Raw genomic sequence first — 72089 nt, 5'->3', positions numbered from 1 at the left:
AAGGGCAGAACATATACTTGGAGTAATATGCAATCACAACCACTTCTGCAACAACTAGACTGGTTCTTCACTTCCCCCTCTTGGACAGTTCTCTACCCAAATACAATGGTCACTGCTCTGAGTAAATGCATTTCTGACCATACACCATACCCCTCTGAGACCACAGTTCCAAAGACAGACATTTTCAGATTTGAAAATTTCTGGGTAGAGCTCCCAGGATTCATCGAAGTAGTGAAACTTTTCTGGGATATCCCTGTCAGAGCAGACAGTCAAGGGAAAATCATAAATGGAAAGTTTAAAAATCTCAGAAGAGGACTCAAGATTTGGAGCAAGAGGCTCTCAAATTTGAATACACTGATTGGTAATTCACATGAAGCAATTGACTTTTTAGATAACATTGAGGAGCAGAGACCTCTCTTTATCCATGAATGGAACTTCAGAAACATTGTCAAAAATCACATTTTGAAACTTCTTCATTACAGAAATATTTTCTGGAAGAAAAGGTGCACAATGAGGTGGGTCAAGTTTGGTGATGAAAACACAAAATTCTTCCATGCTTCAGCAACCCAAAGATATAGACAGAACAAAATCTCCCATTTAACTCTAAATGATGGCACCATTATTACTTCACATCAGGAAAAGGCCCATGCCTTTCTAAACTTTTACAAAGGAAGAATGGGAACCTCTGAAGGAATTCAAATGGCGATCAATCTGACTGAGCTGATTACTCCTCTTGCTGGCCTAGAAAACCTATCAAACATGCCATCCAGGCAAGAGCTTGAATCTATTATGAAGGCAATGCCCATTGATAAAGCCCCAGGTCCAGATGGTTTCAATGGTATGTTCATGAAGAAGTGCTGGAATATCATTGCTGAAGATTTTTACAAATTGGCAAGAGAGTTCTTTGGTTTACAGTCCTCGATCCAAAATTTAAACAACTCCTTCATCTGTCTAATCCCAAAGAAATCTTCTCCAGAAACTGCAAATGACTACAGGCCAATCTCTGTTCAAAATATGAGTATCAAATTCTTATCTAAAATCTTGGCAGAAAGACTGCAGGCTGTTATTCTTGATCTTCTTCATGAAAATCAGTATGGCTTCATTAAACAGAGAACAATTCAAGATTGCCTGGCATGGACTTTTGAATTTCTCCACCAGTGTCATCAAAGTAAAAAGCAAATTGTGATTCTCAAGATAGATTTTGAAAAAGCTTTTGACTCAGTGGAGCATTCTTCCATTTTAGCAGTGTTGAAAGCAAAGGGTTTCAATGAAACTTGGCTCAAATGGATATCAGACCTGTTAACAACCTCATCCTCTGCTGTACTTCTCAATGGAATTCCAGGAAAGAATTTCAAGTGCCAAAAGGGTGTAAAACAAGGAGATCCAATTTCACCTCTCCTCTTTGTCTTAACTGCTGATCTTCTGCAATCAATGATAAACAAGGCTCATGATACGGGTATTCTTTCCAAACCTATTCCCCGACCGGACACCAAATTCCCAATTATCCAATATGCAGATGATACCCTGATAATCATGAAGGCTTGTCAAAAAGAAATTTTTAGTCTTAAAGGCATTCTTCAGTCTTTTGCTTCTTCCACAGGCCTAAGAATAAACTTTCATAAGTCTTGTATGATTCCTATCAATGTTCCTGAGGAAAAGACTGAAATCCTTGCTGGGACTGTGGAGATTATGGGTACCCCATACCCACACGGCATGGTTATCCGACTAGTTATAGGGGATAACTTATATATATGTAATATGTAACAGATCATGACTTGGGTATTACGTTTCCTTGTATGTTACGGAACGGCCTAAAGTCCTGGTTTGATAATATTGTAAAGTAGATTTAGGAAACCGATACCGTATTGGTTAAGGTTTCTATCTTGTAATCCTGCCCCCCACCCTATATAAGGTGGGCAGGAGGCCCTCTAGGGGGCATGACACAATATGATCGTCAGATCTATACTATACCCGGCGGATTCAAATCCCCAAACAGGAGTAGGGTATTACCTCTCATTGAGAGGGCCTGAACCTGTCTAAATCCTTGTCTCCACATCCATCCACTTTTAGGTCTCGTGCGCTACCCCCTTTTATTATTGCCGAATTCATGTTTCGACAGGGACCTTTGGATGTAACATTGGATCTTTGCCATTCACCTACCTGGGTCTGCCTGTTGGAACTACAAGGCCCAAAATCATAGACTTTGTCCCTTTAATTGACAGAGTAGAAAGAAGGTTGCCTGCTATTACCATGTTTCTAAACCAAGGTCAAAGACTCACTATGGTAAACTCAGTCTTATCCTCCCTCCCCACCTATTACATGTGTACCCTCAAAATCCCAAAGAAGGTGATAGAGCACATTGATAGAGCAAGAAGACACTGTCTATGGAGAAAATCAAATGAAGTTGATGCTAGGTCTCTTTCTCTAGAAGCATGGGATAAAGTTTGCAAGCCCAAGCACAGGGGTGGCCTTGGGATAATTAATTTGGAATTTCAAAACTGTGCTCTTCTTATGAAACACTTGGATAAATTCTACAACAAAAGGGGACTCCCATGGGTTAGACTGCTATGGAATGCATATTACAAAAACAACCCTCACCCACGACATGCCATGCAAGAAAAAGGATCCTTTTGGTGGAGGGATGTTTTTCGTCTTATTCCAATCTTCAGAGGGCTTAGTGCAATTCAAATTAACACAGGAGATTCAACCCTCGTGTGGAAGGATCCTTGGACAGACATCATACCTCAGTTTGCCTTCCCGACGATTTTCTCTTTTGCTGCCAATGAAGACGTATCCATTCAGAAGTTCATGCAAAATGATCTAGACCAGAATTTCTTCCTTCCTCTCTCTGCTCAAGCTCTACAATAGCTTAGTGAAATCTCAAACCTTCTGAATAATATTCACCTCTCTAATCAAAGTGATAGCTGGACATACATTTGGGGACCATCTTTCAAGCCCAAGAAGGTTTATGATATGTTCTTTGCTCATCTATCACCTTACCCTGCAATCACATCAATATGGAAAAGTAAATGCACGATGAAAGTAAAAGCTTTCCTTTGGCTGCTATTTATGGATAGACTTAACACAAGAGATATGCTTCAAAGAAGACAATTTCACATTCAGAATGGACCATCATGTAGGATGTGCAACTCTGGAGTTCTGGAGGATATGCCTCACCTGTTCTTTTTCTATTCTTTTGTTCAATCTTGCTGGAATTTACTAGGCATCAATTGGGATGAGAACCTAGAGTTCTGTGATATGATTCAATCGGCATATATCAACTTCCATCAACCTGTTTTTTAGAAGTTGTGGGCACTGCTTGCTGGCAGATCTGGACAAAAAGGAATTCTTTAATTTTCAACAACATCCAGCTTTCAATCCACTTGTGGAGGATTGGTTTCAAAGAGGATTTCACTCTTCTTATGCATAGAGTGAAGGAGGAAGACAAACAAAAATACCAATCATGGATAGACTCAATTTTCTAGATCCCTTGTAAAGTTTTTTTTCTTTTTTTCTCTCTTTTGTAAATATCTTTATATATATATATATATATATAATCTATTATCACAGTAGGAGCCTCTCCTACTGTTTCTCGTCAAAAAAAATACCATAAATGTATATAGAAGAGTATTCTAATAAAAGTACAAAACTTACAAAATAGAAGAGAAAAGTTACTGATGCTAATGAGTTGCAGAGGGTTGTGCTGTGGCGTGGTGTGGCGTGGTGTGGACTGATGCTACTGTGCTGCTTCTTGCTTGCTGCACCTTTTTTTCTCCCGATCTGAGATTGGGTTTGCGTCACCCACCGTCTCGTCGACATATGTACGTCTCCGACATCGGCATCGACTCTCTTCAACTTCATCATTCTGCCTCACGCATCTTCGGTTTGATCACCCATTCAAGCGCCCGGCTACAATGACTTCTACCGCCAATCGTCTTCAACTATGCGTCTACACCATCAAGCTTCGGGTTGCCGCTGCGTCGCCCCCTCGGGCCACAGTGCCGCTGCCTGTGGTCCACACCTCCTCAAGTTTTTGCAATGCTGAGAGGCACCCTCCTCAGCATGGCTACATCACCGGTGGACTTCTCGCCACTGCATCGACATGGAGCTACAGCTGTGTTGTCCTCGGACCGTAGCTTTGCTGCTTTCGTCGTCTTTATCGCCGTTTGCACATCGACAACCTCGTCATCCGCACTAGTCATCGTCAGCCACTTGGGTTCTTCTTCATCTACTTCAAGCATTGCCGCTCTAGGCCGGTGCTCCAGCTACCTCTACATGGCTGTTACCGACGACGCCGTCCAGGCCGTTGGTCCCGCTACTGCGCCTTTTTCTTCGTCGAACATGTCTCATTGCCAGCGTCGTCATATCTTCCTCGACTACACTTCGCTCTTCTCCGGCAACTGCGTGCTGCTTCGGCAATTCTCTATCTATGCAATTCTTTCGCCGCGACTGTCTTGGAGGCCTTCTCTACTAGTCTCCTCCGACATTGGCGTATGATTCATGGCGGTCTCCAACCTTGCCCGCACGGTATTGGCAACACCGTTGCGTGCGTTCGTTCCAAGTTGTCCCCGGGTTTGGCAAACCCGACATGACGTCTCATCCTTCACGGTTCGACTACATCGGCTCTTCAACGTTATCTTCCTCAACGACTGTCGCGATTGTGTCACCGTCTTTGTCTCTAGCGCGTCCTCGCACACCTTGGTCCACGACGCCCTCCCATGCGTCCACAACCACTCTACGGCGCCCCATGCTCGCCTTGTGGCCTGGCTACCTCGACATCAGCTTCCCGACTTCGGCTACATCGACCACGGCTACTCTACACACGGCTTCATCAACCACGGCTCCCTCGCACCCTTTGCTTTAGCAACATCGACTACGGCACGAAAGGCTATCATCGTGTTGAGTACTCTTGTTGGTTTTTTCTCTAGTCCAAGTGTCCGCGCTGCTCACGTTTGGACTGCGGGGGATGTTAGAGTATATGGTAGTTAGAGTTTTATTAGGATAGGATTGATTTGTGTGGAGTCTTTCCATATCTGTAATCCTTCCTTATCTACTTCCCATGTACTCCTATATATATCGGTCCTCTGAGACTCAATACAACGTGTCCAATATTCACATTATCTCCTCTCCCTATACTATCCAACATGATCGCTGATCTCTGCCTTCTCCAGTGGTTACTGCCTTACTGGTTGGCGATTCGGAACTCAGCGTCCACGACCACCAGACCACGACTCGATGTCTAGTGTGCTCAGTCGCAGGCTCGGTAGGACGGACACACTGTCGATGACAATCGACGAGGAGATAGAGACAAGATCAGCAGTCGATGATCGCTGTCGAGGCATGGGCGGCCGGGCAGTGGGCGTCGGGGCGACGGCGCCTCGGTGGTTCAGCGCTCCACTCGTTCGCCATTCATGGTCTGCCAATCTCGTGGCCTCGCGGGTGGAGTCAAGGGGTCAGGCCATCAAGCTGTCGGGTGAGGCGATCGTTGTGCAGCGGCGGTGCGGCGTAGGGCTCCTCGATCGGCTCCTCGCGGCGGTGCGCGTAGCGGCATGTTGGCAAGGCGTGGCGCTAGGGCTGACTAGACTGGCTGCGAATGGCGTGATTGCGGGCGGTTGAAGCGAAAAATGAGGAGTTGATCGCGACGTGAGGAGAGGTGCACATGTCCGCGCGACGCTTCGGTTTCCACTTTCCATGCCGCGATCACCATTTGTTTTTTTCTGATATATGGTAGGGTCGGTTGCCATTTTTTCGGTGGTTCAATGACCACGTGGACCACCCTATAAATCCGCCTAATTGACACCCACCGCCGGCACGCTCTGGCTTGCAGCTGGCCTATCGACGACGTCATTATCTGCTGACTGAGGTTAGGATCTTTGCTCGAATACTGGTATTACGAAACTAATATTTAGGGATTGAATTGTATGCATTGAAATAGGCTCAAAGGAGCATATAAAGTGTACAAGCAGACAAAAAAAAAATTAAAATACCCTTGCTAACAATCAGCGTGAGGAAGCTGTTCATGATGAGCTCCTTCCACTAGTACACAAACGATTTTTCCGTGACAAAATGCATTTTTCCATACCGAGGTCCCGCCCGTCTACCCAGGTGTCTACAAAAATCCATATTTTCACGTGCGGGCGGCCTAATCGCACGAGATAATCCATCTTCCCGTGTGTTGACGGTCATTACCATATTCATGTTAGAACAATAATATTCCACTAGTATTAGGTTTGCTAACCTTTTGCATAGAATAACCATAAAGTGGAGGAGAACCGACATCAAATCAGATGATAAATAAATCGGATGGTGTCGAGAATCAGACTTATGCATGAATGGGCCAAGAACTCAGAAATGACATGACGAATTAGGCCAAAATTCACAAGTCTGCGGAGAAGAGCATGAGATGAGGCCACCAGCCGAAATTTGGGCTGGTTGGGCCGGCCCTAGGTTCGGCCAAACCATCCTCAGCGTTGTTTGATCCAGGTCTTTGCCTGGACGGTGTAGATCAGCCCCCAATGACGGTTGGAGGGTATTTCCAACCATTCCAACCATCACAACCATCATTGGGAGGCAATAAAAGGAGCTCTCATCCTCACTTCATTCACACACTTCAAGCAAAACTCTCTCATATTCTCTCAAGTTTAGTTTAGTGTTCTTAAGCTAGTGGAGTATGAATAGAATAGAAATCGGAGTCCGGAAGCATTCAGAAGAGTTCAGGTATAGCTCTAGTAGCTCTTATTTCCTCTTTTGCAAGCTTCGTACTTTATTTAGAATACTCTTCTTTATACATTTCTGTTATTGAAATACTTTCCGAGTATATGAATGCCAACTTTACTTTATGTTCATGTTATACTGATTATACTGCTATCTTATCTGGGAGATGCATAGGTACATATATAATGTTTGCTTATGCAATTACTCTATGTCATGACGATGATATTAGAGTAGTATTTGGTAGTTTAGGTGTGGTGTCTAGATTATGGGATATCATTATTTAAGGTTATATGCTGCGGATGAGAGGTGGGCCGCTGATGGTGTCAGCTCAGTACGTGTATATAGTCCTAAGTTAATTTCCTGGGGAGTGTACTCCTCCGTATTTATCCCCGATTGTATGGTTATGACAGGATGTTGTAAGGAACTCGGCAGTCAGGGGTGACTTCTCGAAGTACCAGGAGGGCATCAGATAGAGGGTATTAGCTAGTTAATCATATAACTAGAATGTATGTATACTATGTATACCAGAAGTATAGCAATAGATTCTCTTTCTTTTTTTCTTTCCACTTAGCTTAGATATTTTAGTATGAGAATGAGTAGCTCCATGCTTGTGTGTCACTCTACCCTTTGATTTATCTTAACCCTGCTTAGACTATGATTATTACAAGTAACATATAAATTGTTAGTACGGTTCTCTCTACTATGATCTTTCCACGGTATTAAATAAATACAATACCCTTGGAATACTCTCGGGTGAAATGCTACAATGGTATATCCGTGCGCTTGCGGATGAACTCTATAACCATAATATACCGGGAGTATTTCTGCGCCATTGTTGGGAATTATATTTCTAGTAATGTCATTAAGAAATACCAACATCGTACGGTCGGGTTGAGTGGACCGCACAGGATAATCGATTATCACGTGCAGTCAAATTATACTGCCCACACGCAAAAAAAAAAAGAAAAACCCAAAAAAATAAAATAAAAAAATCCCAAACCCTAACCCTAACCCTAGAATCGCCCACCGACGTCTCTCGTGGTCGCCATCGTCCTCATCGTCGCGCTGCTGCCGCTCCCAGCCACCACCGCTGCTCCCGAGCCCGCTGCTCCTAACCCCGTCTCCGCCGTGACCGGTTGTCGTTGCCGCTCTCGGGTGCCTTCTCCTCCTCGTCATCGACGCGGCGCGGATCTGGCTGGTCGCCCGCCGCACCGCCTCTCGGTCGCTAGCCGCCGCGCTGCCTACGACAACAGCTGCTGCGCTGCCTCCCGCCCATCGCCTCCTCGGCGGCAGCGGCGGCAAGCCGGGCGCCTCCCGCGCCCCGTGCGCTCGGTGGGGAGGCGAGGAGAGGAAAGGGAGAGAGAGAGGACTGATTGAGGGAGAATAAAATGGAAAAGGAAGAGAAAGGGTGAAAGGTTTGAAGTGAATGAGAGGGAAAAGATGCAGAGGTATTTTCACGTGCGGTCCACTTAAGACACCCGCACGCGAAAATCAATTTTTGCGTGCGGGCCTCTTAAGGGTCCGCATGTGAAAATAGGCTTATTTTTACATGCGGACCGTTTAGGGGCCCGCCTACGAAAGTCGATTTTTGCGTGCGGGTCTCTTAAGGGTCCGCACACGAAAATGGGAGACCGATTTTCACAGACGCACGCGAAAACGGTCTGTCTGGAAAAATAGGAGCTCCTCGACTAGGAAAGTCTTTTGTGTACTAGTGTTCCAATCCCTATGGTTGCGGAGCTGATTTGCAGGTGGACGCTCATGCCGGAGTTGAGGGCTATGATCTTCATCACTTAATCACGTTGCCATGGATGGTGTCATACAACCGGCTCACGCTGAGGTTCTCCTGGAGAGATTTGCTCCAGTCCAACAAAAAGTACCTCGAGATACCGATACCTCACGGTACCAAATCATTTTCGATTGTTGGATCTAACAAAGCTCATCCTGTCCAGCTAGATCTAACGATTGAAAATGTTTTGGTACTGTGAGGTACCAGTACCTCCATGTATTTTTTTTTTTGACCAGAGCAAACCTCTCTCCTAGAACACCACAGCGAGGAAGAGGAAGTGGGGTGGGGCCTCCCAGCGAGAGAGCTATTAAAGGGCGTTCGCGGCATGGGCGATCTATCGTGACTGCTTGTCGTGCCCCTTGTAAATCAATACATGGATTCAACTGTTTGTACCTTAAGGATGATAGAAATGCTCCTCCCATAAAGCTCCGTACCAATGGATATGAACAAATCAACTACCAATGTTCTTTCACCTACTAATTTTGTTTTTCTTCCTTGAGAACGACATGTTCTTTCGTACGTCATTGTTTGTATGCACACACATCGCTTGCTTTCATCTAAGCTTGGTGCTAACGAAAGTTATTTGTAGGTGCACCTTCCAATGGGGATCTCTCAACACACTCCGATAGTAGCAACCACTCGTACAAACAAAGCAACTAAACCACCTGACCCCTGACCAAAAGAGATCGACACCCACAGCGATCGATCGATCGATATTATTACATATCCCTCAACTACTCACTGGCCGTAGCCCTTTGTTGCAGCTCGGTGCATGTGTTTGCACAATGAGCTACCTCCTCTCCTACATCTCCAAGATGCTGTGCATCAAGATTCCGTCGGAGGCGAGGCAAGCCAGCGAGGACGGCGGCAGCGGTGGCCTGACGGAGTGCTCCGTCTGTCTCTCCAGGATCCGTGTCGGCGAGGCGACGAGGCGTCTGCCCTGCCGGCATGCGTTCCACCGGGACTGCGTCGACCGGTGGCTCCTCTCATGCAGGCGGACGTGCCCGCTTTGCCGGGTTTACGTCGTCGTCGACGGTAACAAGCCAGGGGTGGCAGCGAAGCACACCGGCGAGCCGCCGCTCGCTGAAGACATGGTGATCTGGTTCTCTGCCATGCTCGTCCCTGGATTCTGACATGTATATCTCTGATGTCTAAGCGCAATGCTTTTTATTTGTTTGTTTCCTGCCTGGAAACCGGTTTGTTTTTTTTTTCTTATATTATGCAAATTAACATGACGATTTCACGCTTGTAGCGTTTGTATGTACGCTTACGCTCACATCGTCAGCATTTTTTTTCTTTTGCAAGTTTTCTATTGGGCGTTGATTACCTATTCAAGAGAACTGAAAAAAAAATAAGTAGGTATATATAATAAAAACGGTTTCTTTAGATTTCCTTTAACAGTTTTTTTCTTTTAATCTGTCGAATTTTATTTTATACCGTGCGATATACACACAGATGATACTAGTCTGGTTTATCAGTTCAGCATTTCTTTCTGGTTTGCTTGGTTGAACCATCATCACTGTTGAGTTGTCTGTCCATGTGGAGATAAAACAAGGGGAAAGTGAGACAAGGGAAGGAAGCTCGAAGATGCTAGAGAAGGTCGTACAAATCTGAACAGGAGGTGTTTCTTGCCACGTCGTGAGTCCTCACCCAACACGCTGCCATCCACTCACCGTCACTACCAGACTTTAGCAGCTACCTGTAGGCATGAAACCCACAGAGGAAAATAGGTTTTACCGTCAGAAATTTTTAACCTGTGAATGGACTGATATGAATCGCCGACAGAAAAATGACCACAGAGAAATTCCATTTTCCTGTAGGTTTCATATTATAAATCGTTTGATTTTTTTATTATTATAAGACATTTGACTTTTTTTATCAAACTCCTTTAAATTTGATCAAGTTTATAGAAAAATATACTAACATTTTTAATACTAAACAAACATATTATCAAAATATATTCAATACAAAATTTAATGAAACTAATTTGGTAATGTAAATGTTGTTATTTTTTTCTAAAAATTTGATCAAACCTAAAGAACTTTGACTAAGAAATAAGTCCAATAACTAATAATATAAAACAAATAGAGTAGTTGTCAACGTTCTTTGCATCTATATTTGTTCTTTAGTTCAGGTGTTGTTCCCTCTGTTCCCAACCACAACCGCTAGTCTAGTGAGATGTTAGAGCATCTCCAACAGCATCTCTAAATTCGATTCTCCAAATACCCATACAGCTAACTCTCCATCTGATTTGGGTAATCAATCTAGGTGTTGACTCCAACAGGCTCTCTATTTACATCTCCAAAATGACAAAAGGACCCACATGTCAGCCTCTATTGCTTTCTTCTTCCTCTTCTTTCTCTTCCTCTTTCTCTTCTCCCTTCTCATCGACCCATCCCCGTGCGAGGTGGACGGCGACAGCGGCAGCGGATCCCCCCCCCCCCCCCCCCCCGCGCGCGCGGCGGACGGCGGCGGCTCCTCGCGCGCACGAGGTGGACGGCGACGGCGACGGCGGACCCCCCCCCACCCCCCGCGCGCGAGGCGGACGGCAGAGGCGATGGCAGCGGTGGCTCCTCGCGCGCATGAGGTGGACGGTAACGGCGACGGCGGATCCCCCCGCGCATGAGGCGGACGGCGGAGGTGATGGCGGCAGCGGCTCCTCGCGCGCGCGAGGTGGACGGCGACGGTGGCGGCGGATCCCCGCGCGCGCGAGGCGGACGGCGGCGGCAGCTCCTCTCGTGCGTGAGGCGGACGGCGACGGCGGCGGCGGATCCCCGCGCGCGCGAGGCGGACGGCGGAGGCGGCGGCGGCGGCGGCTCCTCTCGTGCGCGAGGCGGACGGCGACGGCGGCGGCGGATCCCCCCGCGCGCGAGGCGGACGGCTGAGGCGGCGGCGGCGGATCCTCACGCGCGTGAGGCGGACGGCGACAGCGGCGGAGGCTTCTCGCGCGCGCGAGGCGGATGGCGATGGCGGCGGCGGATCCCCGCGCGCGCGAGGCGGATGGCGATTCCCATGCGCGAGGCGGACGGCGGAGGCGGTAGCGGCGGAGGAGACGAAGATGGTGGCGTTGAGTGGCGACCTCGGCAGCGTCGACGACGGCGTCGGTAACGGACGACGACGAGGCGTCCTCGGCAGCAGAGGGCAACCGGTGGCGGTTTCGACAGCAGACAACGGGGCGCCGGCAACGGACGACGACGCGGCGGCCTTTGCAGCGAACGGAGGTGGGCCTGATAGGGGACGACAACGGTGGAGGGGGCGGCGCTGGCGGAGAGGTGCCGGCGCGTTGGGCAGTGGAGAAGCGGAGGAGGAATCGCGGCAGAGAGAGAGTGCGGGATGGGATGGGAGGGGGAAAAGGCGTGGGACCCACGTTTGGCTAGGCTATTTTGGCCGGCCAAAGTTGGCCGGCGCGAGTAGTATTTTGGCCAGCCAGCCGGCTGGCCAGGCTGTTGGAGCACGATTTTGATCTAAAATTGCTAAAATTTTGCTTGGAGAGTGAAGTAAGGGGGCTGTTGGAGATGCTCTTATTGTCTTTTCCTTTCCAATTGACTCTCATCAGTTCTATTCTCCCTTTTATTTACTAGATGCCCTTTGATGGGTATAATTCGGTTGTGTGTGTGTCAAGTTTATCTACTTATTCTGTTCTATCTATTTTGAGCAACTTTAGTTTACCTTGTGGAAATTTCTATGCAGTATAAAGAATTAAAGAAAGGACACATAAAATGTGAGCTTGAGAGAGTATGAAGTTACCTCCCAGAAAAATATACAGTGCAAAATTTCCATATGTTAAGTTCGTGGTATAGAAAATATGGAAGCATTCTCACCTCATATAAAGGGCGCCGCATATATGTATTTATATCAGTTGGAAATTGTGAAAGACACCTGGACTTTACATTATATTTGCTAATCGAACTGAACATATCAAATCAATTTGCAAGCATAATATAAATTCTGAAGCCTCGAGTAAAGAACATAAGAGACATTGCTGGGACTTTACCATGTCAGTCAACTTTAGCCTGAGATATGTCCGTCAAACCATACGAAGGCGGTGACCAGATGTGTTGCACATTTAGGAGACTTGACAAAAATGGCTAAAACTCTATGACATTCCAAATGTTCTAAACCCATACTCATGTGAAGCTAGTTCTCAAGATGCGCACTAGCTCCACACTTTCATCTTAAGCAATAATACACAAAGCAAATAAACCTAAGACAAATAAAATTCAGATTACATCAACTTTAAATACACATAGGCCGACAGGCCAAATAATCTGAGATTCGCGGAAGCTTAGCTACCCAGACCACAAGCAAACCGACTAGGGATAAACTCCTAATTGAATCAAGTCCTAGAAGAAACAGTCGAAGCCGGCACCATTCAAATTTATCTAAGCATTTAACCTGCAAAGATGGATATTCCAGTATAACAAGAGTTAGTACATTATTAAAAATAATGTATTGGCAGGCCAATATCAATCCTAACATGCTACATGTAAGGCATATATTCAAAGGAGGGAAATATGTAGTTCAATTTTAGCATAAAGCAAGTTTTGATTCACAATTCTTTTGTAAAAAGTTGATGATTCAATTAACAAAACAAATTTGTAAATTTATCATATATATAACATCATATCATCTTAAGCATACCCTTGTTGCCTTCCTTGGCAACAAGTCATATAATCATCATCACACTCATACAACTCAACACAAATCATCCATTTCAAATTGCGGTTTCATAAACATAATTTAAAACAATGAGTCTATACTCATGTGACCGTGAGCACGACTAATCGATTAGTTTTTGAACTCTGCACAGTTTGTACAGCTTTACCCACATGATGTGAATCACTCTGGTTTGTCCGGTACCTGTCAGTACTACCACACTCTACATATTGAATGTGGTCTAGAGGTTACAACGTAGCCTTTAAATTACCTAATGCCTAGCCTTGCATCATCGATGGCAAGTGTGGCTCCATCCTAGGCATATGACCTAGAATCATTAGGTGGCAGGCCCACGCCTTCAACCAAACTCCGTGGCAACGAACATATCCGTTCCCCCACGAGGCACTATACTGTTGAATTGGATAGACTGAGACGCCCATGCCGTGAGGAAGGACAAATCCGTCCACTCACGTAACACACACGTAGGGAATCATCCTACAATCAAACAGACACACATGAGTAGTTCCTATGAATCATCGCTAAGACTAATTCATTCTATTTCGGCCTTCATATGCAAGACTAGACATTAAATAACTTAATTAGCCAAGGGCATACCATAATTAGCACATGTAGATATACGGTTAACTTTAAGTTGGTGACACAAGTTCAGTCGTTGGGCAAACACTCCCCCCTATCAGTGTGCAACTACCACCATATGCACACCACTTGCCGCCCAAGTCTAAAACCTCATTTTCACACCTTTAGTTCACAAATAAGTAAATATTTCCAAATCTGTCCAGCAGTGAAATTATGCCCAAAATTTCACTTAAAAAGTTTTCATAATGTGATTTGGCATATTCTAAGCATGGCTAAGCATATAGTAGCATATTAAGCATTTATAGTCCCAAATGAGCACAAGTGATGTACTCTAACCATTCCTAAGTATACAAATGGAGAGGTGTACAATAATTCAAAGGAGTTTATGCAACAAGTTATGGATAACTACCATTTCCCAAGTTTTCAAATATTGGTTTAAGAAAATATAAATGCAATTTTGCAAACAACACTTTTCATCTCCCAAAACATGGGTTTCAATGTGATCAAAGAGAAGGGGAGGAAGAACTTGCCTTAATCTTGAGAAACTAGATAGCATTTAATTCACTCCTTCACCGAAAAAAACAATAATCTATACAAATAACACCGTATGCAAATAAATACCGAAATCTGCTAAAAATACAAAATGCTCTAAAATGCGTGAGTTTGCTACCATGAATAGGTGCTGTGTGGATAGGATTTGTGGTGAAAGAATTTCTAGTTTATCTATTCACATTTGTGAGTTATTAATTTTCAAAATGTAATATTAACAATTGGGTAATTAAACTCTATTAGTACTTAGGTGCATCTTAGGTCCATGATTTGTGATGCGTTCAGTTGCTGCAGTGAAGTATAGGTTCTCAGGAGTACAACAAAATTGGTTTCACAATATTTAGGATTAACATGATTTTTCCTTTGAATTTTATAAGTAGGATATCACATTATAGGTTTCGGTAGCTATACTGATTCTTAGACATGTCTGGGTACTGTAAGGGCCATATTTTATTGTATAACAATTAAGCTCATGATTTTTCCAATCTAACAAATCTAGAACCACCTCATTTGGAGTTGGAATAAATTTTATATGATTTTTTAGAAGTTTTTATACTATTCTTTTGCATTAATCCTTTATTCAAATTTTAATGATGTTTTGGTTATGGTTTCATCTAGAGATTAGTCTACAGATCTAAAGTGCATACTTTTGTGAAACTAACTAATTTTAGTTTTGCCCATTTTGAGTTAAAATGAATTACTTATGGATTTTGTAGTTTCTAATTTGCATTATACTAGTTATTTTACTAAATAAACATTTGGTGATGTTTTTATTACAGGATGTTGCAAGTTTTAGTTCATGATAATTAAGAATATGGTTTTGTGAGCACACTGGAACTTTATTCACTCAAAATAAGTTAAGATGAATTTTATATAAATTTTATAAGTTGGAGGTTGCTCTATGTTCATTATTATGTACACAAATTTTTAGGGCTATTTCTTCTATTGTAAGTGCAAGTTTTATGTTTCCATATTAAAAAGAATTATTTTGGGAGTTCACAGAAATTTGATTCATCTCAAATGGAGCTAAAATAGATTTTATATGTATTTTACAAATTTACACTGTTTTCAGTTAAACAGAAAAGTCTTTAAAGTGTTTTCTTTATATTTCCCAGATTTTATGTACATGGGGTCCACAGGTCATAGGCTTGGGGAGGAGAATAGCAGCAGCAGAAGCAGAGCTCACCGGCCGGCGGGCTTGACGGCAATGCCGATGGCGAACGACGACTCTTCGGCTGACATATACAAAAGAGAAAATGTGGAAGACATTCTTGCGAACTCGTCGGTGGTGGTGTCTTGGCCGGAGGTGGCCAGAATCGAAGCCGACGGCAGCGCGAGCAGCAGCGGCTTTGAGGCTGCATGTGGAAGACAAGTCACGGGCTTGGTTCGGTTGATTTGATGCGTGCATGAGCTTTCTTTGGTCACTAGGGAGACTCACCGCAGGATTGTGTTAGGACTCAGTTTCTCAAGAACAATGGAGGATGGATTGATGGAATTAGGGATTCGGAAACACGGAATGTTTAGAGTCTCTCGATCCTACAGGACCGAACCGCCGCCGCCAACGCCGCCGCCGAGTTTTCCGTTCATGCCTCCTCCTCTGTTCTTCTTAGTATTTAACAACACGCAACTCCAGCTGGCACAGCACAGCTTACGCACGCTACTCACGCTTACAAGGCCTCACTTGGCCCACATCGGTCCAGCAATTCTAGTATTGGCCTTCTTGTTGCGCAGCCCACGACCCAGCTTTGGCTTTGTCCTGTCGCCGTCCTGTAGCTCGTCCGGGACGCTTGCTGTTTCATCGTCAGGTTGCTCCTCCTCTGCTTCAGCCCGACTTGCAGACCTGACAATCCCCCACTCTTGGTGGCTGGCTTGCCCCCAAGCCAGCGCGCCAGGAAAGCGAGCACGCAGTTCCTCCATGTCCTCCCAGGTAGCTTCCTCTGCAGGTGAATCTGACCAATGAGTAAGTAACTGAACGACAGTTTTGTTACCTTTTTTAGTGAGACGCTTGTCCAAGAACTGGAGTGGAATTTGTAGTTCCCCTAAAGAGCTTGGTAATTGAGACATAACCGGTTTAGAGAACCCGGCAGCCGCTCGCAATTGTGACACATGGAAGACCGGATGAATAGCACTATAAGAGGGCAACTGCAAACGATAAGCTACAGCCCCCACTCTGTCCAGAACTTGAAATGGGCCGAAATATCGAAATTCTAGCTTATGATTAGCTCTCTTAGTCACAGAAGTTTGAATGTATGGCTGTAACTTGAGATAAACCCAATCTCCCACATTGAATTCCTTGAAACTCCTCTTCTTGTCAGCTTGAGACTTCATTTGCTGCTGAGCTCGGTTAAGGTGTTGCTGCAAGAGTTGCTGCATGAACTGTCGCTCTTGCAACCAAATTTTTAGATCAGCAATTTGACAATCATCAGAGCTAATGCCAAAATGTGCTGGAGTGTAGCCATATAAGACCTCAAAGAGAGTTTTACCCAGAGTTGAGTGATATGAACTATTGTACCAAAATTCAGCAAGATATAACCAGGTGGCCCATTTAGTAGGAGTAGCATGGACAAAGCATCTCAAATAGATCTCCAAACACTGATTGACACGCTCAGTCTGGCCATCAGTTTGGGGATGGTAAGCAGAGCTCATGTGCAATTTCGTACCTGATCTAGAGAATAGTTGATCCCAAAACTGGTTAGTGAATATTTTATCCCGATCAGAGATAATAACCTTGGGTAACCCATGCAGCTTGTAGATGTGTTTCATGAACTCAGTAGCAACTCCATTAGCAGTAAAAGGATGAGTTAAAGGGATGAAGTGACTGTACTTGGAAAACTTATCAACGACCACTAAAATGCAGTTATAGTGCCCAGATCTTGGCAGGCCCTCAATAAAATCCAGGGACAGAGTTTGCCATGCACCTTCAGGAACTGGCAATGGTTGCAAGAGACCGGGATACTTGGATCTATCGGGCTTAGCCTGCAAGCAAATCTGGCAATGTTGTAACTTGTTCTTAATCATCTTTTTCATTCCTGCCCAAGCAAACATAGTTTTGGCTCGTCGGTATGTAACAGGAAATCCAGAGTGACCACCAATGGGAGAAGCATGAAGTTCATTAATTAATTTATCCTGGAGCACTGGATTGTTGCCAACCTAGATTCTTCCCTTGAATTTAAGAATTCCCTTGCATAACTGAAAATCAGGCCTGCTATTAGGATTAACAGCTAATTCAGCAATGACTTGGGTGGAAAAAGCATCCTATTCATATCCTGAGAGAATATCTTGCACCCACAATGGAATACATTCAGATATTGCTGCTAACTCGGCTGAATCAGGTAGTTCCTTGCGAGATAGAGCATCAGCAGCTGCATTTGATAATCCCTTTCGATAACAAATTCTATATTGAAGGCCCAACAGCTTAGTGAAAGCTTTTTGTTGCCAAGGGGTATGCAACCATTGTTCAGACAAATGCATTAGGCTGTGGTGGTTTGTCAGAATAACAAATTCCCCTTGTTGGATGTATGGCCTCCAATTTTCCATAGCTAGCAGAATGGCTAAGTATTCCTTTTCATAAGTGGAGAGTCCCTTGGTTTTTGGACCCAAAGCTTTGCTAAGAAAAGCAATGGGATGCTTGTCTTGAGATAGAACTGCCCCAATTCCCTGATCACTAGCATCTGTCTCAATAGTAAAAGGTTTGGAGAAGTCAGGAAGTGCCAGCACTGGGGCAGCAACCAAAGCATGTTTAAGTTGTTGGAAGGCTGACTTAGTTTCTGCAGTCCACTTGAATGGAACTCCTTTTCTCAAAAGCATAGTGAGGGGTTTGCTGATAACACCAAAATTTTTAACGAACCTCCTGTAATAACCAGCTAAGCCTAGGAATCCCCTCAATTTTTTTAAGGTAGTTGGTTGAGGCCAATTCAGCACATCCTGAATTTTGGAAGGGTCAGTAGAAACTCCCAGTACCCCAATGATATGACCCAAGTAAGATAGTTCTTGTTGTGCAAAAGAGCACTTGCTCAATTTAACTTGCCATTTATTGTCAGCCAACAATTGCAATACAATCTTTAGGTGTTGCAGATGAGATTCTTTATCAGGACTGTAGATCAGAATGTCATCAAAAAAGACCAAAACAAACTTCCTCAACACAGGAGACATGGTATCATTCATTGCCCCCAGAAAAGTTGCAGGAGCTCCGGTGAGACCAAAGGACATCACTTTGAATTCATAGTGGCCAGAGTGTGTCTGAAAAGCTGTTTTGTGTTCATCCCCTTCAGCCATTCTTATCTAGTGATAGCTAGCTCTGAGGTCAAGTTTGGAAAACCATCGGGATCCAGCCAACTCATCTAACAGCTCCTCAATAACTGGAATAGGATATTTACTTTTAACAGTGATAGAATTTAGCTGCCTGTAATCAATGCACAATCGCCATGTTCCATCCTTCTTTTTAACTAGAAGAGTTGGGGAAGAGAAGGAGCTTTGGCTGGGTTGTATGACCCCTGACCTGAGCATTTCAGAAACCTGACGTTCAATTTCATCCTTCAGTGCAGGTTTATACCTATAGGGTCGAAGATTAACAGGTTTTGCACCTTCCACTAATGGTATATGGTGGTCACACATCCTCTTGGGAGGTAATCCAGTGGGTTCTGAGAACACATGAGCAAATTCCTGTAACAAGGGTTGCACCATGTCTGGAACTTCTTTTTAATTATGTAGTTCAACAGCCTGAAGCTGAACCAAGCACATAACAAAACCCTTCTTAGTCATACCCTGCAGCTGTTCCCCAGAAATGGTAGCACACTGAGATGTCTGTGGAGTAATACCTTGCAACTTGACCACTTTACCCAGATGAGAAAACTCCAACCACTTGTGATTCCATTCAATTTGCATGGGGCTGAACTGCTGCAGCCAGTCCATTCCCAATATAGCATCATAGCTGCCCAGGGGAAGTAATCTGAAGTCACTAGAAAAATTATGACCCTGAATCCACCAATCACACTTTGGAATCACCTGAGAACATGATAGCTGCCCTCCATCAGCAATTTGAACCTTCAATGGTTGGGGCAGGTGTTTTAAGCCAATAAAGGTAGAGCCAATTCTTTCATCCACAAAAGAATGAGTGCTGCCTGAGTCTACTAACATGAGCAACTCAGTTCCTTGTACCCATCCCCTTAGTCTAATTGAAGTAGAAGAATCAATCCCATTTAAGGACTGATAAGAAATAGACATTAATGCATCATCTGCAGTTTCTGGTATGTCACCAGAAAACTTTTCTTCTTCAGTATTGAACTGTAATGCATTGAGTAATTCCTCCACCACATGAAGCTGAATAGATGCTGCACATTTGTGATCCTTGCCCCACCTTTCCCCACTCTTAAAACACAGTCCCTTAGACCTTCTATAAGACTTAAGAGCTAATAACTTGTCTTCTCTAGTTCTTACAGATTTAGCTCCCACCTTGTCTTCACTGGTTGTTCTTGTTGGGAGGACTGGAGTAGGGGTGGGTCTGCTTTTCACATATACTCCAGAATCTTGTCTCCTAACTCCAGATTGAACTACCCCTTCTAGAGCCTCTTCCTGCAAAAGAGCTAAAGAACAAGCTGTGTCCAAGTCTTGTGGCCTCAGCATCATAACAGCAAGCCTGATATTGTCCTTCAGACCATCCACAAATTTAGTGACAAAATAAATGGGTTCATTGGCTCCACGATAGGCCAGCAACTGATGCATAATGCTATCAAACCTCTCAACATAATCACTTATTGTGGAGCTCTGAGAAATACGAATCCACTGACGTATGAGTGTCTGTTGCCTATCTCTAGAAAATCTTGCACAGACTCTTTCACACAATTCAAACCAAGTGGCCCCTGCCAACTGAGATCTAACTGATTGTAACCAAAAAGCTGCATTCCCACAGAAATTCAGTGTAGCCACTTTAACCCAATTCCGGGGGTGAATACCATACACATCAAAATAGATTTCACAATTTGCTTTCCACATCTGTGGGTTGTCTCCATTGAACTGTGGAAATGTCATCGGGGGAATACTATACACTAGAGCAGAGGACTGGCCATGGCTACTAGACTGGAACGCAGAATCATCATGCGGGAAAGGAATAGGAGAGATCAGGGTTGAATCGCGCATACCATGGTGGAGAGGGGTTGATTGGAAGTTGCGCGAATCCTGAGGTTCCTCCTTGTGGGCTTCAGGATACACAGCTGTGGTCACCTTCCCCGCGAATTCATCATCCTTGCGTTGCAACGCAATACTGCCCTCCAACTGTTCGACCTTGGCGCTCAGAGTCTTGCACACGGTGTTGAGGGTCTCCACCTTCTTTTCCACCGCTGGTAGGCGCACATCCAGCGACAGCTTGAGCTCGGCGAAGTCCGCACGCGTGCGAGCCTCCGCTTCCTCCCGCTTCTTCTCGTTCTCCGCCATCGTCTTCAGGAGTAAATCCAGTTTCCCATCTTGCGCCATGACTTCCTCCACACCTTGGTACCCCCTTACTTTGCTTCCGAATCCAGTCAACCTGAGGAAGGCAAGTTGCCTTTTCGTGGGATCAGTTCCGAAGAACAGCCCCAATCCTTCCCCTGGATTTTGCGACCGACTCAAGGAAGCAGAGCAAGTTTGGCTCTGATACCAAACTGTTAGGACTCAGTTTCTCAAGAACAATGGAGGAGGATGGATTGATGGAATTAGGGGTTCGGAAACACAGAATGTTTAGAGTCTCTCGATCCTACAGGACCGAACCGCCGCCGCCAACGCTGCCGCCGTGTTTTCCGTTCATGCCTCCTCCTCTGTTCTTCTTAGTATTTAACAACACGCAACTCCAGCTGGCACAGCACAGCTTACGCACGCAACTCACGCTTACAAGGCCTCACTTGGCCCACACCGGTCCAGCAATTCTAGTATTGGCCTTCTTGTTGCGCAGCCCACGACCCAGCTTTGGCTTTGTCCTGTCGCCGTCCTATAGCTCGTCCGGGACGCTTGCTGTTTCATCGTCAGGTTGCTCCTCCTCTGCTTCATCCCGGCTTGCAGACCTGATAGATTGGTTGGAGTTGGCGTCATCCAAACAGCTGCGGCGATGGAGGAGATGGCTTGGCGGCAGAGGAAAAAGCAGGGTGACAGCGGCGGCTCGCTCCAGTCTATCAACTCTGAGATGAAATCATACTTGAGGCTACTGAGGTCCTAGAGATGATTCCTGCACGGGGAATCAGATGGTGGCACTGGAAAAAGAGAAATTTGGCGATGGTGCTTGGTAGCCGGAGTTGAGGAAGAAGACGCCAATCTCCCTTCTCTCTGTGGCATTGGCTGGGGTTCTTGAGGGCTTTCGAAGAGAAGGTCGAGGCGACGCGGATGGCGCGGTGGCTCGGCTTGAGGCGCACCGGATCATCGGGAACGGCGAAGCGACGAGCGGCGGCACTCTGGACACCGAGAGCGGCGATGAGCGCAACACAGTTGTGTTCGACCCATGCAAATTAAGAACCAAGGAAATGAAAGAGTTAGGCATGGCGCGCAGATCACGTTCCCATGAATAGAATGTCCCGAAGCTCTCTGGAGAAGATTTTCCACGTACGGATCAAACACCTTCAGCTGAGAAGGAGTGAGCGTACTTGGCTAGACAGAGAAGTTCTTGGTCTATCTCTTAGTGGAACATGATGAGAGATGAGAGAAGAATAGAGTGGTGGAGTGGCTGCTCACATGGTGAAGAGTGTGCTGGCAGGGGCATGCTAGGTGTCCTTCTATGGCATAGACACGATTTTGGAGAGAGGGCAAGGTTTAGGGAGATGTTTCAGCTTGCACTTTAGCTATTCTAGCATGAGAGACTGCCAAGGGGTCCCATTAGTGATTTCCTAGGAGAATGGAGAGGTATGTTGAGGCTTTTGGTGTGAATTGGATGTTTAATTAATCTCTCTCTCTCTCTCTCTTTCTCTTTTTGTTAATTAGAGGGTAGATCAAATGGATATTTAACCATGTGACTTGCTGGTATATGGATGACAAGTGGGTCCATGTAGATACATTCTAGGTATATGAGAGAGGTAGAGTGGTAGTTTGGGTATGAATTGTATTTTAATACCTCTCTCTCTCACCCTTTTGATAAATAATAGAAAATCAAAGGGGATGGAATAATGGTTGTGTTTAGCTGTGATGAGTGTGACAAGTTGGTCCCACATGTAAGAAATAGATGTAGAAGGAGAGACCTAGAAGCTCTAAATTCTCCAAGTGTTTAAAACTATTCAACATGCGGTTTATTTCCTCCTCTCTTCCATTTATTTAGAATTTTGGAGGAGACAAGTTTGCTTCAAGGTGGACAAGGTTTTGATGGTTCAATTTTCCAAGTTTGAAGTTTTGATCACTTTAAATTTTACGCCCTTCATTTCAAATTGATCTACATATAGTTTTTTTAAGGTTATTCCTAAATGATCTACATATTTGTGTTCATTCATTAAGTCTATTCGTTATTTGTGCATTAGAGTAAATGGACATTGATGCATACATCCATGCACACAAGTATTTATAACCCACATGCAAAATCTTGATTTACTATTAGCTAGGAAATAGTGGGGATGGTGCATGCTTAGAGTTTGTTGCTAGAGTAAATATAGTATGAAAGAGTTATTAGCTTTTCTTGGTCTTGGTGTATCTAAGAAATTGTAGATCAATTTGGAATGGAGGGAGTACTATTGTAATTTAGTAAATTAAGTTTACTAGTTAATTTATTGCTGCAGTCAAGATACTGTTTAAGTAACTTTTGACTCTCATTTCATGTGGTTACATTTCGAATTTTATTAAGAATTGCACCGGTGTTAGAGTACATTATAGTTAACATTCTGACCAAGTGGTTTTGCTAGATGACTTATCGTTAAATTTTGGTGAAGATGCAAAATAGGCTAAGTTATATGTTGTTTTCCAGATTTCTAGCTGAGTTGTAGGAATTATTTGAGGTATCATCTGAAGTGTTAAATTCAAACTAAAATTACTAGCAGCTTAGGGTGTTATTTAGTATTTATGCACATGCAACCATTTTTATTTTGTTACTATTAAGGATTCAATAGTGTAAAACCTGCTTTTACCAATTGTTCATATACCAACTTAAATATTTTGGTTAGGTTAAAGTGTAATGCCGAGAAGATTTAAGATTTAAAATTAAGATCAAAATTGTTTGTTGACTAGAAAATTTGTTAGCACCAGATTTTTATAAGATTTTATTTTGGATTGATGTTGTGCAACAAAACTATGTGTTTTAATTTATTTATAGGATTTAAGTTCTATGATGAGCTAATATGTTATCAAATGCTTTAGTTTTTAATTTTTTTTCATTTTCCTCAAAAATTTTCCTAGGTGAAATTCTCGGTATGTTACTGAAATAGCCTCCAACTTGGCTTACAAAGAGATAGAATACATGCATATATTATCACTAATACACCACATGCATATATTATCACATGCATATGTTATCACATGTGATAATAGCGCCATCGCTGACTTTCTCGTTTAATAATAACTTATCTAAGTTAAGATTGTATACAAAATTCTTAAATGGTTGAACAGCAAGTGACTTAGTAAAACCATCTGCTATCCGATCTCCTGAAGATATAAACTTAATTTCCAATTGCTTCCTAGAAAATCTTTCTCTCACAAAATAATAATCTACTTCTATATGATAAGTTCTAGCATGAAAAAGGGGATCCACTGACAAATATGTAGCTCCCAAATTATCACACACCACAAACTTATAGTTTGAGGCATAGAAATCCCTATCTCTTTAAGAAGAGTCTGTATCCATATTACCTCTGTTGTGGTATTAGCAACTGCTTTATATTCAACTTCTGTACTTGACTTGGAAACAATAGCTTGTTTTCTAGCACTCCATCATATCAGATTTGACCCAAGAAACACAGCAAAACCTCCAACTGATCGCATATCATCTACAGAACTGCCCAATCTGCATCTGAAAAAGCACTAACAAAGTAAAATAAGATTTATCAATTCTCAAAATAGATTAACTGATGACTTAATATATCTCAATATCCTCGACTGCCATCCGGTGTTGTACTGTTGGACTATGTAGAAACTGACAAACCTTATTCACTGCAAAAGAGATATCTGGTCTAGTCAATGTTAAGTACTGTAAAGCTCCAAATATACTCCTATACTGAGTTGCATCATTTACCCCCAAAGTATTACCAGTGTAAGCTGACAACTTCTCCGTAGTAGTACCGTACACTTACTACCAACTCTTTAGTTCCTTTCCAGAATTTAATAGTTTCTAATTTCCTAATTAAGAAATATGGTCCTATTTTATACTTTCAATTTAATATCAGCATGTAGCCATCGATGCAAAGTAACTTTTTACCAAGTATTTACAATTTATAAGATATTATATATATATGGTTAAAATTTAATATTTATGTCACGTCAATCATAGCCCGTGAAATGCACGGGTTGGCGACTAGTTATTGCTAATAAATTTTTGAACATTGGATAAAGAGGGATGACCCAAACAACTATGCCACTGCAAAATACTAGGCTTAACAACTCCGAGAACTTGCTTGGATGAAGGAAGCAATATTTTCGGTAGATGATACAATCCATTGCGGCGTTGCCTCCTAAGAAGAAGACTTTTCATTGCCTGATCCTTAATGGCAAAGAAACGAGAGTATACTTCAATAAAAGCATGATTATCAATGTACATATATGAGATTCCTTTTGGCTTAAGTAACATGTAGAATATTTCAAAGATAAAGATTACGCGTGTGTGTCTGAATTCTATATATGTTTAATCTCCATACTCGCACCACTTGCTGTATATGTTTGATCTTTAGAGTTGTACTTTCCCGAGTTGTTAGCATCTCCAACTCGCCGGTGATGCCGTGGCTCTAGTGTCCACATACCAATTGGGATCAACGTTGTATGAGGCTGCCATTGTTACCTCTAAATCTAGAACAAAAGTATCATCAAATCTATACCAGCAATCGCCAGCCAAATGGCCAGTGTTGCCACACAATTGGCACACCATATGAGGTTTGGAGTTGTAGCGATCGCCTCCGTTGCCGCGGCCATGGCCACGATCTCCACAGCCACCACCGGAGTTGCCATCGCATCCACCGCAGTTGGAGTTGTTGTTGTCGTTGTTGTTGTAGCCACCTCTCCCACCACCACATTTAGTGCTGTTGGCGGAGGAGTAGACCTGGTTTGCTGCCGATTGACGCAATTTTGCCCTGTACTCAAAACATAAAAGTTGAGAGTAAACTACAAAGATGTGAACTGGCTTGGTCTTGCCTACCAGTGATGAAACCACGGGTTCATAGTCGTCGTCGAGGCCGGCGAGGATGTAGGACATGATGTCTTCATCGTCACAGGGTTAGCCGGCAGTGGACATCTTGTTAATGTATTCTGTCATGGTTGTGGAAAGTGCGAGACAGGTGTTGCGAGCTCGCGCACGTGACTGGGAGGAGAGCATCTATGAGATTGATCTCCAAACATGGGCCGCCTTCTCCACGGTAGCGACCTGCATCAGGATTTCCTTGGAGAGGGATGCGAGGATGAAACCGATGACATGTTGGTCTGCAGCCACCCAAGCGTCATACGCCGGATTCAGCGCCTTGACTGTCGTCTTGTTGCCATTTTTCTCTGTGACCTCGATCTTGGCAGCTAGAGCGCGAGTCGTGCCGGTGATGTAACCTTCCATACGCGCGCCACGGAGGTTTGGAAGGATCTGCGCCTTCCATGGAAAGGAAATTGCCCCGGGTCAACTTCTCAGGGGCAGAATGCCTGGACAATGGATTGACGGCGGCGCTGGAGTTACTTACGATGGCTAGATGCGATCTAGTTTTGGTGAGGAGGCTCTGATACCATATATTCTCTGTAGAAAATATGGAAGCGTTCTCACCTCATACAGAGGTCGCATATATGTATTTGTATTGGTTCGAAATAGCCTCCAACATGGCTTACAGAGAGATAGAAGATACATGCATTGTAGTACAAGAAGTTTCTTATCCAAAGTCTCTCTTATCTCTAATACACGACATGCATATATTATCACATGCGATAATAGCGCTATCGCTAACACATGGGTGATTTTTTGGACTTCAATAATAGCTGAAGATGTAAAATATACTTTTTCCTAAAATAGAATGCAAAATTGTATTTTAAAAATTTAAAACATCGACAGTCAACTCCATTACAAATTCTTGGACGTCAGATTATAAGTACATATTATACAACTCTAATGTAACTTCTCACCTTCGTTGTAACACCCCTTTTTCTCTCAGCATTAAAAACTAGTTTGATGAAAATCTATCTGTGCAACTTTCATTTTGTGAGTGCAGAGTTGTAAGTCATGCCAAAATTCTATCAATATGTTTCCTTTTCTTGGTACCAAAAATTGATACCAAAAGAAAATTCCCTCCTATGCTGCTCATATAATTGATCCTTTTCATTTGATCTCTAGAAATCCCCTGGATCCAAATGTTAGATATTTCACTACTAGAAAAAGCATTTTTCCCAACATGGGGGTCTCATTTTCGCAGGCGGACATAACCCTTAGAGCCAAATGACCGCCTATAAAAATATAAATCGAGGTGAAATCTACCGTCTGCCTGCGAAAATCTATTTTCGCAGGTGGACCACTTAAGCGGCGTTAAGTGGTCCGCCTGCGAAAATAGACTCGAATATAAATAGACTTGGATAGGAGTGATTTTTTTCTAAGTCTCAAATCCTCCCCTCACCCACGGCTGGCCTGTCCTCACCTCTCCTCCCCTCCCCTCACCTCTCCAGCACGGCGGCTACGCGCGCGGGGCGGCGCAGCGTCCGGCGGTGGGGCGGCGCGGTGTCCGGCGGCGGTGCGGCGCAGCGTCCGGTGGCGCGGCTCCCCTCCCTCCCTCACCTCCCAGATCTGGCCGGACGAGGGAGGGGGGAGGCCAGCTGGGGTAGCGGCGGCGACTACGGCGCGCGCGGGGCGGCGGCGGTGGCTCCCCTCCCCCCTCCCTCCTTCCCTCCCAGATCTGGCCGGAGGAGGGAGGGGGGAGACCGGCGGCGGCGACTACGGCGGCGACGACGCGGGGCGACGTTGACGACGACGACCGGCGCGGCGACGCCGGAGGAGGGCGGCGGCGGCCGCCCGTGATTTTTTTTTTTTGTTTTTTTGAATGGATTTTCGCAGTCGTTTGGCTACAGGCGGTCCAAACCTCCGCCTGCAAAAATCAATTTTGACCGCTTGGGAAAATGCTTTTTCTAGTAGTGTTTGGTTTCAACCTCAACCAACTTTCAAGTCTGAAGAGATAATCTCTCCACCAATTCCATCCAAACCAAATACAAAATTCATTCCAAAACATATCAGGACATCCACTCAAAGAAGCATTCCTTGAATCCCTCTCATTTATCTTAGGTCAAATATCAAATTTAAATTTAAATTTAAATGCTCATACTCTACTATTCTAACAAGTCATTCTCAGGGAAAATAACAAAGTTTACTATGCTTCATGGGCGCCCATTCTTTTTCCTTCTCACCCAGCTGGCCCATTCTGCCTTCCACTCTCATTCCCCCTGCCACGCAGCACCAACCCATCTTTCCCCATCTCTTAGTTTACTTCCTCTTGTCCCTTGGCTGAACTTGCCCAGCTTATCAGCTCAGCACAGCCTGCCACTCTCTTGTTGTCCTCCTTCCTGCTGCCCAAGGTCTGCCTGTTGTAGCCGCTCTGGCGCGAATGCCCATCACCTTTTCCTCTGTGTCAACCGCCAGGCTCGCATGCCTCAAATCCCGTGGTTGTTCGGTCACGCTCAACCGTCAACCGTTGGCAGAATAGATTTAAGTGCCATAAGAGAGTCACCTCGTATAATGCCGGTCTACAAACATCAACATTGCCACTTACGAGGGTTTCACATTGTACATCACCACATTATGTTGACTCTCCGCCAACCATCAACAGCCAATGTACAAGGGATATTTAAGTAAAACAACATCGATGTTATTCAATTCATCAACATTCATAATTTGAAAAATGGCAAAAGGATTAGAAAACGTAGCTGATGACTCCAAGTTCCTCCTCTCAGTCAACATTTAGCTCTCTTTGGCACTGGGACAACTGCCAATTCTCTCAGGCTCAGACTCGTCCTTGAGGTCACTGTCGGTTTAGCTTTTCTGGGCTTGCTCTTTTTCTTGTGTAACACCTCTTGAAAATTATATTCCTCTTATTTGCCTTCACCCTACCTTAGCCTCTCAATATTATAATATGTGGGAATCTCACACTTCTCTATTCTATCGACCTCATCATATGTCATCTCTATAGGTTCTGGTTATGACCGAAAAGGTTCACTCAAAGGTATTTCTAGCTCTTGGGACTCGTTTTCTAGCGTCAACTCCTTAGCATTCTTACTCTAGTCCACTAATAATGTAGAACTTGATTTTTTCCAAATCACTGTTTGTCACCACCTTAGGCTTTTTAGTTGCATTTTTCTCCTGATATCACCAACATAGTAGATTGTGCTCCAATCCCCTACTACCCTACTGTTGGTGGCTGCTAAATGCCGATTCTATACCGCCAACATCTGCATAAAGTCTAGATAATAAAACATCCAACATAGTGATAGGTGTTAAATCTCACATATTCCACAAGTGTTGGTGTATATTTGTATGCAGGTGATGAACCCGAAGTTGGGAGGAAATCTAGACTAAAGTGAGGAGAAACATGTATTCATACAAGGATGGGTTGTGAACGCCATCAGAATATCAAAGACTCATCCCAAAATTCTGAAAATGGACAGAGGAGAGTCACGAGAGTCCACAGGCCGAAGGCTAGGCCGGGAGGGCCCAGCCCAGGTTCGGCCGAACCCCCTGGTTCGGCCAAAACCCTCTGATCACCGTTGATCCTGGGGTTTGGCGTGGATGCTCTAGATGCTCTCCTGATGACAGTTGTGCGGCAGTTCGGACATTTCCCCTTCTCGCAACCGTCATAACTGCCCTATAAATAGACTTCACTCCCTCACTTCACACACACACATCCAAGCTTGAGCTGAATTATAAGAGGCTCTCTTGTACTATATTGTATACTAGAATAGGAAGAGAGTAGAGTAGAAGACGTCGGAAGAATTCCGGAGTTGTCGGTAATCTTCTCTCATTTCTTTTATTCTGTTTATTACTCTGATTTCAATATAATATTCTTCCTGAGTAATTTAGATTTATCTTGTGAGAATTATCTCTTGGTTAGTTCCTAAATAGCTTACGGGATTATTATTCACTATAATCAACTAAAATATAGTGATTGCTTTGGTGAGTTATAAACATTAAAGTAGATATTAATTGCTTAGACATGGTGTTTAAGTAATTGTTATCCAATAATTGTTGCGTATCCCACAGTATGAGATCACTTAAGTCCTTCCTGTCCGGGTTGCCAGTGCCTGAAGTATTGTGTTAGGATTAAACTTAAGCTTTCCCTAGACACTGTTTCTCACTAGTAAATCCTCTCTATCCTGGCCTATCCTTTATTTGGTGTCCTTGGATGAACCGGAGGAAGATCTGACCACACACGTTCCCTTGGATTCGATACCCTTTGGAATACTTTGTAGGGGAAGTGCTACATCGGTATATCCGTGCGCTTGGAGATTTTATTTGTGACCGTAAGAATTACCAACAGCATTTCTGACGCCGTTGCCGGGGAACGGTTGCTGATCATTTCTGAACCCAGTTCATCCTCGTATCTCTTTTTTACTTTTTATTCTACCTTTACCCCTGCTACCCAGAGAAGTATTCCTGTCAAACTCTTCTCAACTATAGATCAACCTCTCTTCGAGCTGTCTGCTCCTAGGGGTGAATTCTATGAGCCACCTCCTTCATCGGAGCCAATTTATACAACTCGCTATGAAATTCGCCCCGAACTAATTAGCATGGTTAGGGAGAATCCTTTTTCTAGCTTTGATCCAGAAAATCCCTACCATAATCTGCGAGACTTCGAGCAAGTCTGCTCATGCCTTAAGATTCGTGGCATGAGACAAGAAACTGTACGGTGGAAATTGTTTCCGTTCTCTCTTCAAGAGAGAGCGAAGCAATGGTACACCTCTACCGTTGGATGCATAAACGGTATTTAGGAAAAGTTACGAGACAGATTCTGTCTTGCCTTCTTCCTAGTTACTCATATTACTACCCTTCGAGTAGAGATCTTCAGTTTCCAGCAGATCAAAAACGAATCAATTAGTGCAGCCTGGTCCAGATTTTCTAATTTAGTGTAGTCCGGACCAATCTTGTCCTTACCCGAATATGTGCTCTTAAAACATTTCCATACGGGTTTGGATAAGGAATCTGCATTCCATCTAGACATAACCGTCGGAGGATAATTCATGCACGAAACACCGTCAGAAGGAAATGTAATTCTAGATCGCATTCTAGAAAATACTTCATTCATGACGCAATCTGATAAACCCCAACTGGAGGCATCCATGTCCAAGATAGAGGAACCTTCAACAATCGAGTCACAATATGAGCCTTCCACTTCCGCTGACTCGATTGATGAGAAAGTTCTCGAGTAGCCATCCATTGAGAATGAAGAAATTCAAACTCGGATCGTGCCGCAATTTTGTTCAAGGACGGTTTTGACGAAGATTATGGCAACACCCTGAACTATTTCAGTAAAAAGAAACCACTCGTCCCCTTGCCGCCTCCTGATCCTATGGAACTTGGGTTCCTAAGGGAAACTGTTCGGGAGTTAACATCCATAATGAGCGACGAATGGCTAAGGGAGGTAGAGCTTTCATCCGAAGTAATTCGGATAAATACCGCTCCCCGAATCATTCCTTGCCATCCGGAGGGGAACGCCGTTGGTATTCTTTACAGTCCAACTGTCGGGGTTAATCTCATCTCTGAGTCATTTGCATTCGCTTATCTGAGCAATAAGGCAGTAACCCCGACAAACAAATTCTTCAAGCACCCGAACGGAAATATTATTGAAGGATTTGGGATTGTACAAGATATGCTTGTCTGCTTTGAAGATAGGGAGTGTCACATCCTGATTTTCGTTTCAGGATTTATAAATTATTTAATAAATTATTATTAGAATTTATATTAAATGATCATTAATTTACAAGTGAAGTTAAATGTGGGAAATAAAATTTCCTAAATATAAAGCATGGATGGATTTAATTTTTAGTAAATTCTCCATGGTTAATTATACTCTCTGGAATTTTCTCGGATTTTTCGGAGCTCAATTCCTAATTTTAATAATACAAACAACATTTCAGTAATTATCCACATATTAAATTAATCATTAAATGGTTTGATTATAATCTTGTTAAGTACTTTGAGTGTCCAAGTATTTTAATGATTTTTCTTGAAATTATTTGAGTATTGGAAGTATTTTTAACAATTCAAAGATCATTTCAGTGATTAATTTAATTGGAAAAGTAATTAAAATTCCTCTTTTCCTTTTTCGGGCCGCAACAGGAAAAGTCCTCTCTCTTTCTTGGCCCAATCTCCTCTCTGCCTGTAGCCCCTCTCCCTCTCTCTGTCGAAGTCTGCTTTGTGTCCCTCTTTCAATCGGGCCAAGAAGTAGAAGCCCAGCCGGAAGTCTACTTTTCCTTCCTATCGCTGCAGTGGCATCTTCAACCTCCAGCCGGCTGGAGACAGAGCCCGATGCCGCCATTGCCGTCGATTTCCCCTCCAAATCCGGTCTCCTCTCTCGTGTTATTTCAAAATTAGTTGAGGGGAAATATTCCTGTTATCCTCCTTTATCTTTTCCCCCAAGAATCGGACTTTATCCCGAAGAAATCAACGCAGAATCGAGCTCGATTCGTGTTTTTCTCTCCAAACCAAACCCTAGAAAATCCCGGCTCCGATTCTCTCGTTGTTGGATCGATCTCTCTCCCATGGCTATAAATAGAGTCCCCTCCCTCTCCTCTTTCGGCTGGCACCTCTCCCTCTCTCCGCCGTCGCTTGTAGCGCCGTCGCCGCGTTCGTCTTCTCTGTCCACCGCCGGCAGCCGCTCCAGCCGCCCCTAGCAGCCGCCTCGGCCGTCGTCGACCTGCGCTGTCGCCTCTCCCAGCTTCGCAAGGAGGAACTGCACACCGTCGACCCCTGGGTCGAAGCCGAAGCCTGCCGTAGCGCCTCTGACGCCGTCAAGTCGAGCCCGTCGCCGATTCGATCTCGTCACCGGCCGTCTCCCATCGTCGTTCGTCATCGTGCCGCCCCTCAGTGAGTTCCCCGCGTCGTGCTCGTCGCGTTGGTGCCCTCCGTTCTCGCCGTCGTGACCTAGATCGCCGGTGACCGTGATGTCCCGAGCCTCTCGCCGGTGTTGACATCATCGATGATGTCATGAAGCCTTTTTCCCTTCTAAAAATAAATCTTAAAATCAGATTAATCTTAGAAAATTCATAACTAAATCATCGTAACTCGGATTCGAGTGGTTCAAGCTGCTAAATTCACTTAAAATCATGATCTACATGTTTGTTTACTTTATATGTACTGTTTATTTGGTTTTTATTAGTCTTTTTTTCCGTTTTGCGTGTTAGCTTGTCGTTTCCGTCGTTGCGAAGGCTCGTGAGTGTGTCGGAAGAGATTCAGAAGACTAATTGAAGACCGATTATTGCAGGGCAAGTCACACAGATCCCAAACACAATTCCTTTGAGCATGTTGATCCTATATTTAAATTCTCTATTTATTTCAACTGTGCATTTATTTTCGAATGTCACCGGGTGGTGTGAACCTATTCCTTTGTTATGGCCAATTTGCATTGATTACTCTATTCCTTGATACCTTGGGTAACAAATTGATTAGCTTGAACCTTATATATTGGTTTGGTTCAGCTAAAAGCTATATATATATAATTGCTTAGCCATGCTTAGAAACATTAGCTCATTAATGGGATGAATCATACTACATTATTATTTATGATTATATTTAATGGTAGCTCACGATGGTTAATCGTGTTATGATAATTAATTGATAATTAAAACTTGTTAATGGTGGGTTGTGAGCACATGGTTTTGAAGGTCGTGCTCATGACAATTAAGGACCGGTTTGCGAGCTACTGTTGTGAGACATTAACCATGCTAACCACAAGCCAGCGTGGGCAACGGCTTTATCTTCTGTATAGCATGATTCATTGCGGGGTACCATACTGAGAAGCGGCGAGAAGTCCGTGGGGGTCGCTAGGGAGTCCATGTCATATGCTCACCTTGCAATAATCAATCAACCTCAGTTGAAGAAAAGGATCCAAAAGGAGAAGACGTTTGGCTTATACCCAGTTGAGTTGCTAGTGGGAGTGGAGCCGGAGTTTCGCTAGATTTTATTTTTCCGCTGTAGTTTTCTTCGTTGTGAGGACTAAGTGCCTCTTCAGTAAGTATTAATTGCTTTAGTTATTTTGATGGATTTGTATATTAAATTGTCAGTTTATGTACCTCGGCTGATTCCTGGATGACTGTTTTATGCACAAATAAGTTCGGAAATTACTAGTGAATTTCCGGGCGTGACAAGGAGCCAGTCTTGGATGTCCATGCCTTTGAAATCCAAGATTTTGACATTCTAATCGGGCTTCCCATTGAGCAACTCCTCATAAGCACACCCCGGCTAGATAGCCTCAAGATAACTTTGGGAGGGAATGAATTCTCAGTCCCATTCTCACGGGCAAGGTTCGCCTTGATCGATTCTCTCCTAGAGATTGAGTCAGCGGAGAAGGTTACAACAGTTCCTCCTCACGAGTCTCCCGAGGCCCTTTTGGAAGATGAAGTCCCTGACTTCATCAAGGAAGAAGCGGAACCCGAAGAGACTCTCGATCTTCCAATCTTGGAACCGCCACCTCGACCTCCGCTTGAGTTTAAACCTCTACCTCAAGGCCTATGGTATGCCTTCATGCACAATTACAAAGAAGCCCTTGTCATAATCAGTGACAAGCTCTCCAAAGTCGAGACTCAACGTCTTCTGACTGTGTTAGAAAAGCATTGTGCTGTTCTTGTCGCTTTGCATTCATCGTATCCCTATTGACCCCGAGAGTACTCCCTCCAGAGAACCTCAACGATGGCTCAATAATGCGATAAGAGAAGGTGTAAAGAAAGAGGTCCTGAAACTCCTGCATGCCGGGATTATTTATCCCGTACCATACAGTGAGTGGGTTAGCCCGATCCACGTTGTGCCGAAGAAGGGAGGAATGACGGTTTTTGCAAATGCTCAAAATGAACTTATCCCACAACGAACCGTAACCGGATGGAGGATGTGCATAGATTATAGGAAACTTAACAAGGCTACTGTTGGTATTTCTTAACGTCATTACTAAAAACAATGGCGCAGAAACACTCCTGCTATATTATGGTTACAGAATTCATCCGCAAGCGCACGGATATACCATTGTAGCATTTCACCCGAGAGTATTTTAAGTGTATCGTATTTATTTTATCCCATGGAAAGATCATGGTAGAGTGAACTTGACTAATAATTTATATATTACTTGTGATAATCATATCCTAAGTAGGGTTTAAGATAATCTAAGGGTAGAGTGACACACAAGCAGTAAGCTACTCATTCTCATAATAAAATATCTAAGCTAAGTGAAAACAAAAGAGAAAGAGAATCTATTCCTATACTTCTAGTATACATAGTATACATACATTCTAGTCATCTGCTATACTAGCTAATACCTTCTATTTGATGTCCTCCTGGTACTTCGAGAAGCCACCCCTGACTGCCGAGTTCCTTACGACAGCCCGTCATGACCATACAACCGGGGCTAAATACGGAGGGGTACCCTCCCTAGGGAATTAACTTAGGACAATATACACGCGCGGAGGAATACCCGTACTGAGCTATCACCATCAACGGCCCACCTCTCATCCGCAGCATATAACACCAACTAATGATATCCTGTAATCTAGACACCACGTCTAAATTACCAGATACTACTCTAATATCATCGTCATGACATGGAGTAATTGCATATGCAAACATTATACCCGCACCAAAGCATCTCCCAGATAAGCTAGCAGCATATTCAGTATAACATAAACATAACATAAAGTAGACATTTATATACTCGGAAAGTATTTCAAAACCATAAATGTATAAAGAAGAGTATTCTAAATAAAGTACAAAGTTTACAAAAGAGGAAGGAAAGCTACTAGAGCCATACCCGAACTCTTCCGAAGACTTCCGGACTCCTGATTTCTACTCTATTCCTATTCCACTAGCTTAAGAACTTTAAACTAAGGCCCTGTTTGATTCAGCTTAGGATTACGATAATTTTAATTATTAGGAGTAAGCTGAAACAAACAGGTAGATTATTATAGCAGATTATTATAATCCATAAGCCAAATTATCATAATCTAATAAGCTGCTCTAAAAGAGCTTTTTCCAGATTATTGAGTGGCTAAAGATCCACTACCCCTAGATAATTGAAAAAATTACCCACCTATGCCATCAACCGAACAGATTGCCCTCTCCTATCTACACGAGCGCGCGAACTCGGCTCCTCCTCTCCCGGTCGCGCCGCCATCTCCTCTCCCAATCGCGCGCATCCGACCTCCTTCTTTCCCAATCGCGCCGCCTTCTCCACCCCCGGCGCGCGAGCAGCCTTCTCCACCCCCGGCCGCGCCGCCGCGTTCCCAACTCCATGTCCCGTCTTCTTCCCTGAACCGCGCCACCGCCGTCCCTGCCCTCACTCCGTACCCCGCCTTTGTCTCCAGGCTGCGGCGACGCGGCCCCAACTCCTGGATGCAGTACTCTCTCTCTTTCTCTCTCTCAACACTAATTGATTTGTTTGATTTTCACACTCAGAAATTTGTCCCATGCCATGGAACTGAAGAAATTGAATTTCCCTTTATGTTGCTTTTCATCACATGATTTTACATATGTGTGTATCACCTGAGAGCACATTCATTTGTAGGTTGCTATATGTGAAATTTCTTAAACACTGAATGGATGATATTTTCTACTGTACTGAATGAATGAATGGATGAAATTGATCAAACACTGAATTTTCTTAATGTACTGCACGCAGGTGTCTCACAGCTGATGATGTAATCAGGAAAATTACTGAATTTTTTCAATCCACTGGGACCCGACGATTTGTCACACAACGGCAGGTGCGTTTCAACGGGATTGAACGGCGAAGTTACATGCAAATCAGCATTTTATTTGGGCAGACAGGAGCATAGGAAGTGCTAGTTGAGATTAGGTAGATTTATCAGTTAGATTTGCTTTGGATTAGGTGCTTATCTATTGCTAGCTCTTGCTCAAATTACAGAACGACACAATGCTTTTTTTTTCCATGCAGTGAGACAATCAGTGGAGATGGAGCCTGCAAATGCGGAGGACAGTGTCGCCAAAGCCCTACGGTACCGCGATCAATTGGTAAGAAACCGAACCCAGTCCAGAGGAATCCATGGCGTGGTTGAAGAAGATGAAGGAGATGGCCATCATTGCTTGCCCGAACTCCATGGCAGCAATTCGTTCCAAGTGGTGGAGGATGCATCCTCGGCTGCACGTCGTGGGCGCCGCGGCGGGCATGATGGTGGACGTGGGAAGAGACCCACCACACAATCGATTAGCAGTGCACCATCCTCGGCAGCACGTGGTGGTCGACCGAGGAAGGCGCCATACAAGCAGCCACGGCCATCGAGCAGTGGAGCTGCTACCGGGGTAACGGCCAGTGCAGACAATCTCTGCGCAGAAGGATTTGTCGACAGTGAGACATGTAATGGAAGTGGAATGGTATGTCTCTCTTATGGTTGTATTTATTACATATTTGATTTATAATTCTTGTCACAACAGTGAGAAATGTCATGTGGACATATAAGAGTCCAAAAAAATCTTGACTAGTGCATGGGAAGAAGCAAACCTGGTTTATGACTGTTGTTAATAATGCTTGTATTGCTCTGTTCTCAGTGCTAAAGGGTAGGTCGTATTGACAAATAATAAAGATATAATTATTAACTAGTGTTCATATCTAAAAGCTATAATAAAATACTATTCATGTGCTCTGGAGCTCTAAATAGTCATGTTTTTTTATAGTTAGAGCTATAGATGTACGACAACATTGAAAACTGAATCTCAATGTGTTTGTTCTATCAAATAGAAGGAGTTTGACAAAGCAGAATGGTCTACCACAAACACTAGGATATTTTGTGAACTATGCGTAGAACAAATCGAAGCCGGCAATAGGCCTATCGGGATAATGACTACTAGGGGGTACCAGAACATTGCTGTCAAGTACTTGCAGAAAACAGGGCTACGACACAGCAAGATGCAATTGAAGAACCGATGGGATATACTAAAAGCCTTGTATAGCTTTTGGCTTGGCCTCCTCAAAGATACAGGGCTTGGATGGGATAGTACACAAGGAACAGTTTCAGCAAGTGATAAATACTGGAAGCAAGTCACTAAGGTAATAATCCTTTTCATGAAATTGTTTTTAGTGTTTTCAATAATTAGTACTCACGGCCTGTTCCTTTATTTCTAGGGTCATTCTGAATGGAAGAAGCTACAACATGGTCCCCCGGATTGTGAAGATTTATTGAGTCAAATGTTTGCTGAGGTTGCTGTTGATGGTTCTTCTGCTTGTGCACCTGGAGAGGATGTTGGAGGGGCTGGTGTACAAAGCCTTGATGACACACCAGTGGACATCTCATTGCATAGATACACAACGAATAACAAATCAGTGAAACGAGGGTGTATTACCACTGAAAATAGTCCACTGAAGAAGGTTAAGAACCCCATGGTTAAGGTGATGAAGAATATTCAGTCCACTTTGGACACCAATTGTAGTATTGCCAACAAGGTGATGCAAGGTGAATTTAGGTACAACTCTATTAAGGAAGTGATGGACTTGGTAGTGGAGTGTGGGGCAGCAGAAGGAAGTGCCGAGCATTTCATGGCTACGCAATTATTTGTGAAATCTTTTCACATCGTGACGTGTTCAAGACTTTTACCACCAAGGAGGGAAGGCTCAGTTGGTTGAAGAGGTGGTGCATGAAGGAAGGCTTGGAGTAGGATAGTGCTAATTATTTATATGCATGAACTTATCATCTTTGTTTAAATTTTGTGAGACAATATGTATTAGCAAGACAACTTCTATTTATATGCATGAACTAATGAATTGCCCATGTAATATGACGCTTTAATTTGAATGCATGAACTTTTATGTGCCTACTTGTGTGATATCATTTGTTGCATTGTTTGTAGATTGGCATGTATGCAAGTGATGATGAGGATGAGGATGAAACTTTTGTTGTTGCTAGCAGACAACTAGACATGATGAGAAAAGTTGGACCTGTATTGACAGCATTTGGTATGTTATATGCTGAAACTTATTTGAACAAGTCAAAGTATAGAGAAGCTACTTTAGCTGGTTATGATTGGGTTATGAGAAACCTCAATTTCCCACAAGATTGTTATGATATGTTTAGAATGAGTAGGCCACTGTTTGAGAGGTTACATAATTTGTTGGTAACATCTTATGGTTTGAAGTCAACTAGTAAGATGGATTCAATTGAAGCGTTGGGAATGTTTTTATGGACTATTGGGGCTCCACAGTCATTTGTTCAAGTTAAAAACCGATTTGAGAGATCAAAAGGAACAATCAGCGTGAAATTTGAGGAAGTGTTGCAGAGTGTTTACCTTCTCTCAAAAGATCTAGTCAAACCTAGAGATCCACACTTCACAACGATTCACCCAAGACTACATGGTGATCGGTTTCAGCCTCATTTCAATAATTGCATAGGTGCAATAGATGGGACGCATATACTAGTTGTTGTGCCCGCATCAAAGGTGGTTCAGCATGTGGGTAGGAACAAGTATCCCACTCAAAATGTTTTGGCTGTTTGTGACTTTGATATGAGGTTTACATTCATTGTTGCGGGATGGCCCGGATCGGCACATGATATGAGGGTGTTTAATGATGCTTTATGCAAATATGCCACTATCTTCCCTCATCCTCCACCAGGTAATTTCACATATATCTTTTCACTTTTCTTACTAGTTTCAGTGTTAAAGTGATGTCTAATAAAGTATGTTTATGTTTATATCAACAGGGAAATTTTACCTTGTTGACTCGGGCTATCCAAATCGAATGGGATTTCTAGCTCCATATAAAGGGACCAAATACCATTTACCAGAGTTTCGAGCGGGTCCACGTCCTAGTGGCAAGAAGGAGGTGTTCAACCACTTACATTCATCTCTTCGTAACGTGATTGAGCGTTCTTTTGGCGTTTTGAAGATGAAATGGAGAATTCTATTGGACTTACGAGTTATCCGATGCTCAAGCAAACAAAAATAATACATGCATGCATGGCGCTTCATAATTTCATTCGAGATAGTAAATTGAGTGACGAGGAGTTCGATCGGTGTGATAACGATGAAAACTATATGCCGATGCCTTCATCTCGAGGGAATGCTAGTCAATTGGGAGACGAAGAGGGCGACGCAAATATCTTTCGTGATAATATTACCGATGCTTTATTTGCTAGGAGATAATAATTTATTGTTCAGTCTGTTGTAAAAAAAACATATTCATGAATGTTTTATTTATTAATAGATGACATTATTTAAAATTACGTATTTGTTTTATATAGTGACAAGGATGAATAAGGCATCCAAAATAGCTGAGGGTATTATAGACTTCAGCCTTACAAACCCAATAATCCATACCTCCAATAATCCGGACAAACAAACAACTCACAGCTTATTCTATGTCAGCTTATTATAATCCAGCTTATAGTAATTTGGTTTAATAATCTAGATTATAATAATCATAAGCTGAAACAAACAAGGCCTAACTTGAGAGAATATGAGAGAGCTCATGCTTGAGGTGTGTGAGTGAAGTGAGAAGAGGAGCTCCTTTTATAGGCAGGTAATGACGGTTGTGACGGTTGGAATGGTCGGTAATACCCTCCAACCGTCATTGCGGATCAATCCTAGCCATCCATCCAAACCCTGCATCCATTGGCGCCACGGGAGGTTCGGCCGAACCCCCTGGTTCGGCCGAACTAGGGGCCGGCCCAACCAGCCCATGTTTTGGCTGGCGGCATCCTCTGTTGCTTCACTTCGTAGACTTGTAAATTTTGGCCCAATTCATCGTGTTAATTCTGAGATCTTGGCCCATTCATACATAAGTCTAATCCTCGACATCGTCCGATTGATTTATCGTCTGATTTGATGTCGATTCTCCTTCACTTTATGATTATTCTCTGCAGAAGGGTTAATGAACCAAATACTAGTGGAATATTATTATTCTAGCGCATATATGCATTGCAAGCATAACTAGTTCTCCTCTATTTTGATAATGTTGACGGTAAAACTGATTGCTAACGACCGTCAACAAAACCCCCCAAGCTTGAATCTTCACTCGTCCCGAGTGAAGGACGAAAGGAAACAAAAACTTTGTTGTTGATTAGGTGTTGCTACTATGCTGTATATCTCAAAGGTACAGGTGCAAGGTATATGTACTCTCTCTCAGATTAAATAATCTTTGGCACGGTGGCTTACCCTTACCCCTGATTCCCACGAGACACTGCTTCTCCTTGTCTTGGGCGGTTGAAAGACAGAATAGCAATTAGAGTACCAATCACCCAATCTTTATTCAACTTTCGTCCCGGAAGTTTTCAAAATGATTTTGCAAAAGAAAGCCAAGTTCCTCAAATGATTCACTCATTCTCTCTAAGTGTATCAAAATGAATTCCTCGCTATTTTTGCCTTCTTGATTCCTACTCTAAGATTTGATATGTGGAGCTCGGTAGAGATCAAACATGGCATACTTGCATTCACATTTATTACTAAGTCAAAAACTCAGACTAAAGCAGATAACTAAACATACTCAAGATTAAGATCGTGCAAAGTGTGTGTGTGATATATGGTGGAAATGACATATAAAGAAAATGCTTCTCCTTTGTGCTTACTTTCTTCTCCAAAAAAATCCTTGTTTTATTAATTAAGAGAGGGCATGGCTAACATTTTTTTTCAGTATCATTCCCATGCTTGTGAGAGCATAACTTTATTTTTTTTTTCATAACCATGCATTTCCCTCCTTCTCTTTTTTTTCAAAAGGATTTTCTTTTTAGGAGAAGAAAGCATATGAAAGCATGGAGAATTTATTTTGGTGGTAATATGGAAATGGAATGGAATATTGCTAGCTCCCGATGTAGGAGTTTAGCATGTGCATATATGTGGGTGTATGATCTTGGTCATAGAGCATGAGAAGTATCTACACAAGTCAGAAGAGTTTGACAAAGTTCAATGGAATGACAAGCAACCAAAATGTATATAGTTCAATTATGATGGCACATTTTTGGCTCTGGTAGGAATTTATATCAAATGAGGAACTTCCAAATTTATCATTTTGAAAAACAAAACATCCGGAATTTAAGTCAAACTAGGACCAGGATCATAGTAACTCTTATTTACTATCTCATATCTTGCAACAACTTAGACTAAGATCAGCAAGTGCAGCTCATTTACCTTAGGTTCCTAGATTTATTGGCTACTTATATTTAATCTTTGAGAGAGCACTTACCTATGAACCCATATATAAGAGATATAAAACAGAGCAACTATTCATCATTTCAACAAAGAGAGCTAGCTTGTCTTACCTAGCATGACTCAAACCTATCATATCTTTTGGTATTTTTTATTTTGCAAATTTTTATGTTGTTTTCAGGTTTATAGGATGCAATTAAGAAGCAAATATGCAATTGGAAAGGGAAATATGCAATGTGATACAAGTTAGCTCAGCAGGGGGAGAGATGTCTCCCTCCAAGCTTGGCTTACGCTTAGGGTCCTTGATAAGGATTGAACTCCTGGAAGCGGAAGTACGCTTGAAGGTCATCGTGCTGTTGCTGGATCATGTTGTTGATGTTGGCAAATTGAGCATCAGCAGTCTGTTGCCACTCTTGCGTCTGGGCTATGTGTTCTGTGAGGTTATATTGGATCTCTCCCGTCTGCACATCAAGGGTATCCATTCTCCTGGTGATTTCACCCTAGTCCCAACGAGAGGAACTTGAGCGCCATTCACTTGGAGATGGGAGCATACCACTTGATCTGGGGGGTTGGTTGTCCCCCCATTCTATGTCATGAGGCGCATGCCACCGTTCCTCACTGGCACTTGCCCAGTTGGTTCCTAACCTGCCTCATACATCTGCACGGGTGTTGAGGATGATGAACTTTCTCGTTCGTTCCTTGCCATGCTGCGCGTCTCCCTGTATGCTCCACCTGCACGAGATTCTTCTATGGTCTGCAGGGAATGGTTAGTTCATGGCAGTTGTACAAATGATACCCCGCATTTGGCAATAGGATTTCATTTATACAACCGAGGAAAAAGTATATCAAAGATCCACCTACTCCATGTTTCATAATATGTCCTTGCACTAGATAATTCTCATCAATACATGGACAAGCAGTAGAGATGAAAGCAATCTGGTCACTAACGACCCCCAGCCCTTTCGCTATCCGAGCAATCGGAGAAGTGCATTCAATAGGAGCAGAAAACCTCATACTTTCTAACCATTGTCTTATCATGCATTTCACAAGAGAAATTTTTATCTTCCTAACCATGGCAAACATGATAGTAAATTTATCCCCCCTAATGGGTCTAAGATCACCTCTAGGAAACAAAGTCATAGCAATCAATTGTGCATGAGCCTAAGATCAGGATTATGGATATCATTCGTCCTAGGTTTCTTGCAAATTGGAGCACCAGAAATATCTTCCCAAAACCTATTTTTCTCGAACCCAGAAATTCCTTTCTGGAGATCGATTTTACAAGAATCGTGAAAACCAAGAAGTTTACTTAATCCTTTCCATGTAAATGTGTATTCCTTATGGAAAAAGTGAAAGGAAATTCCATCTTCTATTTCTTTCAAAGTGCACAGAAATTGCAAAGTAAGCAAACGAGAACTAGGCTTATCTACCACAGCAAATCTCTGCCAACCAACAGCTTTCCAAATAGCACGAAAATCAACATCCATACCTATCTTTTTCAGCAGCTCCGGAGAGTATTCTCGCATGTGAGCATACTCCCGGTCACTCAGCATGTAGTAGGCTTGTCTTTCCCGATCATCGATAAGGTCGAGGTCGGTGTCGTTCAGGAAACGTCGTGGAGCTTCGGCATCCTCTTGAACATGGTCGAGGTCAGCTGATGAATGAGTACTAGACTCATCATGACAACTTGACGAAGAGCCGGACCCCTTGAACAGACGAGACAATCGCCTCCTCATTCTACACAATGGAGCAAGAACGGACTAACTCAGCGGGGGTTAGAATAGCAAGAGTTTCACCCGCCGATCAGTTTCACTAAAGCAACTTGTATATATGCAACTATGTATTTGAATTTGAGGGAAACTATCAAAGCCTGAATGAATTTGAGAGCAAACTTTGGAGAGGGAATGAAAATGTGTTGAAATGGGATGGATTTCCCGCTCCTGGCTGGTTGGCTTAAGTAGTGCTCCCACAACGGTCAAAACTGACCTGTGGGGCCCACTAGCCGTTGCCTCGAAAAGGGACGCAGCTGACCGTTGCCTGGCCGGTTCGGCCAAACCAGGGGGTTCGGCCGAACCCCTGGTGAACCCAACTGGCCCCACTTTCGGCCGTTGGGTTCCAATGATCAGTGTGGTCATGGCACAGTGAATTTTCGTTGAAAATTTTATTTTGGTTGCTCTAAAAAATTCATTTGAAGGGTTTCCTCAAAATTCAAAAATCCTAAATGCAAATTTGAAATTCAAACATGTGTTGATGCAAAAATTTAAATTGTTGAAAGCAAATAAGTGGATACATACCAATTTACCTGTTGGCGAAGGTCGCGTCATTTTGGGTCCGACGTGCAAGACCGTACCTCCCTTCCGTTTAGTGCACGGATTTTCCACCGTCTCTGGAGGTGATGGGGCGGGAGAAGGCTTCCTTTGAGCCGGCTCCTCTAGCTTCTTGGCCGGTGTGCTTGATTTCACCGGCGTTTTCCAATAACGGTTCCTAGGCATCGTTGTTTCCTTTTCCAGGAAATTCTGCATGAACTTTACCAGGCTGTCCTTTTTGGGTGGCTCCACTTCGACCATTTGAATGTTTTGCAGGTTTGGCCCATACTTTATTCTGACCATGGAGCATTGTTCAGTCTTTGGCTGGAACTCAAACTTTTCCTCCTTCCCGTTGATATGGAAACGGATACTTCCTGTTCCCACGTCAGTGTTGGCTCCTGCGGTGCTAAGGAACGGATTGTCACGCCCGGAATTTCCATCCAAAATTCCAAACGCTTACATGTGTGTGAACCATCGTCCAGGAATCAGCCGAGGCACACAATAACAAATTGATAATAGAGTACAATTATTACTCTAGTTAATAAGCGAACAAAATGTCATTACAGAGGTAGATAGTTCCTCTCAATCATTAAAGATCTAAGCAGCGGAAAAAAAAATAAACGGCGCAGACGGCTCCACCCCACAGGCAGCTTGACCAGGGCTACACCTAATCCTCCACACCATCAGCATCATTGTAGAACTCTTCCTCTGATGAATGATTGCAAGGTGAGTATATGACATACTCAGCAAGCCACTCAGCAAATATGCAAGTGCACAGGATAACAAAGGATGGCATAATAGGGTTTCATTTGCATAAACAGCATTTAAGAAATATTTAAGAATTTAATAAAACAGTTAAGTAATAATTAAACAATATTAATCCAACGCTATACAACATACCCTGTTGTATAGGCCCAACCTTTCTGAACAACCATAGCCGGCTGTACAGATCTATCTCCAAACCAGGAATATACCATTCCAAACCAGGAGCTAAACAAATTATTACCAGTTATAGCATCTTTTATTATGATGAGAGGTGTGAGACTAATCACGAATGATATTGTTAGACCCGCCCATAACCGCGGGCACGGCTATTCGAATAGTTTTACTCTGATCAGAGGTGTACCACTGTACCCACAAGACACAGCCCCACATCATGTCACCATGTGCCTCAATACCACCACGGTACCTCGGAAAGGAGCTGTGACAGTACCCCTCGCACAACACAATCCACCACAGCGCACCATTCCTGGATCATAATCACCCCCTTATAAACAAGGCATGGACTCCTCAGCGACCCCCGTGGGCTTATCTCCGCCACTTCTCAGTTTGGTGCTCCGCAATGAACCATGCTGTACAAAAGGTAAAGCCGTTGCCCACGCTGGCTTGTGGTTGGCACGGTTAATGTTTCACAACCGAAACTCGTGAACCGGTCCTTAATTGTCATGAGCACGACTCTCAAAACCATGTGCTCACAACCCACCATTATCAAGTTTTAGTTGGCAAGTAATTAATTAACCAATCACGATTGACCATCGTGAACTATCATTAAGCCATCATTAATTAATAGTGAGTCATAAGTTATCCCAATAATGTGCTAATGTTTCTAAGCATGGCTAAGAAATCATATCTAATATCTAGTGGAACCAATATATACAGCCCAACTAGTCAGGTTTTAATAACCCAGAGTATCAAGGAATAAAGTAATCAAGAACAAAAAGGGCTATAACAAACAATAGGTTAATTCCACCCAATGACATTCGAAAATAAATGCAATAGTTGAATAGAAACAGTAGCTTTAAACGGGTTCAACATGCTCAAAGGATTATTTGGGATCTGTGTGACTTGCCTTGCTAGCCTTGGAACTCTTCAAATTCTTCTCCTGCGAAAACGGACTCTCCGGAAACGTCGGAATCTAAACAGGAAAGAGCAAAATCACCAAACAGCACATAAACAAGCATGAACAGTACATGTGGATATTTTTAACATGTAGATCTCAATTTTAGAAAAATTTAGAGACTTGAACCAACTAAATCCGAGCTAAGATGAATTAGTTATGAATTTTTGAAGTTTAAATCGGATTAAAACACTTATGTGGATTTTAATTGAATTATGACGCAATAATGAATTATTTTTGAAAAGGAAAAAGGGGTTTATTGCGTCAGCGGCTAGGGTTTGCGGTGGACCGGGTGCACGGCAGCGGTTCACGGGAACGGACGGCCGAGATTGACCGGTCCACGGCCGGACCACGACGAACGGCAACGATGACGTCGGCGATGACGTCATCACCAGCGGCGACTCGGGCTTGCAAACTCGCCGGCGAACGACGGCGCGGCGACGCGAACGGAGGGCACCAGCACGTAGAGGGCGATGCGGCGAACTCACCGGTGACCAAAACGGCGGCGGAAGATCAACGGACGGCGACGGCGTCGAGGAAGAAGCGGCGGCACTCTTCGGGTTGACGACGGCGACGGTGCTCCGACGGTCTTCAACGACGGCGAAGGGGCGGACGAGGACGGCGACGCGACGGCGACCACGACGGCGACCTCCCCGAGCGACGACGACGACCGGAACGGCAGCGGCGCACGGCTGGAGCGACGGCGACGATGGTGGCGCGGGGCTACACGGTGCTAGGGCGCTTCCGACGACGAGAGACGAAGGCGAGGGTGGCGACGGGTAGCGGCGACACCGGGGGTCCTTTTATAGGGGCTAGAAGGCAGCGTCGGAGGCCCACGGCGACCGGCGACGAGAAGGAAAGTCTAGGGCTCGGAGGAGAGAGATCGATCCGAATCGAACTCGAATCCTCGAATTTCCAAACAAAATTAGCCGATGATTCCAAAAGAGAAAAGGTAGAGGAGATCCCGAAGATCGTTTCCCCTCATGAAATGCAATTCCATTTATTAAAAATACTTCCTTAGCTCAAATAAATCCCAGAAAAATCTAGGAATTGTAGAATTAAGCAAAGTATTTAATGAAATTTTATCTGGCCCCATTTTATATTGGAATTTATTAATTAAAATTAGATCTTCTCTTCTAGGCTTTTAAAATAAATTCTAATAATTCCAATTAAACAACAATTTATATATTTTGGATTTTTAGGGTGTGACAAACCTACCCCCCTTAAACAGAATCTCGTCCTCGAGATTCGGAAGAACTGGCGAACAGATGCGGATGAGCTGACTTCAATTCATCTTCCCGTTCCCAAGTTGATTCTTCTTCCGAGTGATTACTCCATTGGACTTTGCAAAAACGGATAACTCGATTTCTGGTTCTCCTCTCATCTATTTCCAAGATACGGACTGGTTTCTCAATATAAGTCAGATCCTCTTGAACTTCTATCTGTTCAAGATTAGCTTCTTCAGTAGGTACCCTTAAACACTTCTTCAATTGCGACACATGGAACACATTATGGACTCCTGCCAAAGATTGAGGTAACTCCAACTGATAAGCAACCTCTCCTCTTCTACTGACAATCTTATAAGGTCCCACAAAACGCGGTGCCAATTTTCCTTTGGTGTGAAAACGATGAACTCCTCGAAGAGGCGTGACACGAAGGTACACATAATCTCCTTCTTCAAAACTCAAATCTCTGTGGCGATTGTCGGCATAACTCTTATGACGAGACTAAGCCACACGCAATCTTTCTTGAATGATTTTCACCTTTTCTTCTGCTTCCCTCAGGATATCAGTCCCGAAAACCTGACGTGCTCCCGTTTGATCCCACAAAAGCGGAGTGCGGCACTTCCGACCATACAGTGCTTCGTACGGAGCCATCTGAAGACTAGCTTGATAACTGTTGTTGTACGAGAATTCCGCATAAGGTAGATTCTTATCCCAACTTCCACCGAAGTCTAAAGCACAAGCTCTCAACATGTCTTCCAAAATCTGATTCACCTTTCGGTTTGTCCGTCTGTCTGCGGATGATAAGCAGTACTAAAGTTCAGCTTAGAACCCATCTCTTCCTGAAGCTTCTTCCAAAAATTTGAAGTAAACTGACTGCCTCGATCAGACACTATTTTCTTAGGGACGCCATGCAAACACACAATCCTTGCCATATACAATTCCGCCAACCGACTTCCAGAATAAGTTGTCTTTACTGGGATGAAATGAGCCACTTTGGTAAGTCTGTCGACTATCACCCAAATAGAGTAATGGCCTGATGACGTTCTGGGTAAACCAGTGATGAAATCCATACCGATTTCCTCCCATTTCCATTCAGGAATCTTCAAAGGCTGCAACAAACCGGCGGGTTTCTGATGTTCTGCCTTGACTCGCTGACAAACATCACATACTGCTACGTATTCTGCGATTTCACGCTTCATACTTGCCCACCAAAACCTTTCCTTGAGATCCTGGTACATTTTGGTACTACCAGGGTGAATGGAGTATAAAGTATCATGAGCTTCTTTTAGAATTGCATCTTTTAAATCTTTGTTGTCGGGAACGCAGATTCTCTCGCCCAACCATACAGTTCCTTGCTCATCTTCCAAGAAACCGATAGCCTTTCCTCTTCTCATATTCTTCTTAATTTCTTGAATATCCGGATCATTAATTTGGGCTTCTCTAACTTGATCAATTAAAGTGGGCTTCGCTTCTAAGGCTGCAACGAAACCTCTACTGACAATTCCTAAATTTAATCTTTCTAATTCCTTGCATAACTCCAATGGCAACTATCGTCCTTCCGTAGCATTGCAATAGCCTTTCCTACTAAGAGCGTCTGCTACAACATTAGCCTTTCCTGGGTGATAATGAATTCCCATGTCATAATCCTTAATTAATTCCAACCATCTCCGTTGTCTCATGTTCAGATCTGGCTGAGTAAAGATATACTTTAAACTCTTGTGATCGGTATATACCTCTGTACGAGTACCAAAAAGATAATGACGCCAAATTTTCAACGCATGAACCACTACAGCTAACTCAAGATCATGAGTAGGGTAGTTCTTCTCATGCGGACGTAACTGACGAGATGCATAGGCAACCACCTTCCCATCTTGCATCAGAACACATCCTAACCCAAGTTTGGATGCATCACAATACACTTGGAAACCCTTCTTTGGATCAGGCAAAATCAAAATAGGAGCTGATATTAAGCGATTCTTCAACTCTTGAAAACTCTGCTCACATTCTTCTAACCACTTGTACTTCACATCTTTCTGAAGCAGTCGTGTCATGGGCTTAGCAATCTTGGAAAAATTCTCTATAAACCTCCGATAATAACCTGCGAGGCCTAAGAAACTGCGAATCTCTGAAACTGTCTTTGGTTGTTTCCAGTTGGTTACGGATTCCACATTACTAGGATCGACGGCAACTCCTCCTGCTGAGATGACGTGACCAAGAAACTTCACTTCAGACAACCAAAATTCACACTTGCTAAACTTAGCATACAGTTGATGTTCTCATAGCTTCTCTAGTGCAAGGCGAAGATGTTCTTCATGCTCTTCTTTTGTTCGGGAGTAGATAAGAATGTCATCAATAAAGACCACCACGAACTTGTCTAGGTATTCCATAAACACCTTATTCATCAAATTCGTGAAGAAAGCAGGGGCATTGGTAAGTCCAAAAGACATAACAGTACATTCAAACAACCCATACCTAGTGGTAAAAGCTGTCTTAGGTATATCTTCCTCTTTGATTCTCAACTGGTGATACCCTGATCGAAGATCTACCTTGGAGAAAACGGTGGCACCTTTAAGCTGATCAAACAAATCATCAATTCTGGGTAGCGGGTACTTATTCTTGATAGTCACATCATTTAGTGCACGATAGTCCACACACATCCTCTGGGTATGATCTTTCTTTTCCACAAAAATAACCGGAGCTCCCCATGGAGATGAACTCGGTCTGATGTATCCTTTCTGAAGCAAATCGTCTACTTGCCTCTTGACTTCTGCCAATTCATTGGCTGCCATTCTATAAGGTCTCTTATGGATCGGAGTTGTTCCTGGTACCAAATCTATTATGAACTCTATATCTCTTTTAGGCGGCATTCCAGGTAAATCGTCTGGGAACACATCGGGAAAATCCCGGACTATAGGAATCTCTTCCAAAGTTATTTGGTTCAGACTTGGCCTTAAAGACTCAGAAGACAATGCATCAACAGTTACAACTCGACCATCATCACTGGTGAGAGTTACTTTTCTGTTAGCACAGTCTATCACACCTTTATATCTGGCTAACCAGTCCATCCCTAGGATTCTAACAGAATAAGATTGGCCAGAAATGGTACTTCTTGAATTTCTATTCTGACAGAGGGGCTACGTTGCAAAGAGAGTGCTTGATTACTTGGGGTACTAACCATCAAAGGACGTCTAAGATCTTCTACTTCCATCCCATGATTTCCCGCAAAACTCATAGATAATAATGAATGTGTAGCACCAGAATCGAAAAGCACTGTTGCAGGAACTGAGTTAACAAAGAACGTACCCAAAATCACATCTGGAGCATCTTTAGCTTCTGCAGCAGCAACATGATTGACACGAGCCTTGGATGCTGGTGCGGTAGAGTTGCTCTGGGCAGGGACAACTTTCACGCGTCGGGGCTTCGGACACTTGTCAGCATAATGTCCTGGGTCTCCACAGTTGAAACACACTACGGGCTTGCTGCCTTGCTCCTTCTTGGCAGGTTGTTGCTGTGTCGAAGCTGCAACAGGGCGTGGAGCTTGATTACGGATGTTGTTGCCAGCATTGTTGTTGAAGAACTGACGCTGCGGACGAACAACAGACGAAGAACCTCCCTGTGGCATGGACTGGGGTCCTAAAGACTATTCCCCTGTTGTGCCTTGAAGTGAGCAATCCGGCGTTTCTTTTGTTCCATGCGATTGTACTTGTCCTCCTGACGAATAGCCTTATCCACCAACTTCTGGAAATCAGGATAATCTCCAGTCATGAGGGGGTAAGAAAGCTCATCATTAAGTCCTTCCAAGAACTTCTCCTGGCGCTCTTCATCATTGCGAACATCTTCTGGAGCATAACGAGCCAGACGATTGAACTCGTGCAGATACTCGGTGACAGAGCGAGATCCCTGGGTGAGCGACCTGAATTCCTTCTTCTTGAGAAACACCACTCCCGATGGTATATGTGTCTTCCGGAAAGCAGCGGTGAACTCAAGCCAAGTGATAGGTTCAGCAGTAGTCCTATTAAGGCGGAAGTGATCCCACCATTCAGAGGCTGGGCCATGCAGCTGGTGTGATGCAAATGAGACCTTCTCCTGATCAGTGCACTGGAGCAAATCCAACTTCTTCTCTATGGCATGCAGCTAATCACCAGCTTCAACAGGATTAGTGGTGCTAGAGAAAATAGGCGGCCTCACACGAAGAAATTCTGCTAACTTGTTCTGCGGCGGCGGAGCATTGTTGTTTCCTTGGTTGAGCTGGTTCTGCTGGTTCTGGAGTTGCTGCATCATCATGTTCATAAGCTGTGCCTGTTGAGCCAGGACTTGGGCAAGTGTGGGATTCTCTCCATTGTTGTTGTTATTGTTGTTGTTGGGGCCATTCCCGTTGCTGCGAGTGAGCACCATCTGGCATGGGCAGAAGCACAAGAAGAGAAACCGGGGAAAACTACTTAGGACAGAGAATTAATTTAACTTTTATTGATCTTAAGTGTGTTTCATTAATACAAAACTGAAGACTCTCACACCACTAAACTTACCAACCACCTAACACTCGAAAGCAAACAAACGCATGCACTTACATCCCACCACTGATGTAAATCACATGCGAGACACACACAACCAAACTTAAACAAACTAACTAACACAACGATCTAAGACAATGACTTGACAAGGCATTCTAGTTCTTCCGGGCATCGGAGTTGATTGAAGGTTCGTTCGGTTCGTCTTCATCATCTTGAGTTGCTCCCCACTCGATCTTGGAATGGGCGTGCTTGGATTCTTCTTCTTCATCATCACTTACGTTAACGACCGGAGGATCCGCTAGGGCTGGGGTAACTTCTTTTTCCACCACACGGACCTTTGGCGCCAATTGGTAGCGAGGGACAAATAGAGCTCTCTTCCTTGCGGTAAGACGAATCCTGGCCTTCTGCGGTGGTGCTTCTCCCTTCAACGCGGCTAGTTCCTTCTCCAAACGATCCACCTTGTCCTCTAGCTTGCAAATCTTACCACGATTCCGATCTTCACGATCTTGAACTGCTAACATAGTCTCCGCACGGGTTTCATCCATAGCCCACAGCATCTCAACCAAATGCCTTGTGGTAGCATCATTCTCAATTCCCTCAGTCTCAAGGTAGCTGCCACGGTCACTTCCCTGTGGTTGGCGAGGATGGTAGCGATACTCAGTGTCGGCCAACTGATCACTGTAGCTATCGCGGAGCTCCCCTATGGCGATCCTTGCCACCTCCTGACATGCATGGATGTAGTTTCTTCCTCCAGCTTCGAACATCTCTGAGGGGATATCTTCACTATTACTGTTCAAGGTGACTTTGACTCGGCACTTTTCTTCGTGACGATCATGAGGAATCTGGGCATAAAAAGGGGCAGTCCCAAATCCTATGGCAAAGGACATCGTACGCAACTCTTGGACAAATCCCTCAACACCAAACAAGTACTCAGGCTTGTAGCGCGGCATCTAAAGGCAAGTGAAAGGAGGGAGTTAAGACATTTTTCCAATTAATAGCACACGTTTTTGGATTAATTTGAATAAAGTTAGAAAATCAAAGTAAAAGGTAAGTAAATAAAGTAAACCAATCTTGCAAGATAAGTTGAAATAGTTGGAAAACAAGGTCATAAATTCTGTACTTTTGAACAACAGGTTCTAAAAGAAATAAAAGAAAGTTATAAAATCAACATGCTAAATTTATTTCCTTGCAGCAAGATTAAATAAAACCATATTGTAGAACTTTTGCTGGTAAATGTGCCATTAGTACAGTAATAGATGTACAGTACTAACAACGCTAAAATAAATTTTGAACGGGAACCACTAAAAAAATATTAGGAAATGCATGTGCCATTAGTTTGGTTTAATTAAAAGAGAAGGAGAGGAGAACAGTTCTACTTTTCCAATATTTTTAGAGGGCTTCTATGGGTAACCATTTGGCATAACCTAGGGTCAAAGGGGCTCTGATACCAACTTTTCACGCCCGGAATTTCCATCCAAAATTCCAAACACTTACATGTGTGTGAACCCTCGTCCAGGAATCAGCCGAGGCACACAATAACAAATTGATAATAGAGTACAATTATTACTCTAGTTAATAAGCGAACAAAATGTCATTACAGAGGTAGATAGTTCCTCTCAATCATTAAAGATCTAAGCAGCGGAAAAAAAAATAAACGGCGCAGACGGCTCCACCCCACAGGCAGCTTGACCAGGGCTACACCTAATCCTCCACACCATCAGCATCATTGTAGAACTCTTCCTCTGATGAATGATTGCAAGGTGAGTATATGACATACTCAGCAAGCCACGCAGCAAATATGCAAGTGCACAGGATAGCAAAGGATGGCATAATAGGGTTTCATTTGCATAAACAGCATTTAATAAATATTTCAGAATTTAATAAAACAGTTCAGTAATAATTAAACAATATTAATCCAACGCTATACAACATACCCTGTTGTATAGGCCCAACCTTTCTGAACAACCATACCCGGCTGTACAGATCTATCTCCAAACCAGGAATATACCATTCCAAACCAGGAGCTAAACAAATTATTACCAGTTATAGCATCTTTTATTATGATGAGAGGTGTGAGACTAATCACGAAAGACATTGTTAGACCCGCCCATAACCGCGGGCACGGCTATTCGAATAGTTTTACTCTGATCAGAGGTGTACCACTGTACCCACAAGACACAGCCCCACATCATGTCACCATGTGCCTCAATACCACCACGGTACCTCGGAAAGGAGCTGTGACAGTACCCCTCGCACAACACAATCCACCACAGCGCACCATTCCTGGATCATAATCACCCCCTTATAAACAAGGCATGGACTCCCCAGCGACCCCCGTGGGCTTATCTCCGCCACTTCTTAGTCTGGTGCTCCGCAATGAACCATGCTGTACAAAAGGTTAAGCCGTTGCCCACGCTGGCTTGTGGTTGGCACGGTTAATGTTTCACAACCGAAACTCGTGAACCGGTCCTTAATTGTCATGAGCACGACTCTCAAAACCATGTGCTCACAACCCACCATTATCAAGTTTTAGTTGGCAAGTAATTAATTAACCAATCACGATTGACCATCGTGAACTATCATTAAGCCATCATTAATTAATAGTGAGTCATAAGTTATCCCAATAATGTGCTAATGTTTCTAAGCATGGCTAAGCAATCATATCTAATATCTAGCTGAACCAATATATACAGCCCAACTAGTCAGGTTTTAATAACCCAGTATCAAGGAATAAAGTAATCAAGAACAAAAAGGGCTATAACAAACAATAGGTTAATTCCACCCAATGACATTCGAAAATAAATGCAATAGTTGAATAGAAACAGTAGCTTTAAACAGGATCAACATGCTCAAAGGATTATTTGGGATCTGTGTGACTTGCCTTGCTGGCCTTGGAACTCTTCAAATTCTTCTCCTGCGAAAACGGACTCTCTGGAAACGTCGGAATCTAAACAGGAAAGAGCAAAATCACCAAACAGCACATAAACAAGCATGAACAGTACATGTGGATATTTTTAACATGTAGATCTCAATTTTAGAAAAATTTAGAGACTTGAACCAACTAAATCCGAGCTAAGATGAATTAGTTATGAATTTTTGAAGTTTAAATCGGATTAAAACACTTATATGGATTTTAATTGAATTATGACGCAATAATGAATTATTCTTGAAAAGGAAAAAGGGGTTTATTGCGTCAGCGGCTAGGGTTTGCGGTGGACCGGGCGCACGGCAGCGGTTCACGGGAACGAACGGCCAAGATCTTTCCATCCAAAACGGACGGCCGAGATCGACCGGTCCACGGCCGGACCACGACGAACGGCAACGATGACGTCGGCGATGACGTCATCACCTACGGCGACTCGGGCTTGCAAACTCGCCGGCGAACGACGGCGCGGCGACGCGAACGGAGGGCACCAGCACGTAGAGGGCGACGCGGCGAACTCACCGGTGACCAAAACGGCGGCGGAAGATCAACGGACGGCGACGGCGTCGAGGAAGAAGCGGCGGCACTCTTCGGCTTGACGACGGCGACGGTGCTCCGACGGTCTTCAACGACGGCGAAGGGGCGGACGAGGACGGCGACGCGACGGCGACCACGACGGCGACCTCCCCGAGCGACGACGACGACCGGAACGGCGGCGGCGCACGGCTGGAGCGACGGTGACGATGGTGGCGCGGGGCTACACGGTGCTAGGGCGCTTCCGACGACGAGAGACGAAGGCGAGGGTGGCGACGGGTAGTGGCGACACCGGGGGTCCTTTTATAGGGGCTAGAAGGCAGCGTCGGAGGCCCACGGCGACCGGCGACGAGAAGGAAAGTCTAGGGCTCGGAGGAGAGAGATCGATCCGAATCGAACTCGAATCCTCGAATTTCCAAACGAAATTAGCTGATGATTCTGTCACGTCCTGATAAATTCATCCCGAAATAAAAATCATTTTCTAAAAGGAATAATAGAATTAATTAAAATTCGAAAAGAAATTGACAAACACTAAAATACGTGCCAGAAAAATTCGAATGTGGCCCGGAGAATTTTTGTTAAATTCTCCTTGGTCTAAAAGGAGCCCTCAAATTTTACTTGAATTTTCAGAGCACCGGAAATAATTATTAAGCAACAAAAACAATTATCAGAGTTTATTAAAAAGAAAAAGCTAAAAATAATCCCCCTTCTCCCTTTGGGCCAAGTCTGGCCCAAAGACCTCCCTCTCTCTCTCTCTCGGCCCGCGGCCAAAGTCCTGTCTCCCTCCCTCTCTTTTTCCTTCCCTCTCTCTCTCTGGCCGGCCCGGCCCATCTCCCTCCCCTCTCCCTCCTCTCCCCGCGGCCCACTCGGCCTCTCCCCGCGCGCGCGCCGCTGACGGGCGGGCCCGCCCGCCACCCTCGCTGACGGGTGGGGCCCACCTGTCAACCCTATCCTCCCGCCGCTCCCGCCGCCCCGCCCACGCCCTAGCGCCGCCGCCTCCCGCCGTCCCCGCGCGCAATAAAGTGGGGGGAATTATTCCCCGGGATCCCCTCCCCCTTTCCCCCATTTCTTCCCTCTCTCTCTCTCCCTCGGATTCGTTTGGAAACCCCTCCCCTAACCTCGCCGGCGCCATTAATGGCGGCCGGGTCTCCCGCGCCCGTTTCCCCCTCCTCCGACCGCCCTCTCTCACTCCCAACCCTATATAAACCCTCCCCGAGCTCCCCACCACCGTTTCCGCCACTCACCGCCCTCTCTTCCCGCCGGAATCGAGCTCGCGCCGTCGCTCTCTCTCTCCGCCGTCGCCGTCGAGCTCCGGTCCGCCGCCGTCGTCGCCCCGGACCACCTCCCACCTCGGCGCCGCCTCCTTCAGCTTCGCCGCATCCTCGCCGACCTCGTCCACCCCTCCGTTTCGGTCGCCGACCGCCGGAACGCCGTCGACCCCGTCGACCCGAGCCGCGCCGCCGCCTTCCTCCACTCCGGTCGCCGTTTCCGTCATCGCCGTCGACCCAGGGTGAGCCGTGGACCGCCGCTTCGTTTCCCCCTTTCCCTCCCCTCTCTCGACCGCCGCTCCGCCGTGCCTATGGCTGCCGCCGGCGACCATAGGGGCGCGGGCGCGCCCCTCCCGCTGGCCGCACCGACGTGGCCGCCTCCGGGCGCGCCTAGCGGCTGCCGCGTGGGGCCCGGCCGTCAGCCGCCCGCGCCCTCGGGTGCGGCTGACGCGTGGGGCCCACGGCGCCGGCCGGTGTGAGCCCGGGTGCGCCCGGTCCACCGTGGACCGTGAGGCTGCCGCGTGGGCCCCACTCCCGTGGACCCGGTCCGCGCGCCCCTCCCCCTCGGCTGACGCAATAAACCCTTTTTAAATTAAAATTTAAATGAAGAAATTCGCAAATATTCATTTAAAGAGCATATAAACTTCAAATGGCCATAACTTGGCCATTTGAACTCGTAATTGGACCGTTGAAGTCTCTAATTTTTCCTTAACAAGTCAAGAACCCATTTTTGTGCTTTGTTCCTGCTTGTTATATGGAGTTTATTAGAGTAAAAGCCTTTTCTTTTCCGTTGGTCGTGTAGACGCTGCAGCTTCGGAAGATCCGCTCTTCGTGGAAGTTGAAGCCGACGTTTGGGAAAGCGAGCAAGGCAAGTCACATCATCCTTGAGCATATTGAATCCCAGTTTATAAAATTATTTTGATTTAAATTAATGCATTACCGCTTTATTTAAATTCCCGCGTTATCACTGTTTTATTTAGCCATGCCTATTTACCTTTGTTAAGACATTGTTATTGCTATTGTTACTATTATCTTGTTCACCCTAGGAAAATAAAACCCTAGCTAGTGGGTACTCTATTCATGGTTCCACTAGTATGAATTTAGGTAGATGCTTCGCTGATTAATTAGGCAACATTAGGTGGTTTTATAACTTTAGACTTTGGGAATTCTCATATCACTTGGACACTATGGAATGGTTGGCTTATGTTGGAATTGGACACACACCTCCCCCTCTATTCAAAACCCCCAAAATGGTTTTAGGCTGGGCTCGAGGTGCGTGGTTGGGTTTTGTTAGTCGTACCTCGGGTACTATAAGGATTAAGCTCGGGCCTCTGTTGCAAAGCACTACCGTACTTCCACATGTCTAGTGGGTAAGGCTTAGTTTGTGGCTCAGTCTGGTTATAAACAAAAGTACACGGATGGAGATGGACGAAGTCGGGGGTCGATGGACATCTCTAGGACAAATGAAGGCTACACGAGCTGCGGCCCGGTAGTCGAGATGTCATGGCACAGGGATGGTGTCCTACTGCTAGGGGCTCAATCCTGCCTGCCTGTCCCGGAGGTTCCGGCCGTAGGTGGGGTTGGGTCGGTACTCTTGTCTATGGCTAGGATGGGTTGGAAACTATGTCACGTCTTCCGTCCGTATACCGTGGTGGTATGTGGCATGTGGTTACACGTGAGGAAGATGTGTCTTGTGGGTAAAGATGTACACCTCTGATCAGAGTATAATCTATTGGAATAGCCGCGCCCTCGGTTATGGGCAAGCCGAGCAATGTACCCAAGTTAGTGTTTTAATTCTTAAAATTTGCTCAACAACTAAAATGTGGAATGGTTGGCCTGGGTTGGCTTGGGACGAGCTGGGACCCAGGGTCGGGTTGCCAGTTCGGTCTGAATCATCGTAGGCCTTGGGTTAAGGCAGGTTCGTGAGGGTTCACGGCCTTGATTAATAACACTGTGTAACTCTAGGATTGTCTTTATAAAATGGCTTTGGGCAACTAAGTGACCTTTAAATGCTGTTTTCTGCAAAACTTAACCCCTGTATTATTACCCCTTGTACCCCCCTTGCATTAATCATGCATCTCCGGTGTGGCTTGCTGAGTACTGTGGTTGTACTCATTCTTGCTCTACCTCCCCCCCCTTTAGTAAGAGAAGCTTTGGAGAAGAAGTCTTAGGTGGAGTCCTGGCTTATACCCCAGTTGAGCGCCTGTGAAGATGGAGCCGTAGGCCCGCTAGTCCGCTGCTGTTTATTTTTGATTGTCAGGCCTTAAGTGCCTTTGTAATAATGTAAATATTATCGATATAATAAAGATGTGTCTTTTATATCATGTTTGTGTGGTGTACCCCGGCTTTTCCTGGGACGGGGATTAATACACTAGCGTTCGGGAAAATGTATTTTTCTCGGTCGCGACAGATTCCAAAAGAGAAAAGGTAGAGGAGATCCCGAAGATCGTTTCCCCTCAATTGATTTCACCGGAGAAGGAAAGGCGCGGCCGAATTTGGGAAGCGGCGGCGGCGGAGCGGCGCTAGGGTTTTGGGCAGCGGCGGCCGGAGGAAGACGACGACTCCGACAGGCGAGACCCACCTGTCAGCGACCGAACGCGCGCGCGCGGCGGCTGCGGACTGCGGACTGGGCCGACTTGGGCCGGGGAGAGAGAGAGGGGAGGTTTTTGGGCCGACTTTCGGCCCAAAGCCAAAAGAGACTTTTAAAAACCTTTTTCAATTAAATTATTCATGAAATGCAATTCCATTTATTAAAAATACTTCCTTAGCTCAAATAAATCCCAGAAAAATCTAGGAATTATAGAATTAAGCAAAGTATTTAATGAAATTTTATCTGGCCCCATTTTATATTGGAATTTATTAATTAAAATTAGATCTTCTCTTCTAGGCTTTTAAAATAAATTCTAATAATTCCAATTAAACAACAATTTATATATTTTGGATTTTTAGGGTGTGACACGGATGCCCCAGGATGAGTGGCGTTTCCTTTCCTGTGTCCATGTCCAGCACCACAAAATCAACTGGGATGAAGAAATCCCGAATCTTGACCGGCACATCCTCCGCTATCCCTGCCGGTTAACGGACTGACGAGTCAGCCAGTTGTAGGCGCATCGGTGTTGGTGCCAACACCGTGAAGTTGAGCTTGTCAAAGACGTCCATTGGAATGACACTAACACTGACACCGAGATCACGGAGTGCTTGGTTGAACTGCTGTGCCCCAATCGAGCAAGTGATCGTGGGACACCCTGGATGCTTCCTCTTTTCCGAGAGCTTGTGGAGTATGACGTTGCTGCATTGCTCCGTCAGCTCAATCACCTCCGTTGTTGGGAGCGGTCTCTTGTTGTTGAGTATATCCTTGAGATAACGGGCATATGTTGGCACTTGCATAGCATCGAACAACGACACGTTGATGTGAATCTTTTGGATTACTTCAACAAAACGAGCGAACTGCTCGTCTACTGATGGTTTCCTACTCCGTTGAGGAAACGACAACAATCGTGTGTCGTAGTATTCTTGCGGCACGGCCTTTTCTGGTTGAACCTCTTTGTTAGCCGAGTCACTAGATGGCGCTTCTCTAGCTACCCCATTAGTTCCTGCAGGGTTAGGATACGGCCGATCACGAGTGGACTTACCTCCCCGCCTCGGAATCCTCCCAATTTCATTTGCAGGGACTAGAGAAGCCAATTGAGCTAGCTGGGTTTCTATCATTTTATTGAAGATCAGTTGGTTTTGAAAAGAGGAAGTGAAACCATCTAGCTGAACGTTGATGTTCTCTAGGATCTTGTCATTGGCAGCTAGCTTTTTGCTTAAAGCATCAGTGGTTTTAGCTTGCACAAAAATGAGATCCTTCAAGGAGGGTTGGTTAGAGAAGTTACTGTTGTTGTTTTCTCCTTGATAGTACGGGCGTGGCTGGTTCCACCCCTGACCTCCTTGTGGACGATACTCGTTGTTGTTTTTGCCCATGTACATCGCCTCTTCATGGGTTTCCGGGCAGTCGTTCCCAGAATGACCCGTGCCACCGCAAACCTCACACGTGACGTGTAAGTCCAAGGCCTTGACGGTGTCTTGTGGCCGATTGTCGTGGTCGTCCAATCGCTTCATGAGGAGGTCTAGCTTGGCAGCGAGTAATTCCGTCTCCTTGACTGTGTGTATACCTTGCTGTCGGGTTTGGAGTCGTTCCTTGCTCCAACCCATATTGGAGACCATCTTCTCTATTAGATCAATGGCTCCTCGAACCGTCTTAGAGAAGAACGCTCCTCCAGCTGCCGCGTCCAGATGGTCATGGGACATTGTAGTGAGTCCATTATAGAAATTTTGCAGGATTAGCGAGTTGTCCATCCCATGATGAGGACGTTCCCATGCTTCAGGAATGGACTCGTCTCTCGTCTGCTGGAAATTGGAAATCCTTCCACGAAGGGCATTGGTTTTGCCCATCGGAAAGAATTTCGAGAGGAATGCCATAGAGCATTTGTCCCAGGTGTTGACAGCAGCACGGTTAGCGTAAAACCACTACTTCCCTTTCCTGAGAAGGGAAAACGGAAACAGCCTCAGCCTGACAGCGTCTGGACTGACACCCTTTATAGTGTACGTGCTACAGATCTCCAAGAACTGCTACAGATGAGCGTTGGCATCCTCGTTAGGCTTGCCACAGAATGGGCTAGCCTAAGCCATTGTGATGAGGCGGGACTTCAGATCGAAATCCACGTCTCCCATGTTGATCTGCGGCCCGATGGCCACATTGTCAGCAGAGGGAGCAGTGAACTCGCGGAGGGTCTTGTCAGCCATAGTCTTGAAAGTCGGTGGCATTGGTACGGCTGGTTTCTTTGTCGGTAGAGTTTTCTGCGGAGCAACGACTCACTGTCTGACGCTCCGAAAGAAAGCTTCTGGATTTTCTTTGAAGTTTTCCGGCAAGTTGAAACCAGTCATGCACTACCCTGTTTCCAAAACAAAAGTTAAAACAACCAAGATTAGCTTGCAAAGGGCAGTGATTATACAGAGGTAAATATAAAGTATTAGTTCAGGTAATCTCTATTATGAATCTTCCCAGGCAATAACGGCGCTAGAAATGCTTGTTGGTATTTCTTAACGACATTACAAGAAATATAATTCCGAGCAATGGCGCAGAAATACTCCTGGTATATTATGGTTACAGAGTTCATCCACAAGCGCAAGGATATATCATTGTAGCATTTCCCCCGAGAGTATTCCAAGGGTATCGTATTTATTTAATCCCGTGGGAAGATCATGGTAGTGAGAACTTGACTAATAATTTATATATTACTTGTAATAATCATAGTCTAAGTAGGGGAAAAGATAATTCAAGGGTAGAGTGAAACACAAGCAGGAAGCTACTCATTCTCATATTAAAATATCTAAGCTAAGTGGAAAGAAAAGAGAAAAACAGTATATTCCTATACTTCTAGTATACATAGTATACATACATCGTAGTTATCTGATATACTAGCTAATACCCTCGATCCGATGCCCTCCTGGTACTTCAAGAAGCCACCCCTGACTGCCGAGTTCCTTACGACAGCCCATCATGACCATACAACCGGGGCTAAATACGGAGGAGTACCCTCCCCAGGGAATTAACTTAGGACTATATACATGCACGGAGGAATACCCGTACTGAGCTGTCACCATCAGCGACCCACCTCTCATCCACAGCATATAATCCCAAATAATGATATCCTGTAATCTAGACACCACGTCTAAATTACCAGATACTACTCGAATATCATCGTCACATAGAGTAATTGCATATGCAAACATTATACCCGCACCAAAGCATCTCCCAGATAAGCTAGCATCATATTCTGTATAACATGAACATATTGTAAAGTAGACATTCATATACTCGGAAAGTATTTCAATACCATAAATGTATAAAGAAGAGTATACTAAATACTAGAGCCATACCCAAACTCTTCCGAAGACTTCCGGACTCCTGATTTCTACTCTATTCCTATTCCACTAGCTTAAGAACACTAAACTAACTTGAGAGAATATGAGAGAGCTCTTGCTTGAGGTGTGTGAGTGAAGTGAGAAGAGGATCTCCTTTTATAGGCAGGTAATGACGGTTGTGACGGTTGGAATGGTCGGTAATACCCTCCAACCATCATTCGGGATCAATCCCAGCCGTCCATCCAAACCCTGCATCCATTGGCGCCACGGGAGGTTTGGCCGAACTTGTCCAAGTTTTGGCTGGCAGCCTCCTCCGTTGCTTCACTTCGTAGCTATTCGTCGTGTTAATTCTGAGTTCTTAACCCATTCATACATAAGTTTGATCCTCAACATCGTTCGATTGATGTATCGTCTGATTTGATGTCGATTCTACTTCACTTTATGATTATTCTCTGCAAAAGGGTTACTGAACCAAATACTAGTGGAATATTATTATTCTAGTATATATATGCATTGCAAGCATAACTAGTTCTCCTCTATTTTTATAATATTGACGGTCGAAACTGATCGCTAACGACCGTCAACAGCTACGAAAAAGGATCATTTTCCACTACCCTTCGTTGATGAGATGTTGGAACGTCATTCTTTTTTTTTTGTTTCCTTGATGGGTATTCCGGGTATCATCAAATTCCTATCCATCCAGAGGACCAAAGTATAACTACATTCACATGTCCATACGGTACCTATGCTTATCGTAGGATGTCCTTCGGACTGTGCAACACTCCTGCATCTTTTCAAAGGTGTATGATGTCTATTTTCTCGGACATGATCAAGGACATTATGGAAGTTTTCATGGATGACTTCTCTGTCTATGGAAACACCTTCGGTCATTGTCTGCAGAATTTAGACAAAGTCTTACAATGATTCCAAGAGAAGGACCTGGTACTCAATTGGGGAAAGTGCCATTTCATGGTCCGTGAAGAGATAGTTCTTGGTCATCGAGTGTCCGAATGAGGAATCGAAGTTGATCGTGCCAAAATCGATGTAATAGATCATCTTCCTCCTCCTGTGACATCAAGGAGATCCACAGTTTTCTTGGACATGCCCGCTTTATAGAAGGTTTCTCAAGGACTTTTCTACAATCGCCCGACCTTTGACCAACCTTTTAGCTATGGATGCTCCCTTTGAGTTCGAAAACGCATGCCTAAAATCCTTTGAAATTCTCAAAAAGGCACTCGTCTCCGCTCCAATCATTCAACCTCCTGATTGGACTCTGCCCTTCAAGATTATGTGTGATGCAAGCGATTTCGCTATTAGTGCGGTCTTGGGCCAAACCAAAGATAAAAAGCATCATGCAATCTGCTACGCTAGGAAAACTCTAACCGGAGCTCAGTTCAATTATGCAACTACTGAAAAGGAACTTGTCGCGGTTGTTTTTGCTATCGATAAGTTTAGATCTTACTTGGTAGGAGCTAAGGTGATAGTTTATACTGATGATGCTACTCTAAAGTACCTGCTCACTAAGAAAGATGCTAAACCATGTCTCTTAAGATGGATCTTGCTGCTCCAAGAATTTGACTTAGAAATTAAGGATAAAAAGGGAGTAGAAAATTTCGTAGCGGATCATTTGTCTAGGCTGCAAATCACTAACACGCAGGAATAGCCGATAAATGATTTCTTGAGAGATGACATGCTGATGACGGTTCGCGACTCCAACCCATGGTATGCCAACATAGTGAACTACATGGTATCCAAATACATACCACCGGGAGAAAATCAACGGAAGCTGAAATGCGAGAGTCGCCGTCATATATGGGATGAGCCATAGCTGTAAAGGGTCTGCTCCGATGGCTTACTAAGAAGATGTGTGTCACGCCCAGAAATTTAGCCCAAATTTCCAGACTATTTTGTGTATTAAATCCCTGTCCAGGACCAGCTAGGGTACACAAAACGACAAGTAATATACAGTTCCAAACGTAAATAAAGCGTAAAATACTTACAAAAGAGGCGCTTAGTCCTCGCACCGAAACGAAAGCAGCAGCAGCGGAAAAAGGCGATCCTAGCGGGGCTTTAGCTCCACTCCACAGGCAAAACTCAACTGGGGTCTGAGCCTTGGTCTTCTAACTTCGTCTTCAACTCAGAAGCACTACACTTCTGAAAAGGGGGAATAATAGCAAGGCTGAGTACAACCACCGTACTCAGCAAGCCACACCAACGATGCAGACGTGCAAGGGGAACACAAGGACGGTTTGTGGCTATTTGCATAAAGGCGGTTGTAAAACATTTTATTGAGCAAAATAGTAAAACTGTTGAGTAATTAAAGTAACATTAAATCTCCACTGATCAACGCTACACCACGTTGAACAGGCCCAACCAACCCACCTGAACTATAGTGCATTGAGTCGATTTATTAAGGTGGGACTAATCACGGTGAATCTGGTCGACCGCCCATAACCGCGGGCACGGCTATTCGAATAGTTTTACTCTGATCAGAGGTGTACAACTGTACCCACAAGACACAGCCCCACGACACGTTTCCGTGCGCCGACATGCCACCACGACATACCGGAAAGAGACCGTGACAGGACCCTTCGCATAACCCCCTCTAACCAAGCACACCACACCTCAGGTTTCACCCCCACTCCTCGCAAGGCAGCGGGCAGTCCCCTCTCGTGCCTAGGTGAATCCGGAAGCCGCATAGGCCGTCGCAGGGCCCATCCAAACTCCATCACGCCCACCCTTGCCTGGATGCGTCGGCTAGAGGAAAGCTACACTACAAGCCCAGCCGTTGCCCACGCTGGCTTGTGGTAAGTACGATAAGTTCTTCCAGGGCATCCCGCGAACCGGTCCTTAATTGCCATGGGTGCGACTAGCAAAACCATGCACCCACAGCCCATCATTCAGTCGCATTTTAGTTGGATAATTATGACCATGAAGCATGGCCAGGTGTCTTGAGCACGCAGCTCATTCTGATACTAAAAAGGTCTAATACTGTAATTATCCCATCAACTGAGCTAGTGGTAATTAAGCATGGCTAAGCATATAGTTCTAGCTAGGTCACATAAGTAACATGAGCTAGTTGATTCATTACCCAAGGTTGACAAAGAACATACATCAAGTAAACATGGCACAAGCGAACAGATAGGTAATACCCGGATCCCATGTAATTAGCAAAACATGCATATTTATTTGTAAACGGTAAAACATTTATAAATTGGAATCAACATGCTCAAGGAGAATGTGTGACTTGCCTTGCTTCTTCACTTGGATCTTCTGAACTCTTATCCTTGCGAACGCGATCTTCCTTGCGAGACGACCACGGAGAGGCGACCGGCGGCGGAAAGGATGGCGGCGGTCGGCACGGGAGGCGACGAGAACGGCGTTCCGATGACGCCCGACCACGGCGGAGCCACGGCCGAGGGGCGATGGGATGCAGCGAATGCGGTGGAGGCGGTGGCGCGGCGTGAGGTAGATGGGAATGGCGGCAAGAGGCGGCCGGTTGGCGGCAGTTAGTGGTGGGGCTCGGGTTTGCGGCGGGAATGGTGCTTCGGGGGTGGATTTGAGGAGTGGGCCGGTGGCCGGGATGCGGCACGGAGCGGCGGCGCTGTGGGAGGCAGCCGCACGACCGGGCGAGGTCGGTATCGCCGGCGGGGAGCGGCTGGAGACGGAGGGAAGAGCGGCGGCTCGGTTTTCACGGTGGGGTGGTATTTCGGTGGTGGTTTGGGGGAAAAGGAGTGGAGGCCGGGGCGCGGCACGGCGAGGCGAAGCCGACGGCACACACGGCGCGGCGCGGTGGTGGCTGGGGCGGCGGGAAAAAGCGGCCGGTGAACTCCGGCGAGCGGCGGCTGCTCGGCTTGGCGAGGGGAGAGCGGGCGAGGGCGCCGGGAGCTCGGGAAAGTTGGGGAAATGGGAGAGGAGACCACGGGGATCGTTTTTATTGGCTCGGGGCGGTGGGATCATGGCCGCGGAGGGCGGAATCGACCGGCAACGGTCTTCGGAGTGGGCTCCGGCGACGTGGGCGAAGTGGGGTGGTTCGGCGCCGGTTTTGGAGGGGGAAAGTGGGGAGGAGAGTGGAGGAGGTGGGGCGACGCGGTCCCGCGGTCGGGGCGAGCGCGCGGGTGGAGGAGGAGGCGGAATCGGCGGCGACGTGGGGAGGCCGTGGCGGCGGTTTCAGCTGAGGGAGCCGGAGGTTAGGGATGGCCCTGACAGGTGGGACCCACCTGTCGGCGGCTCGGGGGGAAGGAGAGAGGAGGAGACGGTTGGGGGAGGCCAAGTAGACTTCGAGAGAGAGAGCCGAGCGGGCCGAGGGAGGGAAGGCCGGCCTGGGGGGGAAGGGAACTTGGGCCGGAAGTGGCCCAAAGCAAAGAAGGAGGACTTTAATTCGTTGTCTTTTTTTTATTTAATTGGTTTAATGAACTTTGTATTATTAAAATTATTTATTGAGCTCCGAAAATTCACGGGAAATTATCGGAGAGTATATTAGGGCACAAAGAATATTACAAAATATTCTCGGCCAATGATTTTTAAAGGAAAATTTCAAACTCTCCCATTATTTCACTTGATTAAATTGCTTTAACTTTTATTTAATTTCTAGAGAGTGCATTATTTAATGATTTTTAAACCCGAACGAAAATCGGGGCGTTACAAATCTACCCCCCTTACAGGAATCTCGTCCCGAGATTCTGGGATGGCTAGAAAGAAAGCTGGTGTAGGCTGTCGGTCTGACTGATCTGACGGGTCTGCACACTGCACTGCCCCTTTCTATCTTGAACTGGCTGATTGACTGATTGATGAAACCTGCACCATTGAAATGGCTGGATTCGACCTTTCTATTCCTTTGCTTTGCCAAAACTAGACCGGCTAGTTCTGCTTGAACTGACCCAGACCAGAACTGTGGCTGCTCACGAAACTTACTTATCTTGATCTGAACTGTTGATACTGGCAGTCTGATAACCTGACAATTCCCCAAGCTGGCTAGAGAAGGGTGAAGTTGTTCCTAAGACTTGCATCTGGCATTTGTAACTCATTGATCCTACGTCCGCTTGAACGGGTCCTGGCTCGAATGACACGTAATTCCAGGAAACCTGCTTGACCTGTCTTTTGTCTGAACTGCAACCGTCCCTGATGCTGCTTCTCAAAGCTGAGCTATTGACCTGGCCTCACCGGTGTACCTCAGAATTCAATCAGATAACTTGAGATCGGTGTAACTCTGCTGACACCTTGCAACTGGCTTCTTCAAGTACTACCCGGATTGTTGCACTGGGTTGAACCTTCAACTAAAACAGCGACGAAGTGAGCCAAAACTCATCTCCGAGACCTACCCCCCTTACAGGGAGTAGTCTTACTTTCTCCTGACTAGGAACAATTGGACTATTGTCCTTGAAAAATAACCAACACTTCTCTTGCTTACAAAGGCCCTCACTTTGCAAACTGAAACTTCACCGATTCATCAAAATAGAGTAATGACGGCGCACTTTCATCCCAGCAAGATTTGGAACTTAATCCTTAGTTGCTGATGGGAGATTCCACATAAAGAAATTCTCATTTAGCTCCTGATCTTACTAACTCTTGACTACTTCCCCAACCAGTTCTAACTGCTGGTACAACTTTCTTGCTTCTGACTTGATTTTTGGTGTCATATGCCTAAACAGATTGCATAGTTAACATTCCTTGAAACAAGCACTGATCACCCAACAGATCCAACTCAAGAGGTCCTTTCCATGGCATGACATTTCACTTCTTCGACCATCCTTTGCTAACTCTTCCTGGGTTAACGGATTATAGATCCTGCAACAGCTTTTCGGAAAATACTGCAATCTGAACAACTATCGGAAACCGACTTTGATGCTGCCGAGAGTTCCTGTTCTTTGATCATAACAACTTCGCTTTCATATGTTCGGTAAAGATGTTCCGTTGAAAAGGGATTCTCTACCATATACCCTACTGACTACACATTTCTGGACTCGACTCTATATCTTCTGACCCATGTATTGGAACAATTTCTCTTTCAACTTCTGGGAAACCTCATGAGAAATTTTTTTTTTCTGGAACTTATAGCGGTTGCCTTGAACTATGGAAACCATTCTTGTTTCATAATCACACCACTAGGGTGTAATTGCCGCTTACCATCCTGTAACAGCTTCCAAGGTTAGGGAGTTCCCAAGAGTCTCTATATGATGTCACATTCAAATATTCCATCCCTCTTTTCATTGGGGTACCACTGATGTTGCCTTTAGAGAGATCTCATTATGTCGAGTGTTGAGGGTCTAACCATTTTCACTCCGTTGGTTAACCATTCCTCTATTGGCTCACAAACAGGTTTTGGAGCTCAATAGAATTGCGATGAGTTAGAAGAGAAACCCTTGGTTTCTTGAGACACTGACAGATACCCATTTTGATTTGCTTTTGCATGCTGAAGGTGAATCATAAAAGGAGAAGAACTGGCTGACTCATATTTTATTCAATATTTCCTTTTCATTACATGGCTGCCATAAACATATATGTACAATGAGGAGTACTACAAAATCAAACAATTGTAGACTGCTGCTGATTAGAACTGCCCTTTTCACGACTGAACTTGAAAAGTAGAAGTCTTGTCTAGAACTGCTATTGCTTCCATTATTCAAACCTGACTGACTTTTTTCTTTAGTTCCTACTACCAGAAGTCTCACCGGGAACGTTGCTCTGCTTGTTGATCTTCGATGGTGGAGGGGCAACTATCTTGTCAGCTGTAACGGGTAGGATCTTCTTGCCCGTGGGGTTACCGAGCGGTGATTTGTCGATGGGCCTCCAGATTGGAGCAATACCAGGTGCATTGCTAGAACTGACAACAGTTGGGCGACCCGGTGCTGACAACACTTGCTGCGGGTGCTGACGAAGGAGCGTACCGCCTCTTTGTAGCTGTAGCGAGCTGTTGTTCTCCTGGCATTGCTTACCCTGCTGGCGTTGGTGTTGTAGGCTTGAAACGATTGCCGGTGGAACAATGCGACCTTTGACGGTGCCCTTGACGATAATCCGTTGGGGCGGAGGTTGCACATTCAGGTGTCGTTTGGTGTCGTGGGCAGTGCTGGTAACTTGTGAATCACGACGAACTGCCTTTGCTGCTCTTGGAAGAGGACAATCACTGAAACGATGTCCTGGCTTACGACAGTTGCGACATAATCGACTTGCTTGGTCTTGGGGTGCAGGCTTCTGATTATGCACTTTGGCAGCTGAAACGGGAACAAGCAGAGGCTTATGAACATCCTTGGTGACGTTGCTTCTTCCATGGTTGGCTTCCACTGGAGCTGGAGTTAGAGAAAGAGCAGAAGGATTGTGACCGCTGTTGTCGATTGTCATTGGTTGACGAATGGGTTGCACGGTTGTCCCTTGTTCTTTCTTGGTCTTAGCTATGACCGCGTTCAACTGACAGTCCTTAGGCACATGATCTGTTCCTTCACACAAGAAACATGTTACCTTCCTCAAAGGGCATGCATCTGAGTAATGGGTATATTCACCACAGCGGCAGGTGGGGAGGCATAAACTAGCAGTGTGTCCGACTATCCCACATCTAGCACATGCTTTGAACTTCAACTCTCTTTCCCTGAAACTGTCAAGGGTCGCATCATCATTGTCATCATTATCATCATCGTTGTCGTCATCGTCGTCAGCAGAAAACCGTTCTCCTGATTCATCATCTTCGGGTCTGGGCGGACCGTACTTTATGAGATGACGGGTTAGCTGACGCGCTCCTCGGAAGGTATTTCTTCCTCTCTGACGCTTGGGTATCCTTGCTGCATCTTCAGGAGTAAATTCTGAACTGGTGATGATGATGGTCCTGCCATTATCCATCTTCCATATCACTGTCCTATTCGCTCCAGAGTTGCGCTGCAAAGTACCATCCTTCTTGTCGGTAGACTGACTTGGAGCTTGGTTACTCCCTGGGCACTGCTTCTCGTCTTTTTCAGGTGACCTGGCGAACACCTTCCATGGACAGTTCCTTACATAATGACCTTGCTCACCACAGTCATAACAGGTAGCACTTACTTTCCTTTGGTCTGACGTTGACTTGGCTGTCGTTATCTTCGGGGATCTTGACCGCATTTTGACAGGGGTCTTCGGTGCCGATATTGGGAACTCCTGACTCTGACTCTGATTCGGGTTCCGGGCTGGCATCTGATCTCGCACCTGCGGTGGGTGACATTGACGTGACTCCTGACATTGTTGTTGCATCTGTTGCATCTGGTATATTTGGTACCGACATCGCATCTGTTGTAACAACTCTTCCACTGTCTGAGTTTGATTAGCCATGACTTGGGGTTGAGGCTGATCTTCAAGAGGCTGACGTGGAATACTATTAGAAGTGAGCTGAGTTGATCCATGAAACTGACGGGATCCTGATCCGTTGAAATTGTCCCTCATGCTGACCAATTGCTGCGGGCACAAGAGAGGGAGGGGGAGATGAGAGGGGTTACTAAAGATAAGGTACTAAACCACTTGCCTATTGATCTGTTGTGAATGGATTTTATGATTCAAGTTGTTTAAGCAAACAACCTAGTATGGTCGCATCCCCACCAATGATGCAAACCATACCCCTACACACAAGCAAGCAACACACGATCTAGAAGCTAACGAAACTACCCTCTCGGGGAGGATTGGGTTTAGGTCATCTCCGAGAAAACTTCACTTGATCATCGCGGAACGACGACTTTGAACTGATCTTCTCGCTCCTTGCACGAAGCTTGAGGCTTGACTTGACTTGACTTCCGAACAGACATGAAGCTGACGGCTGGTCCTCTAGGTGTGACAACTAAAAGAATTGGAGAGACTGGAAGGAGAATTTTGAAAACCGTTTGACAAAGAAATGCCGAAGGGCGAGAGGAGACAATTTGCAAATAGGGTTTTCAGAAAACTTGTCCTTAGGGTTTGACCATTTGGCTCAACCTACAGTCAAGTTGGCTCTGATACCACTTTGTCACGCCCAGAAATTTAGCCCAAATTTCCAGACTATTTTGTGTATTAAATCCCTGTCCAGGACCAGCCAGGGTATACAAAACGACAAGTAATATACAGTTCCAAACGTAAATAAAGCGTAAAATAGTTACAAAAGAGGCGCTTAGTCCTCGCACCGAAACGAAAGCAGCAGCAGCGGAAAAAGGCGATCCTAGCGGGGCTTCAGCTCCACTCCACAGGCAAAACTCAATTGGGGTCTGAGCCTTGGTCTTCTAACTTCGTCTTCAACTCAGAAGCACTACACTTCTAAAAAGGGGGAATAATAGCAAGGCTGAGTACAACCACCGTACTCAGCAAGCCACACCAACGATGCAGACGTGCAAGGGGAACACAAGGACGGTTTGTGGCTATTTGCATAAAGGCGGTTGTAAAACATTTTATTGAGCAAAATAGTAAAACTGTTGAGTAAATAAAGTAACATTAAATCTCCACTGATCAACGCTACACCACGTTGAACAGGCCCAACCAACCCACCTGAACTACAGTGCATTGAGTCGATTTATTATGGTGGGACTAATCACGGTGAATCTGGTCGACCGCCCATAACCGCGGGCACGGCTATTCGAATAGTTTTACTCTGATCAGAGGTGTACAACTGTACCCACAAGACACAGCCCCACGACACGTTTCCGTGCGCCGACATGCCACCACGACATACCGGAAAGAGGCCGTGACAGGACCCTTCGCATAACCCCCTCTAACCAAGCACACCACACCTCAGGTTTCACCCCCACTCCTCGCAAGGCAGAGGGCAGTCCCCTCTCGTGCCTAGGTGAATCCGGAAGCCG

General features: G+C 44.8%; 2 protein-coding genes and 1 non-coding gene across 6 annotated transcripts; 2 read left to right on the top strand and 1 right to left on the bottom strand.

The window, feature by feature from the left end:
* Positions 1-9158: 9158 nt before the first annotated feature.
* Positions 9159-9764, top strand: LOC4335292 (receptor homology region, transmembrane domain- and RING domain-containing protein 6). The gene has a single exon (XM_015779612.3). It carries the CDS (start codon positions 9286-9288, stop codon positions 9631-9633), a length of 348 nt encoding a protein of 115 aa, XP_015635098.1. The 5' UTR covers positions 9159-9285; the 3' UTR covers positions 9634-9764.
* A 15755-nt stretch (positions 9765-25519) lies between these two features.
* LOC112938822 (small nucleolar RNA Z247) lies at positions 25520-25659 on the bottom strand. The gene has a single exon (XR_003242142.1). It is a non-coding gene; the product is annotated as a small nucleolar RNA Z247 (small nucleolar RNA).
* A 10083-nt stretch (positions 25660-35742) lies between these two features.
* Positions 35743-39820, top strand: LOC4335290 (uncharacterized). 4 transcript variants are annotated; one of them, XM_015778182.3, is made up of 5 exons: positions 35743-35986; positions 36268-36352; positions 36544-36980; positions 38451-39210; positions 39299-39820. In XM_015778182.3, exons 3-5 carry the CDS (start codon positions 36561-36563, stop codon positions 39541-39543), a joined length of 1425 nt encoding a protein of 474 aa, XP_015633668.1. In that variant the 5' UTR covers positions 35743-35986; positions 36268-36352; positions 36544-36560; the 3' UTR covers positions 39544-39820. The 4 variants fall into 4 exon arrangements, with proteins under 4 accessions (XP_015633668.1, XP_015633669.1, XP_015633670.1 ...); XM_015778183.3 differs by having other exon boundaries at positions 36268-36444; XM_015778184.3 differs by lacking the exons at positions 38451-39210; positions 39299-39820 and adding exons at positions 37345-37653; positions 37729-38417.
* Positions 39821-72089: the final 32269 nt, after the last annotated feature.

The sequence above is a fragment of the Oryza sativa genome, chromosome 4, assembly GCF_034140825.1.
Source record: "Oryza sativa Japonica Group chromosome 4, ASM3414082v1".
NCBI lineage: Eukaryota > Viridiplantae > Streptophyta > Magnoliopsida > Poales > Poaceae > Oryza > Oryza sativa.
The sequence above is the reverse complement of the archived record's forward strand: the minus strand, read 5'-3'. Positions and strand labels throughout refer to the sequence as shown.

Bases quoted from the DNA above. Each gene is read 5' to 3' on its own strand.
- LOC4335292 (XM_015779612.3), top strand. From the start codon at position 9,286: ATGAGCTACCTCCTCTCCTACATCTCCAAGATGCTGTGCATCAAGATT.
- LOC4335290 (XM_015778182.3), top strand. From the start codon at position 36,561: ATGGAGCCTGCAAATGCGGAGGACAGTGTCGCCAAAGCCCTACGGTAC. The intron at 36,981-38,450 runs GTATGTCTCTCT...CATTGTTTGTAG, and splicing joins CATGTAATGGAAGTGGAATG to ATTGGCATGTATGCAAGTGA. The intron at 39,211-39,298 runs GTAATTTCACAT...TTATATCAACAG, and splicing joins CTTCCCTCATCCTCCACCAG to GGAAATTTTACCTTGTTGAC.